The 62,800-nt window shown below is 36.5% G+C and overlaps 2 long non-coding RNA genes across 2 annotated transcripts; one reads left to right on the forward strand and one right to left on the reverse strand.

Annotated features, from left to right (window-relative positions):
* The first annotated feature begins 14,646 nt into the window (after nucleotides 1–14,646).
* LOC130051052 (uncharacterized) lies at nucleotides 14,647–15,653 on the forward strand. Its single transcript, XR_008799460.1, has 2 exons — nucleotides 14,647–15,230; nucleotides 15,322–15,653. It is a non-coding gene; the product is annotated as an uncharacterized LOC130051052 (long non-coding RNA).
* A 23,614-nt stretch (nucleotides 15,654–39,267) lies between these two features.
* Nucleotides 39,268–60,291, reverse strand: LOC125665597 (uncharacterized). The gene is made up of 3 exons (XR_007366279.2): nucleotides 60,173–60,291; nucleotides 45,175–45,280; nucleotides 39,268–42,113 (listed from the first exon to the last, which is right to left on the reverse strand). It is a non-coding gene; the product is annotated as an uncharacterized LOC125665597 (long non-coding RNA).
* Nucleotides 60,292–62,800: the final 2,509 nt, after the last annotated feature.

The raw sequence follows: 62,800 nt of genomic DNA on the forward strand, positions 1-62,800 counted from the left end.
AAAGAAACCAAATCCTTTACCCCACAATGAGGAAGATAAATCTGTCTGTGTAGATCTTCATCTCTACCATTACGGGATTAACGTTTACAAAACGGACAGTATGCACGACAAATGTGTAGACGCAACACGCCGGGTAATGTTGCTGTTAATGTCTTCTCATTCAGAATGTTACGTATTGCCTGATGGATTCATATATCGCTTATTACCAAAAATTACAGAGTTAAATTGACCCCTGCATGTCAACAAAAAAAATCAGACTTTCTAAAAGAGAATTCTGCTTTTCAATTTGATATATGAGGCCTGTTGGTCTCATTATGATGAGCTAATGACATAGAATATTACACTTGTCACAGTTTCACATGCACTACATCGATTTAATGACCGGTTAAATCCCCTCCGTTTAATTCGGGTAGAGAGTGGGTTACCTAATGTAAGAAGGTGCCCTACATAAATAAGTATGGCGCGCCAAATTAACATAAACTCAACTAATTGAAGATATATTGAATTATTTGAAGATGATGCACGCAACAATTCAATTAAAGATATCTTCAAATAATTAATGATGTCTTCAATTTTGATCACTGCATTCATTAATTGAATTTGGTTGTTTAATATACTTATTATATATCATCATATCTTTTATGATTAAATCAATTCGTACTGATTAGAGAAACTATTTCAGGGTGTAGTTAGCCACCGTAACCTTGAAAAACCATAGCCACCTTAAAAGTGAGAGGCACAGGTCTTCCAAATTTATATACATGTATATAAAACAAAATTTTAAAGTATAATAAGCATACACTAAATTTAGTGACAGAAACAACTTATGCTCGCTAAAGAAAACAGGAGTCCACTGAACCGATAACAGTAAAACCAATCACGTGTTATACGAGATCTCGCTATAGATCTCGATCTGATTGTACAATCGATTACGGGCGATGTATAAGCATTAAAGCTACAGCGGGCGTCACAATCCATCAGAGGCTGAAGATGAATCACAGTGAATCACCTTCAAAATAATTCACACGCGCGTCCTGACTCATAGATTAAAGTGGATTACTCATGTCATTCGTAACTTATGAATCCCACCTTTTGGTTTCTGATTTTATAAGGATTTCTGTGTAGCATTGTGTATTGATCGGAGTGAAACGTTTCATTCAGATTCGTAACCTGTAAACAATTTCAGATAATTTGTCATTAAGAATTGAGGCATGTAGCTAAACCCTTGATGATAACTAATACAGAGGGTGTAGGGCCTCCCTGAGTGAAGCTCAGACGTGGGTCCAGTTCTCTGCCCCCCCCCCCCCCCCACCCACCCTCTCCCTGAAGCCTGTGAATTCTGACGATTTTACTATGTCACAAAGCGCCACCTATGAGCCCTTAAAGGGACGTCAAATCAATATTTTTTTTCGAAATAAATGAAACAGAGATGCAAATCACACCATCGTATAATTATATTACTCTGTACAATACATATTGTAATTAATGGTCGTTAGTTTGTCCTCTTTAAGTTTATTTATATCATAAGTAATTAAACATCATTTATATAATAAGTAAGTAGAAAATGGGCACGAAAAGGTAACTGTAAATTTTGATATTCAAAAGTCGAGGTCAGAAGGGATTACATATTGACTCATATTTTCTTAATTTTTGGGATTGAACGATTTAAGAAACGCGAGTACATGTATATCTCAACCAAATGAGGCATAAGTTAATGTCCGAATACCTCTCCATTCCTTTATAGTAAAGGAGCCGAGGACACTGATCTACTTAAAATCCACTGCCAGTTTAAATCTAACTATAATTGTAAATCATATTAGAAAATTCTCTCAATAAATTATAAAAACACTAGTTTAATAATTAGCAGAATTATACTATAATACTAGTATAGAGTTTTGTCATATAAAACATCTCAGTTGATATAATTTCTGCCTTTCATGTGAAAGGTCTTGAGTTCGACTCTCATCTGTGCCTTTAGGTTTTTGATTTGAAAATTATTCTTTACATTTTGTTAAAACTGTGACAGAGGCCAGGCGGGATTAGGGGGAAACGTGTTCATTAAAAATAGCATATTCAACTCAACAGAACATTACCAAGTAGTTAGTTGTCTGCATCTCTCCATTCCTGAAAAAATAATGTAGCGCTATTACAATAGAATGACGTCACAGCTAGATTTTAATTTATAATACTCACAATACGTGGTGTAAAGTCGTTAGAGGGAGGTACATGAAGATATGATAATATTAAAATCTTATGATACGTGTATTTTATATCTCATTTACTGGTCAGTTCGCATATTTCCTATTTGATAGAGAGATACGCAGAGACACAAAAGAAATACGCCCATGTAAAGATCAGAAGCATTATATAACATCTTCCAGTTTTAGCATGTGAGGTTATATAACATCTTCCAGTTTTAGCATGTGAGGTACGAACGACAACTCTAGGTAAAGATAATACTTATGAGCGAGGAACGATAACTCTGGCCAGAGAAGAGCAAGGAACTCTGGGGAGAGATTAAACCAAACCGGAGCGGCATTGGTTGTGGTTGTCGTTAGCGGCATTGGTTCTGGTTGTCGTTACCTCAGCTGAAATTGTAGTCTAGATGATTGATTTATTGATTGATTGATGTTTTCCGCCACACTCAACAATTTTTCAGTTATATCGTGGCGCCCAGTTGTTTTATTGATGGAAGAGAGAACCCATATACAATGTACCTGGGAAGAGACCACCGACCTTCCGAAAGTAAACTGGGAAACTTTCTCACTTACGGGGGCGAGCGGGATTCGAACCCGCGCCGACAGAGGTGAGAGGCCGTGTGATTTTGAGTGCGATGCTCTAACCACTCGGCCACGATAAGATGTAATACCGAAAACAATCATACATGTATTTCATTACTAAATTTAGAGAGTCAATGAGCTTATAGAAACTCTGCAGGCAGCATTTTCTGCTTGGTTGATTTGATACCTCACAGGTAATTTTGTTATCTTTTTCCATATCTTATATAATTATATATCTTTTATATTTTTGGTTTTTCGTTGACAGAAATAAATGTCTACTTGTAAAATAAATGTATATCAAGTAGGTCGTTAGCCCGAAAGTAATTAAGACTGAATGAATACCGTTATAAAATTATGAAATATCATATAGAACTCACTATGTGTAAACAGTACATGCATCATGCTAGTATATCGTTACATGTAATTGTAAGAAGTCTATTAAAAATTTACATCTTTGTCCACATATCAAAGGCATTGAAAAGCAATCATTTACATTTACTCAGCCTATTGTTACAATCTAGAACGATTGTAGGTGAGCTTTTTGTAAAGAGTCAAACCAGATCCGGACTAAAAGGTTTTTTTCCCTTCTTTTGTTACTCTGTATTGCATTGTCATGTACTTTGATCCCCTATCCTCCAAGGCCATGACTTATAAAAGACTGAAATTTCCACTACCTGAGAATGTGTGCATATTAATGTGTCTAATCATGGTCCTGTTGATCTTGAGAAAAAGATTTTTAAAGTCCCCCTCCTTATATTCTCATATAGGATTTTGTTCCCCTATTGTGGTCCCACCCTACCACCCCGATTCATGATTTCAACAAACTTAAACTTACACTAACTTAGGATGCTTGCAAATTCATATGACTGATGATGACCCTGTGGTTCTTACAGAAGATATCTAAATATATTGTTATACGAGTATTTATCCCTATGTAAATTTTGATCCCCTATGGAGGCCTCACCCAAAACCTGGGAACCATGGTTTGAACAATTATGAAAGCAGGGTGTAAATATAAGAAATAATTTTCATTAGCGCTTCATGTAAAGTATACCGGCATGAAGCGTTGCAGTCCATGCCCTCCTGTATTTTCAAAAATGAAATTTATTTCTTAATTAAGAAGAGGTCCATTGATATAGAAACGTCCACTTGAAGAGATTTGAACTACTAACATCGAATGCTTTCATTTGTTTTGGAAAGTGGGTCAAAGTTCAAATTGAAGGTGATAAATTTTGGTGCCAAGGATTTTACACTAACCTCATTGAAATTTTAGTCAATGTATTTTGTTTAATATCTATGTTATCCCTTTTAAGGTTAAGCTTAAAATACATGATTGGTGTTTGTTTTCGGTCATGCCACGGGACCGAAAATAATCCACCTACATTGAAATTCAGTTATTTCAATTAACTTGAGGCCTAATCAAAAACACGTGCTATAATGTTTGACATACATGTTAGCGTTCCAAATATCCCCAAGTTTTCTGCAGTACTTTGGTTAAGAATTTAAATACGATTTATCTCTCCTTGGATATCGTTCTTGATTAACAACGATGATTTTATATAAAGTATTAATCTGCACCAAATAAATCTGACCCGGAAAAAAACTAATTTAAATTCCCTTGAAATGTACTTTTCAGAAAGATCACATTCCACAGTGGCTCGTGATATTATTTTATGTCTCATTTGAAAACTTTCCACTCATTTAAAGACACATGTAGTCAATTCAGGTGGATTTTCCACTCATGAACAGTCAGTTTAGGTGAATTTTCCACTCATTTATAGACACATGTACAATCAGTTTTAGGTGGATTTTCCTTTCATTTAGAGACACATGTACTGTCAGCATTAGGTAGATTTTCCATTTATTTAGAGAAATGCATGTGGACAGTCAGTTTAGGTGGATTTTCCACTCATGAACAGTCAATTTAGGTGGATTTTCCACTCATTTCATCAAAATTGGTACCGTATAAGTTTTACATTATGACCCCTGGGTCGAGGCCTCTGCTGGTGGACTGTTAGTCACCGAGGGTCTCTACAGGCCAGTAGTTAAGTACTTCGTTACTAGCTTGAAAATACGGGTGTATATTTAATTGCTGTTATAAAATTTAGAAATTCATTTCAAAATTAAGGATTATCTCCCTCACACATAGCTCTTATCCTTAGACGAATTTGACTCCCCTTTTTTGGCACACTGTTTTCCCATATAATAGCTCTAAAACTTCATTGTTATTTCGGATTTCAAACATTTCGGTTGAGCATCACTGAAGAGACATTATTTGTCGAAATGCGCATTTGGTGCATCAAAATTGGTACCGTATAAGTTTTACATTATAGACACATGTACAGTCAGTTTAGGTGGAATCTCCACTCATAAACAATCAATTTAAGTGGATTTTCCACTTATTTAGAGACACATTATAGTTAGTTTAGGTGGATTTTCCTTTCATTTAGACACACATGTACAGTCAGTTTAGGTGGATTTTCCACTCATGAACAGTCAATTTAGGTGGATTTTTCACTCATCAAGAGACACATATACAGTTAGTAAAAGTGGATTTTCCACTCATGAACAGTCAATTTAGGTGGATTTTCCACTCATCAAGACACATGTACAGTCAGTTAAGGCGGATTTTCCACTCATGAACGGTTAGTTTAGTTCGATTTTCCACGCATCTAGAGACACATGGACAACCACCTTAAGATGGATTTTTCGTTCATTTAGATACATGTACAGTCGGCTTTAGGTGAAATTTCCACTCATTTAGATACATATACACAGTCAGTTTTGGGTCGAGCGCCACACATTTTACCTACATGTATGCATGGCGCTAACGATATTGCTTAAATGTAGAGCGGAAATTTTAGAATTAGAATTATTAATGTAACATGATCACACCACAAATCGGGCAAATATGCATTATTTCTATTAAAATCAAATTAAGAATTCATTTACAAGCAGTAAAACAACTACATGTATATCAAAAGTATGCACCATTAATTGATAGTTTGTTTGTATAAAAGTTTATAGATAATTAAAACTCAATTGAATTAAGGCGTCCCATACAGAAATAAAGAAAAATACATATATAAAACAGTCTTAATAGTTTTACATGGATAATATACATTTATTGTATGATAGTGAGGGAGATATGAAAATTTATTCACCCAAGAAAAATCATATTCTCCGAGGGCAACGCCCGAGGGGAATATGATTTTTCTTGAGTGAATAAATCTTCATATCTCCCGAGCATTCATGCAATAAATTGTTTATTATACCGAAACAAAGCAAGGCTCAAAAGTTCATTTGAAATTGTAGTCCGCTCATTTATACATTGTATGTAGCTGAGATCGTCCTAACGGTAACACCGCGCCGTCAACATATTACGGTAGAAGGTACAAACAACGAAATACAGTGATAAGATAACCAGTTTTTGTATTTCCATTCTCCATGAATGCTAATTTATTTGCTTGTTTTTTGTATCAACCAAAACCCTGCGATTCAACTGTGTATCAGAGACCCGGATATTTTGTGCCTTACGAACTATGAAAGTAGAATGACTCGGACTTATTGTGACGTCACAATACACTTCGTCTACCTTGACGTTAACCCTGGCATGTGACCGTCAAGACCAATCAGATTACGCGTTGCATAGAATTCTCATACTGAGGTATAATAATATTCAATAACAAATATTCGAGAGCAAATCGACGTAAATATCTATACCTAGTAGGATTCCATACATTTTCATCGAGGCAGGTGACTATCACGTGACGTTATAAATTCTAGAACCAACAAAAATGATCGTAATCGTCGCAAACGTGTAACGATATAGACTATATGCAGGTCGAGCCTTCTTATATTGAAAAACAAAGCTTACTTTACATTTGTATAACTGAAATGTCTTAGGAGCAAGTTCTCCGATAACAGGAAGGAAATTTTAAATGCATCTGATGTGTCGTACTTTAGTATGCAAGAAATTATCAAATACGGGAAGGGTTTTCTTTTCATGTCAGAAGTTGCTCCCAGCACTTTTCTGATATAGACGTCGATAATCAAACATATTTAGAATTTGAATCCCTGACCTAATTATCTCCAGAAGTCAAGGTCAATCGAAGCTGCGTGTAAGAAAATTCCCTTATTACACATAACGCGGACAAGCTATAGACGTTCAAGAGCCACGGAACGCTAAATATTTATGCCAAATGTTTGGCGCACGGCTGGACTTGAATATTCTTCTTTTGGCTTTAAAACAAAAGCTTTCTAACGACTGCGGTTTTCTTTCAATTGAATCATTAACATGGTCAAGGTGACCACGCACAAATAACTTTTTCTCATTTAAAAAGGCGTACAGAATTTTCCAATTCCGTAAATAACTTTATGCAGTTTTCAAGTTTAAATACAATATACAGATATTTCCGTTGCACTTCCGGTAAAAGTATGCCCAGGAAGTACACTTCTTTTGACTTAGATTCATAAAAAACTAATTACACCACCTGCTTTGACCTAGTGAAAATTAGGTCACGACCAAAGGCCCCGGATGCGTTCTTAAGCAAACACTCCTCAGGAAATACGTATTATAACAAGCACTTCAGCAGTGTCTTCCGTGAAAGGTGAGTGGTCGGTTATGCAAATTAAGCTTGCTAATTTCAGTATATGAATGAATCCCATGCAGGTAAATTATGACTTATTTACATGTATGAACATTTGGAATGTTAACCTAGATTGCGACACTTACAAATGCAAGAAAAACGTGGTCTGTTATTTTACGAGTATGGCGAGTTATTTCAAAAACAGCGTGACACCAAAGCGTTCTAAGAATTGTTAAACCAGGTGATATATTGCAATTTCCTTCGAAATTTTAAAGACAGGTGGCTGTCATGTAAGAAAAAACCCACTTAAGCCAATCTCGTGACTTTGTGCAATTTTGACAACACTGTTACATGTAGCTGAAGTGTTTCTGAAATGCATGCAACTCCAGTTTATTTCTGAATTTCATAGATATTTTTGCGAAAGCAAAATAACCCATCCCCCGTGAAATAGCCCACCCCACTCTCATGACCGTAAAATACCCCACCCCACCCCTGTGAAATAACCCACCCCATCCCCGTGAAAAATCCCACCCCATACCGCGAAATAACCCACCCCATACCGCGAAATAACCCACCCCATCTCGCTAAATAACCCACCCTACCCCCGCGAAAGAACCCATCCCACCCTCATCCCTGCAAAATAACCCATCCCACCCCTCGAGAAATAACCCACCCTAACACCGTGAAATAACCCACCCCACCCCCGCGAAATAACTCACCCACCCTTATCCCCGTAAAATAACCCACCCCATCCCCCTCGAAATAAACCACCCCATCCTCATCCCCGTGTCGCCTGTAATACACCAAAACACAACCGGCCCAATAAAACGGACAGGAGAACAGGGGAACGACGAATATGTTTCTTTGACAATATGCATGGAGAGCCCAAGTGAAAGTGGAAACTACATGACGTACGTTTTTTCTATCTTGGAATCCAGATTGTTTGAATCTTGCAACCTGGCTGTCAGTAGCGATCCCCTCATCTCATAACGAGACGGTGATTTCAAATGTCAAGTAGGATCGTATTTTATCGTTTGAAAAGCTGTCGACAGAAAGTATGTCATGCCCTCAAACTACTATTAAAACATAATTAGATATTTCCTTTGTAAATTACTAAAATTCACTATTCTTTATTCGTTAAAGCCATATGTAACGGTTCAAAAATGTACACGGGGTACAAATACACAAAGTTCACATGATATATATTTATTTCATATTGTATACATCTTTTTTTGTTTATACTTTGTTATTGAATATGTATTATTCTGATGAGCCATAAGGCTTAAAGCCAATAAACAATACAATACGTAATATATATTTATATTTCCAATGTTTTAACCTTTGATATCGTCACCAATTGAAATGGTAGCAATTTCCTCATGAATGTAAACGATGTGAGTATAAATCTTGATAAACATAGTACGACTATTTTAACGGCTGGGAATATTCCGACAGAAATGAAAGTAAAACAAAAGCTTTGAAAATATTATGAAAGTGTATGGACAACAATGCTTCGCGTCAGCGTACATATACCTTTTACCATCGTCGATTACGCACGGGTGCTTCTAATCGATTCTCTCCATCGTCATAAGGGAGCGTGTGTGGACTCAAAATCGTGGTTTGCGACGATGGCCATTCACACACTTTGAACATGAAGTACACTGGCGTAAGCATCGCAGTTCAAACCCTCATGTATTTATTTATTAGCTCCCCTGAGCTGAAAGCTTAAGTGAGCTTTTCTGATCGCAAATTGTCTGTCGTCTGTCTGTAAATTTTTCACATTTTCGACTTCTTCTCCAGAACCACTGAGCCAATTTCAGCCAAACTTGGCAAAAAGCATCCTTGGGTGAAGGGCTTTCAGGTGTGTTCAAATGAAGGGCCATGCCCCCTTCAACAGGGACAGAATCACAAAAATAGGGTGAAATCATTTAAAAATCTTCAGAACCACTGGGCCAGAATAGCCGATAGCTTCCTGACACAGTGCAGATTCAAGTTTGTTAAAATCATGACCCCGCCGGTAGGATGGTGCCATAATCGGGGATCAAAGTTTTCCATACAAATATATAGAGAAAATCTTTTAAAATCTTCTTCTCAAGAACCACTGGTCTAGGAAAGTACAAATCTACATGAAAACTTCCTGACACAGATTCAAGTTTCATTAAATCATTCCCCCTGGGGATAGAATGGGGTTACAATAGGGGATCAAAGCTTTACATGCAAATAAATAGGGAAATCTTTAAAAATCTTCTTTTCAAGAACCGTTGGGCCAAGGAAGTTTACATTTTCATAAAAGCTTCCTGACATAGTGCAGATTCAAGTTTGTAAAAACCATGGCCCCTGGGAGTAGGTTGGGGCCACAATTGGGATCAAAGTTTTACCTGCGAATATATAGCCAAGGGAAAATCTGTAAATATGAGCCAAGGTGACTCAGGTGAGCGATATGGCCCATGAGCCTCTTGTTAACTTTAGCATCGTTAGAGGTGCATATAGGAAATAACGAAAGTCAATTGATTGATCATGAGATCACATGTACAGTGTATTATACATTTGGTAGATGCAAGGAGAACAATGAAGAGGAATACTCTCAAAATTTGTTAAAATAGATGCACACAAAGTTTCATAAGAAATTTTGCGTTTGGACTTGACATAACCTCGGAAACTTTAAGACGTTTGGCCTATGACAATCAGCGCATTCTAAACTATAATGGAATTCATCTCCTATTTGTCTCATGTTGCAAAAACGTTCACTGAGTGGGTACCATGACATGTCCCCATGGCTCAACGGAAGATGAAGCTTAGATGTACGAGATCTCACAAAGACTTGTCTTAATTTTTAAGGTAAATTATAAATGTATTTCTCTAAATAAATTAAGTTTCCCTGAACGAAGTTTAGAGACTTATTGTTTTTGTTCGGATCTTATTAATATTCTCAGGGTCTTCGGAAATACGAAGAGAGTGACAGGGCCTTAAACTAAAATCAAGGACAAGGGACTCCAGTGACCTTGACCCCTGACCATGAAAAAATGGTATTTACTTTAGAAGACATGGGATCTTCCGAAATGATGAGGATGATATAACCTACAAAACATAATACAAATCTACTAATCGGAGCTCGGTGCCGGCACTCGTGACATAGAACCGACCTTCATCCATATTTATACTCTTATTGCGTATTTGCCATTTAAATACCTGTAGGATTCCCCAGTACTAAGGGCAAGCCTACTACATTTTATGTGTCAATACATTACACATTTAGTATAAACATAAATAGTTTTAAAATCGGGAAAATAAAATTTTGGTTTTTTTTTTCTCTTCTGAGTATCAGAAACAATGTATACGGTTACATGTTAGGAGTGTATCAAATATCTAATATCATATACTACTACAGTCTTATATTCTTATACTCGTATATAGGGGGCCTCCGTGGCCGAGTGGTTAGAGCATCGCGCTCAAAATCACACGGCCTCTCACCTCTGTCGGCGAGGTTTCGAATCCTGCTCGCGCCGGTAAGTGAGAAAGTTTCCCAGTTTACTTTCGGAAGGTCGGTGGTCTCTTCCCAGGTGTATCTGGGTTCTCTCTTCCACCAACAAAAACTGGGCGCAACCATATAACTGAAAAATTGTTGAGTGTGGAGAAAAACATCAAATCAAATCAAATATACTAGTATATATTATTTTCTACAACCAACAGTTAGCAACTATACATGACTGACCACAAACAAAATATGGAAAGTTTGATACGCATTAATACAGTTCAAGAAAATGATATGTACAAGCACCTGAAGAGATTAATTCACCATAGCAATATGCTTCTATAATACATTACATCTGATCCACTCAAACTATTTAACGGTTATTTACCTTGTTTGGCCTTCAATTAAAGTTTTTCTTTCAGGGCTTTGCAAAGTTCACAACGGTTTTTCATGAGAGACACCATATTATGCCTTTGTCAGCACCTTTCACTCAGAAAAACATACAAGTTCTCGTTAGCAACCTCGACTAATTGCATGCTGTATTCGGCATGTTTACGGCGAATCCTATTCACAAACTAAGCAGTGTCCAGGTTGGAAGCTTATTTCAAACTCGGCACATTGTAATAAACAGAGATGTGACCTTAAACTTTTATAAAAACTAGAGTGTGTTTCAATTAAGAAAAAAAATCTAGATGGAAAACGTATATGAAAAACAAAAATGTGTTCGTGAGGGATTCGAACCCGGTCGTTTAAAAAAAGGACTCATGTTTACATATCAAATTCGACGACCTTACCCACTGAACCACACAGTAGCTTATAGATTTATAAGGAAAATTAACGTACAGGTGAAGATGAAAATAATTACTAAAAAATGCCCCCATGAAGCAAAATTTTAAAGCGAAAGAATTTTAGCGGAAAATTCGATTCGAAAGAACATAATATTATTCATGCTAAATTTACTTTGTTTCACGGTGGCAGTTTTTTTTAAATTCGGGGATACCGCTAAAAATCGCTTATTGCTTGATTTAAACTCGAATTATTTTGGCAAATTTTGTCAATACATTGCTTTTTAAACTTATTTTCAAAAATGTTTGAATCAACACATATGGTTTTATCATTATATTTGATTAACTTAATTTTATCGATCTTTCATGCAACACCTTTAGGAAAATTAACATGAGACTTGCAACACCTTTATATTTATTTATAATTATATTTAATATGATTATATTTGAATTATATGTATTGAAATTTTTAATACTATTGATCTAGTTTCCTGTTCAAAATAGTTTTTGCTTTTTGCAAAACCATTTTATTTTGCGAGTTTGTTTGCAATTTCCATCTGCTTTTTATGTGACACCTGCGTTTGCTTGCAGTGTTTTATTTCTTCCTCTATTTAAATCTTATGTCTTCTTATCTGTATATTTTTGCGAGAATTTTGTTTTCTTTTGTTATTCTGTGATATGTCTGTGTACATGTTTATTTTGTATTCCTTATATAGTTATGAGATTGATCACTGTTCGTTATCTTCGCCTTTCACACGTGTATATGCATGTTATGTGTCTTCTATTGTTTTTGATATATGTGATAGTCGGTTAAAAAGCTCTGTAGAACTTGTGTTGACTTGTTAAATGTATATAGTACCGACCTCAAATAAAACTTACTAACTCCTTTTTCCCCGTTTTGTGTACATGCCCTAGTAGACTTACATTTGTTGCCGTTTTTGGGACGCTACACACCAATCCAAATGAACTTCCTTCTCTGTAAATCCCTGTGCTAAATTCTGTGATATATGTAACATATTCTCTGCGAACAAATTCACGTACTCGACTCGCACGCATGCGCCTTCCGAATTTGTTTTTGAAAATTTTAAAGTAAAACAGGTGTTACAACTTTGTCAAACAAGTCAAGTTGACACTATACAGGTAAACCAAGTTGTATAATTTCCCTTATCATCGTCAATACAGTTAATCAAGTTGTATAATTTCCCTTATCATCCCATACATAGATTTTTGCGCCTGTTCACATCCATGTGTTTTTTACTTTACAAAATATAAAAAAAAAACTAACTTTGATTAATGTGATTTGTTTGTTAGTTAGTTTTTTTTTTCTTTTCTTTTCTTTTTAAAATTCAATGTTATCATGATAGTAATAAAATTTCCTCTTTATCATTGAACCTTTGGAAAAATCAAAATTTTAGTTTTATCCACATTAACATTAATTAAGATTTTATTGATCACAGTATATATAAAATTCGTGCAGAGCGTTTGTAAATTCTTCCATTATAACAGTGTCATCAGCATAAATAAAATCAACAGTTTTAGTATATATTAACATCAGGAACTCGTCTTGAACTGCGCTTTCGATCTTCAACGTGGAAAGAAAATTGTAATGCCTAATACATGTATGTCTTTTCTCTGTCTCATTTCAAGATGCCAATCAAAAAAATGCCATACCATTTTGTTTTACTAAGATCTTCATTCTTAAATACATATTGCTAATATGGTTAAAATATTTTCCATTCATTCCATTCTTAATCAATTTATTCCATAAACTTAGGATATGGTCTTGATATGTAAAACACTAAAATGACATCTTCTTTAGTGCTATTGACACTAAATTGAAAGCAAATGGATATTTAGAAAGCACAGGTAGTCCTTTACCAATATTGTAAACTTGATGATCCCAGGGGTAAAGGTTGTGGTATCAGGGTGTGGGGCCAACATAGTCAATTATTAAATGTGTGAACAATAGAACAATTTCAATTTCTTGATAGCTACCATTCCAATTCTTTTCAAATTTGGTATGAAGCATCTTTAGGACACATTTTCAAACAGCCGTACAATACGGAAGGTAAGACGACGGATTTATAAAGATGAACTAAGGTTAACGGGTGAAGGTAGGGGGATCCAATATCTGTAAGAGCATAAAAGGAATTCCTTCCTTTTCTGCAGGCACTATTTATCCAGTCTGATAAAGAATAATTTTTGTTGACAATAATACCTAGATGATTACAAGAGTCCACACAGGGAACCGGATCGTCACCTAAAGTCCAAATTTGGTCTTGATCAACTTTATTGACCTTTGCTCGGAAACGAAGAGTACAAGATTTGTACGCATTGAACTTAAACCGCCATTTTCTCGAGTATTCATATGCAATATTTAACATACTTTGTAGAGAGTTGGGCGATAAACCTATGCAGGAGATATCATCTGCCAGTGAGGGACAATTGCTTGCAACATTGAGTATTCTAGTACATGCTGAAGATTGCTCTAACGTATCAATTAATTCATTAATAAATACTAAATATAAAATATATATATAATATTTGTCTGATGATGTCAACACAATTATATAAGCAACAGAAATCAATCTCTATATAAAATAGATATATAATCATGTCTTTTAACACTACAGATTAAAAAAAAAGATTAATACAAGTAATGGAAATAAAAATATTAACCTTTCTGCACTTGATATCAGATAAAAAATTGATATAAAAATTGAGAGTTTAAAAGGACATATTAGGAGTAATGTCAATTTCTAACATCTCACATTTTGAAGGTCTTGTCTAAAAATTCAAAATGGATATAAAAAACCAATGGGGGTTGAAGACCAAAATTTTAAATTATTGACGAACATATTGAATTTTTATACAAAATTTCGAGTAAATTGATTTAACAATTTTTAAGAATCGGTGTTCTTTAAGAAATAAGGCATCATTTAAAAATATTTATCGGGATATAAATACGGGTTGGTCACGTGATCAAATTCCATAAAGCCCGAAGGGCTTTATGGAAAATTTGATCATGTACCAACCCGTATTTATATCCTGATAAATATTTTAAAATGATACCTTATTACTTATATTTACATTTTTGGTCGGTAACATTGCTAAATTGTGTTAACAACACGTTTCCATACATTTCAAATTGTTGACGTCCACAACGAAGCGTCATAGATGTTCAAAATGACGACAACACAAAACAAAGTTCTATAAAATGAAGAACTGTTTTAATTATTAAGACGCTAGAAAGCAAGTATATCAACATATACTTATACATTAACTCGGGAGTATATAATGGAAAACTCTTCCATATGTCTAATTTTAGGGGGTGGGGGAATTATGATTTAAACGGGGATGCGCAGTGTTACACTTAGAGTTGTGATGCGCTTTGACTTTTGAAAAGTGAAGACGTTGAAGACCGACTTTGAAAGATATTCTGTGGATATTACGGAGTTAACAGAAGACTGAGATGGAGGAACATGAAGAACAGGGCGGCAGTCGTCAGGTGTAGGCAAATTATTTATAGACAGGACAGAGGACGCAGCTCAGATGAATCTCCGGAAAGAACTGAACATCGCAGAGAATGTGGAACTGCACGAAGGTAAGGGACGGTTTGGATTTGGATATTTATCATTGTTGATAAACATGAGCTCACTGAACGCTTCTTTTGACTCGATAATTTTTTGTAATAGGTTTTTAACGACGCCTCGCTTCGACGTCCCGACATAAACTTGCTGCTGTGGCACGGAAGCAGTGTGGTGTGTAGGTCTTAATGCACTTTGACGACTTATCGGCCATACATCCTGTGAATGACCTTTTTGCTAAAGCCTAATGTCATCGTCTAGCAGTAGGTACAATTCCGCATCACCGATGACCAGGGTGAAGTTGTAACAGACGAAATTTTAGACATACATTAGGCCTAGTACTAGTAGGCTAGTAACTAAAGACATTGTTTACAGTTATGCTTTTATCAATTATTGATGAAAGTCCACTGCTTGGAATACAAATAAAACCGTAAATACATTTTGTGGTGTTGATTTCATCTATTGAAAGATTTCTGTAGTAAGTGAGAGCGATTGCTAGATGTGTATTGCCTTAGTAAAAGTAGTACCTTTTACCTACTTTTAACAAATGTTCATACGCACAGCCGTGACCTCTGTTGACCCCGTAGTAGATTTATCCAGAAATAAATACGTATTGCTCGTAATAGTGTTATGTAGGAGAAAACAGTTGCAAATGTAAATATATTAGGAAAAATATGCAAGGTGGGGATAACGAACAGTGATCAATCTCATAACTCCTACAAGCAATACAAAATAGATAGGTGGGCAAACACGGACCCCTGGACACACCAGAGGTGGGATCAGGTGCCTAGGAGGAGTAAGCATCCCCTGTTGACCGGTCACACCCGCCGTGAGCCCCATATCCTGATCAGGTAAACGGAGTTATCCGCAGTCAAAATCAGTGTGCCAAGAACGGCTTAACAATCGGTATGAAACACGTCAGACAGCATTTGACCCAATGCGAGGTTGTATTGACGAACTAGATCGTTATAACGACCATAGAATTTGCGAAATGCTGACTTCAATCGAGACTGTTGAAATCCCTGTACCATCAACTTGTTTGTCAGTAGCTTACCTCGATTTAAAAACTGACTATACCCAGAACAAGCTCTTGCATATCGAATCAGTTGAGATATATAAACACCATATGCAGGTGATAATGGAATATTGCTACATAAATGTGGGAAGTTGACGATGGAGAAGCTGAAATCATCCCGTTTGTCATACAGTTGAGTTGTCAGTTTGCCGTTAATGTCTAATTTCAATAAAATATCGAAGTATGAAGCAGAAGTGGACGACTCTGTGGTGTCCTTTATTTCGAGCTCACAGGGATATATCAAATCGACATATGAATGAAAGCTATCATTGTTAATAGACAAAACGTCATCGATATATCTAAAAGTCGAATTGAAGGTCACAGCGAGAGATTTTTTCTTCTCACGTAGAAGTTTTTGAATAAATTCTGCTTCATATGAATATAAAAACAGGTCAGCTAACAAAGGAGCACAATTCGTGCCCATGGGAATTCCAACAGACTGTTGGAAGACCTGATATATCAAACTTTTTCATAAATTGTAACATCTCATCTAGTTCCAAGTCTCAACTACTTGTATCATAAATTCTAAAACTGAAATACACGTATTGGAGTATAAAAATAGAAGATACATTATATGAAACAGAAATTGTAATATCACGCAGATTTAGAACTTTTTGATTAATCAATCCTTCCGCCACAAAATATAGTCCCTGAAATACCCTTTCAAAATTTGAATTGACACAGATTTGTTTTCAACTGAATAGGGTTCAGTAATGGATGTGTGATATGTTTGCACCAATGGGATCAGTATTGAACCAGTAATTACTTAGTTGTAACATACTGCTCAGGTGTGCTCAAAAGCTCAGGAGCTAACTTCCTTACATCTCGTATAATTTAAAACCAATCATTACTCGATCTTTTATGATTATTGATTTGTAAGTTCAGTGAATATTTCAAGATCTACTCAAGGCAAAGCAGGAACAAATTTCTATGGCTGAATATATATACAGGTGGAAAAACATGTTGCGATATTTTCGCTGTTTTTGGTGAATATAAAAGTTGATGTGCTGAACATGAATACAAATTTTCACCATATTTTCGATTATCTAACTGGAATACCTTTTGATTTCTTTTGTTTCCCCTAAAGTAAGTGAGTTACATTGATTTTGCAAGATTATACCTTTTCAGAATTGTACCCATCTTCTAGATTAAATTGTTAAATTGTTAAAACTTAGGAAGGTCTGCATCATTGCAGCTACAATATATGTGTTTTGGTACAACATGAATATTTTTCAAACTGAATGACTTCAATTTTGCCTGTCTGTTCTTTATTACAATTCATTTTGTGGACAAATGTCAATCCATGTCCTCGATCTTGGTCTTAACAACGTTTGTGCCTAAGATGATATTAAACTCTCTCCATTATAAAGGTAAAACCTGGAACGAATATTTCCAACATATTTACCAATTACCCTGACTTTTGCAAGGAATCTTAAGCAAAAGAAAATACTGATTAGAATTAACTGTAGTTTGTTATATAGGGCATTAACATGTACCTTTTAATGATTGTAGCGAGTATTCTACAGAAAACAAAATGTTCAGGAAAGCATAGATCGTCTGTATTGCTTGAAACATATCAATTTTCAAATGTGTAATTAAAAGTGAATTTAGCATATGTACAATGAATATGGGCTTTAAAGAAATATATATTCATTTCTTATCTTTCATAAATATGAGCTTAGTATCCTACGATCTAATGCTTATGTGCTGGAGTCCGTTTCTACCACAAATAGGGTAGTTTTGTGATATACAAACGTTCTTCATCACTTTGAAATTTTAATAAAAATGTCCGAACGGCAGTTTTTCTGAAAGTAATTTGCGAGAGTGATGATGTAAAACAGTTCTTTACCTGGGTGTAACTTGGAACTTCCCATTTTATTGAATTATTAAAAGATTAACTGGATAGCCTTGCGGGAATCTTAAGACTACGGTTACTGCAGAGCGCTAATCCGGAGTTCTGATGAAGATTGGTGACTAAGAGTACACAGTACCTGTGTGTGACTTAGTCAGTTGAATTAGATTTCCATTTTCAAGACATGAAACGAATGAAGAAACTGCACACTCATATATGTACATCTGAGTACATGTACCTTCATTTTGGAGGTGTCGTTTGTCATTCTAATATTTAGACTTGTCCTGGTTTCTGTCAAATGATAGTAAACGGAGAAAACCAACGTGCAAGTTGTCACAAGCTGGTGTTTCTGAAATTCTATACCTTTTAAATCGAGGCAGGCCACTGACAAATAAGTTGATGTTAAAGGGAGTTCGACAGTCAAGTTTAAAGTAAGCAGTTTTCGAATTCTTTAATGATCTAATTTACAAATACAATACATGATATGTAATTCTGGGTATTGTTTAAGACTGGGCTCATTGGGAGCCGTCAGGAAAAGTCTTCAAAACCGATCATATTTCATTTAGTTAACCGCCGTAAAATGCCTGGAATATTGGCAAAACCCTGAATAGTCAATCATTATGTTTTGTAGAAGTCTTCTTGTTTTTTCAATTGATTTACGTCCCTTAGAGAATTTTTCTTTAACGTATCAACGCCTGCCGCAACACTATACCATATTCTTTTTAGGTCTCCTCGTAAAATTCCCACGACTATCACGTCTAAATGTTGAGCGTTTAGTGAAGGAAGTCACAACCTATTTTCACATCTGACGTTTGATTCGGTAACGGCTCGAGTCCACGATATACTGATCACAAAGCGAATGTTTTAACCGTTCAACCATTGCAATCGGTACCTGGTACTTTGCGCAAAGTGCTTGGTTGTATGACCCAAGGGTGATTACCGGTATTTGATAAAATTGTTATATACATGTCCTTGTATACATCGTTTTGGATGAAGACTTTTGAGATTATGTCAAGGAGTCCATGTTTGCCTTTGGTTTTTATGTTGTTCTGCATAATGTTGACGTTGCACCGACCTGTTACACCAGCATGGCGCTTTTCTTAATGTAACCGATTCGTCAGCGACCAAACTTTGCACCCTGCATATCTTCACAGTATTTGTATATTCAGAGGCAAGAACCCGATTACATGTAGCACCTGTTATAGAGATTGTATGATACAGGTTATTAACAACAGTTACTGACCTGTTTGTGGTGGCCTAGTTGTTAGGGGCCCCTTGCTTCGCAACCGGAAGTCTCTGGTTTGATTTTCGATCCCAGCGCCGCCTCAAACCTAAAACATGTAATAGTGGTAGTAAGTGGACCTTCACCAAGCGGCTGAAGCGGCCGGAATAAGAATTGAAAGCCATATCTGACGGATACGACTTTAAAAATGGAGAAACCTTGTCGTGGTAGGGATTGGCACAATTATGTACCGTCATTACTTCATGCATACGTCATAATTGTAGCACTTCACCTACAGCCGATGAAGCCTCAAATTCTCGAATAAGACATAAAAGCCTCAAAGCTAGAAATATTCCATTTAGTAGCTATGAAATTCAGAAGACTTTTACGTTGGTTAAAACACCAGGGAGTTAATACAGTTTTATATTGCTTGATAAGATCTATATCAAATGGTCAAAGGAAAAATGATATCTTTCTCTTCCTTTCTTTCGAAAAATCTTTATTAATAAGAAGCCGATGGAATTCTATATCGAGGCATCATGATCTATCTGCAATCGTACACCAAACTGAATGCCATTAATTCTGAATAAGGCAAGTCAAATGAATTCATTTGTTCTTCAAAATTATGAAAAATATATCTTAATGAAACATGTTGTCCTTTATATATTGCTTGCCGGGTTGCTTTGAAATAGGACATCCTAAATTGTTGTACATGAATGTAGTTCTTATTTACAACCAATGCATTTTGACTTGTTTTCTTGAGAAAACTAAATAGCTCAATGAAAAGATGGAAATCATGCTTGTCAACATAGCATCCATATCTTAAGGAGCATCATTACATTTAAAAGTCATTTTTAAAACCTTTATTAATCAATTTCACAAAATCTACCTTACGTTGTGTTTTAAAAACTCGGTGATCCCTTAAAATTCAGATTTATAGGAGTTATGAGATTGATCACTGTTCGTTATCTTCACCGTTCATTTGTTGCAGAAGACAATATACGTTTACGTACATGTATACACGTAAATTGCATTGTATTATTTTTAAAACAAGTTAAGATTTTATATTGCCTTAAGGAACAATACTACACCAGAGAAAATTGATACATGGGTGAAAAGTGGAGTATACATGTATGTACAATATTTTGAAATTGAAAACTTTCAAATCTGCTTTACTTAGTCAAAAATGCATTTTACTAAAACGTAATCTGGAAGAGCTGGGCTCGAACCTGCGATCTACAGACCGACAGTTGACACTAACCTACTCAGTCTTAAAGGAATAGACAAATATTGCTGATATTTACATTTGTCGTTCAAGTTTGGAAAGGAAGTCAGCCATTATGACGATGTACTACATACCTCCTTAAATTGATTGATTGCGGTTTTGCGGTTTTACGCCCATCTTCACAAGTCAAGGGTTATTGATTCGATACCTCGCACTAATCCCTGTCATCAGTCGCAATATAAAAGTTGGGCTCATTAGACCATTACGCAATCCACTATAAATGAAACATTCTATGAAATCACGGGATCTTGTTATGGTGTACATGGATACAAATAACGCGATATCATACTGCTGTATTGAAAAACACGCGCAGTTGTAATATTTACACTACTAATTACGTTTATTGATAGTAGATCAAGTTTGGAAACCTTTTTGCTTAAGACAATATTGCTTAAACGATTGAAATAGCCATAACTGTAGGTATCAATACACGTGTTTTTATTTGAATCTCTTCGCATTGTTATAAATAGAACCGCATTCTCTTTTGTGGAAAAAATCAGAACGACCCAAAGTTTTTGATAGTCAATGATGTCAAGGGTTAGTGCGAGGTAACGAATCAATAAACCCTTGACTTGTGAAGATGTTTTACGCCGATTTGGCAATATTTCTACCTCCTTATACTATATCACCTTACAAAGTAACACATTAATATACATATTATTAAAACATTTAAATGATAGTTTACATATATGTTGTATACATTACGTGTAAATGTTTATGAAAAATCGCCCGGACAAAATTTCACTTTGATACAAGAAAGTCGGCCGTAACTCTCCACCGGAAGTGATTTTCGAAAAAAAAAAAAAACGAATTTGGATCAATTTATGTTACATTGTTCCTGATAGTTTCATAAAAATCTATTTTCGAGAAATCGCGTGCACAAAATCAGTAAGAAACAGAATAATAATAACTAGTGATCCTAATTGTTCGCGAACAATTAGAGGGCTTTCCACCTTCTAGCGGTTTTTCAATAGTGTTCAAATGCCAAACGCCACCACCCCACCCCCGCAAAAAAAAATTTCATTTGGCTAGAAAGAAATTCAAATTTGCCACCTTTTGAGTGTTGAAGTGTTCAATGGAGAGATTGAGGTCTTGGTTTCGGATTAAGTACCCGTCAAATTTTAGGGGGAAAGGGGGTGTGGGTGTTGGATAGCCAGCACATATGCACATATCAGGTAAAAGTGTAATATGACTTGTGCAGGTGTTTGGGTTGACTTTAGACCTGTTAGATAAGATATTTGGAGGTGCAAAGAAACTGGATGTGACATTTTCAGAGATTGCTCATGCATGCTGGGAGTCTAAGCCTCATGTTGATGTTGAGAAGATGGTAGGAGTCTGTGCACTGGATTTTACTGTGTGTGTTGTGGATTGTGGAATATAATATACAGTTTGTAGTTGCTCATCCTATATGTTCTAATTCACGGAGACAATGTCTTTCAGTCATTTCACCCAAGGAGGCATGCATACGGATTTAGGATTTGAAAACAAACAACCAAAATAACGGCCGGTGAATTAGAAAGTTTCTGAGTGTAGGATCTGAACGGAGAATAGGAGTACTGCATCCCATCTGATCCTGAAGGTAAGTGTTTATTTGTTTACAATGACAGTCGGGATGGAATGTCAATGAGTTCAACTGTCGAGTAAAGTTGCATCATCAGTATCATAAAAAAAACGACAACAACTGAACTTAGTCTTTATTTTGATGCACTGGCAGACATTGATATCTTTTCTTGAATGCAAATGCAATTAATGTTTGATTTACAAGACAGTCAAGAAATGGAAGAAATTGGTGTAGGTCAGATGTGTAGGTGTAAGTCAGATTAGATAGAATCCTGTTGTTGGGCATGGGACCGGTCAAAGTAGTGTATAAACAGCTGATCATAGACAGATCACTTGAAGGGTGGGGAATTTCTTCCTTGGGGATGACAGGTGTGATGTGTGGGTTTGCCTTACTCGTGGAGACTGACCCCTAGATGTGCGACCTTGACCTTTGACATTGACCCACTTTCAAGGTCAGACCTTAAAAAAACATGAGAGAGAAAGTGTGACCTTGACCTTTGACCTCATTTTGAAGGTCAGAGAGGTCAGGGGGCTCTGTGTAAGTGGTCCCTCGTCCCTATCTACATCCGTGAAATAGTGGTGGGCTCGGATAACGACGTCGGAGACTTTCGGGGGCGAGAACTGTGCTTCGGGGTTCTCGGTTTCCCTCGGTCAACTTCTCTGTGCGAGAGTGTTTTATCGTGAAATCGCCGGCGAAGGTCTCGCCTCTCCATGACTTTCAGTCTAGTAGGAGTAGCGATAACAGTGTTTTCGACGTTAGGTCGCCGCCATTCGCAGAGTGGTCAAAGTTCAGAGTTGACATTCATGATGCCGACACCAGTCCAGAATTCCATGCTGACCCATATGATATTTTGATGCTATCTGAAGCGGGAAAGAGCGTATAAAAAGTGCCATTTTCTGACCATTCTGGGCGACCTTGACATTTGACCTTGACCTACCTTTTCAAGGTCACCCAACCCGTTCCAGTGGGTTTCGTCTCTGTACGACGAATACTTTAGAAGTCGTCAATTTTTTAGATGCAAATCGCAAAACTTAAAGAGGCACCAACTCCCTTTAGGGGACACCGAATCCCTTCATTTGAAATTCTTCGTTTCTACTAATTGACCTCTATGCTTCAGCATAGGTTTCATCCTCCTATCCTTTACGGGTAAAAAGGAGTAGCGATAACAATGATTTCTGCTAAAAGGTCCGATAACTCCGTAAGGGGTCAAAGTTCCATGACGCAGGGTGAAATGTATCCCTTTCTCAAGAAGTGCTACATTTTGTACTTATATGCTTCAGATGGTATGAAAATTGCTTATTTTCAAAGTTTCTAGATGAATTTGACCTAATTTTCAAGGTCAAAGGTCAGGGATGTCACTTCAGTTGGTCCTGTCTTCCTACGACAACTATTATAGGAGTTGTAAATTTCTACACGAAATCGAAAACTTTCAAGGGCATTAATTCCCGTTAGGGGTTGACGAATCATCAAAAACAGGAAGTCACCTTTTACAATTGATCAGGCAATAAGTTTAGTGAACATTTCGTGTTCGTACCAATTACGGTTTTCATACTGTAGTGATAACAATGGTTTTTACGCAAGTCGCTGTAAATCGAAGAAAGGTCAAAGTTCAGAGTCGTAATGCAATGCGTTGACTTAAGTTGGTTCTTGACTACTTGTGCATATTATACCTTATTTGTACTTTATATGCTTTAGACGGTATTGTAATTGCTTATTTTCAAAGTTTCTAGATGACCTTGACCTTTGACCTAATTTTCAAGGTGAAAGGTCAAGGATGTCACTTCAGTTGGCCCTGTCTTCCTACAACAAATACTTTAGGAGTTGTAAAATTCTATGCGAAATCGAAAACTTTCAAGGGCATTAATTCCCGTTACGGGTCGAGAAACCATCAAAAACAGGAAGTCATCTTTTACAGTTGATCAGGCAATAAGTTTAGTGAACATTGCGTGTTCGTACCATTTACGGTTTCCATACTGATGTGATAATGGTTTTTACGCAAGTCGCTGTAAATTGAAGAAAGGTCAAAGTTCAGAGTCGTAATGCAATGCGTTGGAATAAGTTGGTTTGTGACTACTTGTGCATACAACACTTTATCTGTACTTTCTATGCTTTAGACTGTATGAAAATTGCTTATTTTACAAAGTTTCCAGATCACCTTGACCTTTACCTGATTTTCATCAGGTTTCATATTTTCTTTGGTTCCGTCTTTCTACGACTTATATTTTAGGAGTTTTGAATTTTTCCGTAAAAATCGTAAACTTTCAGGGCCATTAACTCCCTTTAGGGATCACCGAAAACTTAAAAGTAAACACTACAACGTTTCAGCTTGATCGACTAAAGAATTTAGTGAAAGTATCATGCTTTTATCATTTACGGTTTTCGAGGTGAACCGATAACAAGGGTTTTTTGCGTAAAGTCCCATAAGTTCGTTAGGGGTCAAAGATCAAATACGCAGGGTGAGTGAGATCTGAGCATGTTTCGAGATGTCAAATATGACGGTCTACATTGTTTTTCGATAAGTCTTAAAACGTCAAGAGCTTCTCGCGGCGGAAAGAAAAGAAGACAAATGATAATAATAATAATAAACAGAACAATATCAAAAGGTTTTTCCACAGAAAGGTGGAAAGACAATAATGATAAACAGAACAATAACAATAGGACTTTCCACAGAAAGGTGGAAAGCCCTAATAAAAGAGGAAAAGAAACAACAGAATAACAAGAAGGTCTTCCGTTGAAACGGAAGACCTTAAAAAGTGAAAAAGAAACAATAGAATAATAGAAGGTTCTTCCACTGAAGACGGAAGACCCTAATAATAATAAAGGAAAAGAAACATAAGAATCACTATAAGGTCTTCCGTTGAGACGGAAGACCTTAATAATAATAAGAAACAGAGTAAAAACAATATGTTCCCCAAACTTTGGGGAACATAGAAACACACACAAAACAGGAGGCCCATGGGCGATATCGTTCATCTGAGTCACCTTGGCCCATATTTAAATATTTTCCCTATATATTCGCATGTACAACTTTAATGTGGCTCCAACCTACCAACGGGGCCATATTTTTTTTTTTTACAAACTTGAATCTGCACTATGAAAGGTGAAGATAACGAACAGTGATCAATCTCGTAACTCCTATAAGCCATATGCAAATGTAAACTTTTCTGGCCCAGTGGTTCTTGAGAAGATTGTTAAAGATTTTCTCTATATATTTGTATGTAAAACTTTGATCCCGAATTATGGACTCACCCTATCCCACGAGTCTGTGATGTTATCAAACTTGAATGCGCACTATGTCAGGAAGCTTTCATGCAACTGTAAACTTCTCTGGCCCAGTGGTTCTTGAGAAGAAGATTTTTAAAGATTTTCTATATCTATTTGTATGTAAGACTTTGATCCCCTATTGTGACCCACCCTATCCCTAGGGCCTGTGATTTTAACAAACTTTGATCCCCTATTGTGGCCCCATTCCCCCCACGGGTGGTGGGGGGCATGATTTTAAGAAACTTGAATGTGCACTATGTCCCTTCATTTGAATAAATTTTAAATCCCTTCATCTAAGGATGCTTTTTTGCCACATTTTGTTCAAATTGGTCCAGTGTTTCTGGAGAACAGGCAAGCTTTCAGCTCAAGTGAGCTAAAAACACACACAACAAAAACAGCAAACGAAGAGAGAATCACCCACTTAGGGTATGAAGATGGATTATGTATGATAAGTTTATAATGATACCAGGGGATGTGTACTCCTCCTATGCACCTGATCCCACCTCTGGTGTGTCTAGGGGTCCGTGTTTGCCCAACTCTCTATTTTGTATTGCTAATAGGAGTTATGAGATTGATCACTCACTGTTCGTTATCTTCACCTTTCACTTTTGAAAATACATGATGATACAATATATGAACTACAAGGCCTTTTATGAAGCGCTAACTTTAAGAATACATAGTGCTCTGGACTGTGACGCAGTTTATTCCCTCAGTATTTTTAAGATTGAAATTTATTTCTTATATTTACCTTAACTTTAATTTCTGCCATTACAATTTATAAATATATCAAAGACAAAAACTTAGAAAATGTAGATATTAACTGACAGTGACGACCCGTTTCCGGAGATTTATGCGGTTTTATTTGAATCATTGATCGCTGTTCGTTATCTTCACCTTTTATCAACAGCTGCAAATTATCTCTTACATTTCACGGTTCAGTTGCCTTTTAAATCCATGCATTAACTGCATAGCACGGTTCAGTTGCCTTTTAAATTCATGCATTAACTGCATAGTGATGACAGTTTCATATTATTTTATAATTCAAACAATATTTTATTATGTAAAAACATAAATGAATTCGACAACAGGCATTGCCTACATAAGCCTTCTCCAAACAAGTACATAGTCAAGGTCATACAGATAGAGAAATGTTTAATTATCCATGTTTGTCTGATAACGATAAAACTGTTTGGTAACAGCAATATGGTATAGATTAGTGATATGTTTCAAATTCCATAATGATTTACAACTTAATGTATGACTGACAAGAGTCATTTAGGTACGAATATCAAGAATCACTATCAGAGAGATTTCATATTATAGCACATAGAGTCGTTATTATAAGACATGTGCAGGTTTTCTTTTCTAAGATACACATTTATTGTACTATTATTTGGATGCGACCATCGTAATACATGTAGAATGACTAGGATTTAATTCCACTCGGTAAAACTTAGAATATTGTAACCTCGTATTAAAGTATACAAGCCTGCAATAAGAAAGTTGGAGTACAATAAATGCTTATTTTAGAAAGACAACCTGCGCATGTCTTATAAAGACTCTATGTGTTACAAAATAATGTGAAACTGCCTTCACTAAACGGTTTTAGATGCTTGAATGTTGAAGGTAACTGAACCATGGACTGTAAGAGACAATCCTCAGCTGTAGATGAAAAGTGAGGATCAATCTGAAGATAACGAACAGCGATCAATCTGAAGATAACGAACAGCGATCAATCTGAAGATAACGAATAACAATCAATTTCACAAATAATGAAATAAATAAAACCGCATAAATCTCAATGGAATGGTTTGTTTGTCAATGAATATATATTCATTCTGTCTGATGACTTTTTAAATTTTTTTTATTTATTATTGTAGGATGATTACACATGACTGGTGAATAGGAAGGGTGAAAGCCTAATCACACACATCAAAGAACCGTAACCGGGGGTTCGATGAGCATGAACACCAACATAGAACACACACACACACAGAATGAGAAAAATGACCTGTAGACCTCTTGGTCGATATTGTATGTTTGCTTTGGCCGCTTCACGCTACAACTATACATTGTATTTCCCTCAATAAGACTCGCCTATATTATAAATAGAAACTAACGAATTCCAGTATTCTTGAAATTACCTTAATCTGTTTAATCATTTGACCCATGGCCAGTTGACCCTGTTTCAAGTTCGAGATAGAATAGATTGATAGAACTTTTACAGTGTCATTAGTATAATGAAATTGTAAGTGAACAAAACATTTCATTCAAAAGCAAATCAAATTGGACATGGACGGAAAATTGGTTTGTCGTTATTGTCGGTTTATATCAACAATTTCAAAGTTTCATGTTTGATATCTTTATAAATTGTAATGACAGAAATTAAAGTCAAGGTAAATATAAGTAACTCATCCATACCATGCTAACCTCACACCATACCATGCAAAATTTTCTTGTCTTGTAGTATCTGTTAAAATTCATATAGATAGAGGTGAGGCCATTAATGTGCAATTCAATTCGCAGCATATTCAGATGGATATTAATTGAAATTCAATTCTTTCATAAATGCATTGTCGTGAAACCCGTAAATTGCTTTACTAATGTCATTTTTCATTTTGTTCGTACGTGTTCTGGGTTACAATGAAAACTACAACCTTTTGAGTTCCTTATTTACCTCTTGTTGTTCAAACGTGACTGTCCAATAAGTTCCGACTTATTGTAGAGTAATAGGTACTTTATTGGACACATTCAATACAATATGAAATATATTAGACTTTGTAGATCAAAGCATGACGTCAAAGAACTGTCTGATAATGGAAATGAAAAAGAGCCCCACCAGCAGTCCATATCAGTAATAAGTGCAATTGTGGCTTTTAAATTGACGATGACCAACAATATATACAGTTTACAAAATACAGACTCTAAAAGTTAAATATCAGATCTACACTTTAATGATAAATTAAACGTCCATTATATCTTAGAGGCGACTAAATGGGGCGGTCGTTCACATGAGACCGTAACAACCGAGGCCCCGTGTCACAGCAGATGTAGCGTGATAAAGATCCCTCCCTGTCCAATGGCCGTAAACGCCGAACTTTGGCCTAAATTTTGAAGCCCTTCACCGGTCTTTGTGACGTCTCTGTTAAGCAAATACAACCAACGAACCAGTATGATGATGGTATAAATTTATAGTGCAGACTGCCCAATAGGGGTCCTGCTACACTATCGACCATTATGTGAGTGTTTTACAGCTATTTATAGTATCATGTTCCACGTACAGTGTATCATACATAGTACTAAACCTTTAATTCTGACCACAGGCCGCCCGATCTAAAATCTATAATAAAAAATCAATTATCTTTCGCTTATCAACGTCCACCTAGGCATTGGTCATCAACTGCATGTGTAGACCAACTGAACAAAGGTGTAAGCAAAATTTAAACAAACTACCGAGAGAGAAAAAAAATAACGGGGTAAAGTTTGTAGAAGTCGTTGACCTCGTTCTGAAGTACAGTAACTAAACGTCCGTCCATCTGTCTCACTTAGAAAAGCAGCACATGATTAATCGCCATTTATTCCATGATCGATTTTATAAGGTGAAGGATTTGTAAAAGATAATCTGTTTTTAATAAGGGTTTCTGATCTAACCCGAAGTTAACATTAATCATAGGTATGGTGGAGGTCAGTCATAACTTAGAGGTTTTTGTCAGTGTGGTAATTTCTTGCTCTCCGTGACACAAAGTGAGGATAATCAGCTGACTTTGACTAAGCAAATACATTTTCGAATACCACGCACGTAACCCCCATCCACACATGCACGCACACACACTCGCACGCACCCACCCACACATATTGCAAATCTCCCTTTTGGAGAAAAAAAAGTATCATCTAAGGTGCAAAACCACTTTACACATGTTCAGCCTCTGCAGAGGTAAATCCGGTATATCATAATCGAAATTCCGACTCTAAATGTTACAAACTCAATCGCATTAAAAGCAGCTCCTCGGTCCGCTCCTTTATTTCTATGTTGTCGTTATAAGAATAAAGGAGCGGATCTAGGAACTGGTTTAATCAGATTGTTATGAACATAAAAATCTGAGACTTGGTTGGCTGCTGTTCCAAACACCCAAAATATAATCCAAAAATTAAATTAGAAACTGCTTTTATGTTTGAATTAGACTTTTTTTCAATTTGGAATAATACCTGAACCGTGGGGAACAGACCATGCCTCCGTCCAATACTACATTCTGACATGTTTCAAACAATTCTTGTCATATATTTGCAGTGATTTTCTTTTGATATTCAGGAATTGTATCTGGTTATTATCAACAGGGTCTTGTTATCGCATATGTGATAATACGAGCTCCTCCCACTTTGTTATCGCATTGGCGGTACTAAGACCAGAATTGCACAATAGAAAAAAGACGGGGATAATCAGTTTTCGTGAAGTTACTTTTGCTGTTTCACGGGTAAAGCGTGTCCCGTCAGTATCAATCACATATTGGTGGTTTCATAAATTATTTTTCAGGAATCTAATTCTATACATGTATTTGTACCTGTGACCGTTTTTTCAGTCAATAATAAATAGTTCTCTCTCTCTCTCTCTCTCTCTCTCTCTCTCTCTCTCTCATTCTATAGAGTTTGCTAATGCAAGTCTTTAATCCTTTTCCTACTTTAATATTTGTGTTATACATGTTTTCTTAAAATATTTGTACAAATACATGTATAGAATTAAAATCCTGAAAAATAATTTATGAAACCACCAATATGTGATTGATACTGACAGGGATAATCAGTTTTCGTTAAGTCAGTTTTGCTGTTTTACGGGTAAAGCGTATTTATATGCACATGCATCGTCCGACGATGGTATATGGCAATATAAAGAGAGAGTAAAACGTGTAAAGTGAGGACAAATTTCACCCAATGGACAGAAGTTGTGAGGACAGAATTGCAATATGAGGACAAAAAAATCCTTACAATTACGTCCTCATAAATATGATCTACAGACGATTGTTTTGCTGTTTTCTACCACACCCAACACTTTTTCAGTTATCTGGTGGCGCTCAGTTTTTGTGAAAGATGTGGATACAAAACATCAGCTTAGTGTGAGCACGTGGTGTGAGGACCTGTCCTTACTAATAGTCTCTCTCAAAAACCACCTTTTCATAATTCGAAAGAGAGTATTAGATAAACTTTTATAGGTATACATGATAGAAAGAGAGAGAGAATGAGAATGTGTGTGTGTGTGTGTGTGTGTGTGTGTGGGGGGGTGATACCAGGGAGATACATGGGGTAGCTCGGGAAAGGATGTCCTCTTCCGGATGGAGAGAAAAATTTGAATATTTCCTGCCAATATGCCTAAGTCGATGTGACATAATTTCTTATTTAATCGCTTATTTCATTTAAGAGATATAGTCTAATTCTGAAAATTTTGTTTCTCTTGAAATATATTTTTCTTGCTGATTTATATATGATCATTTAGACATTTATTCATTTGAATTTATATCAATAATTTAAAGCAATTCATATATCTGTTTGAATTGCATGTTGTTTGTGATCCCGTGGGGATCCAGGTAGAATAGGTCCTCAGTACCCCTTGCTTCGGATGAGACCGGAAAAAAACGAGGTCCCGTGTCACAGCAGGTGTGACACGATAAAGACCCCTCACTGCTCAATGGCCATAAGTGCCGAACATAGCACTACAATTTACAGCCCGTACCCGGCAATAGTGACGTCTCCATATGAGTGAACTATTCTCGAGAGGGGCGTTAAATACCATACAATCAATCAACCTTGTCTGTAATATGAATCCTTCCCATGTCTACCTATTAAACATTTTATATGTAACACACATTGCTTTAATTTCGCATAAAATGTGAGAAAAAAATATTTGATAATTTATCGGTTACTTTTCTTTTCAACATCTTTGTGGATCACATTTAGAGTTGATTTTATAAAATGGCATTTTAACCTCCACAGAAGGGTTCGATAGACCTACATACACATGTGTAGATTTCCCGTATAAAAGGTCTTCATTCAAGAAATAAATTTTAGTTTTCGAAGTACACGACCCCACCCTTGGTTAGTTTGTTCGTCCGTTCGCAAACTTTGTTATCCAGCACCTCTGGGTCACTTGCAATCAAAACTACCTATATAGCATCCTAGGTTGAAGGGGATTTACAATTCAAATGAAGGGCCGCACCCTTTTTAAACGAAATGGTGAAAATGAGCAAATGCAAATAACGAAAAATGACGGATATACATCTACTTGATCTCAGATTACGAATTCATGTAGATTATCTCGATTTCATCAAAGACTTACATACATGTAGCAACTGATGTCAAGGGTTAGCGCGAGGTAACGAATCAATAACCCTTGACTTCTGAAGATGACTGTACAACTACATATGCCAGAAGTGGTTTTAAATCAAATGTGGAGTCTAACAAAAAGAACTCTTAGTAAATTTGAAATCGCAAACTTTTTCTCAAATCAACAACATCAAAACGTATGACTTTTCAACACTTTACACGACCATTCCTCACGATAAATTAAATACTACACTTTTAGATATCATAGACAGTTGCTTCGTCAACAAAAATGGAAAACGGAAATAAATGTATTCATATCTAGTGATCAGTCATCCAAAAAATTACTTTGTTAAACACCACTCTGATTCCACGCACAAGTACTGTGAAGTTGAAATTTAAAAAAAATACTAGAGTTCCTCATTGACAATGTCTTCGTGGTCTTTGGTGATCAGGTCTTCCAACAGTCTGTTGGAATTCCCATGGGCACGAATTGTGCTCCTTTGTTAACTGATCAGCTTTAATGTTCTTGTGAAGGTGAAGATAACGAACAGTGATCAATTCCAGCAGATGTATTAAAAAACTTCTACGAGAAGAAAAAAATATCTTGCTGTGGCCTTCAATTCTACATTTAGATATATCAACGACGTATTATCTATTAACAATAACTTTCAATCATATGTCGATTCGATATATCCCTGTGAACTCGAAATAAAGGACACCACAGAGTCGTCCACTTCTGCTTCATACAATGTACTTGGGTATTCTATTGGAAATAAATATTAACGGCAAACTAACAACTCAACCTTATGATTAACGGGCTGATTTCAGCTTCCCCATCGTCAACTTCCCATATTTATGTAGCAATATTCCATTATCACCTTAGGGGCCTCTATGGCGTAGTGGTTAGAACATCGCGCTTTAAATCACACGGCCTCTCATCTCTGCTCGGCGCGGGTTCGAATCCCGCTCGCGCCGGCAAGTGAGAAAGTTTCCCAGTTTACTTGCTGAAGGTCGGTGGTCTCTTCCCAGGTACATTGTACAGTGTATCTGGGCTCTCTCTTCCACCAATAAAAACTGGGTGCCACCATATAACTGAAAAATTGTTGAGTGTGGCGGAAAACATCAATCAATCAACCATTATCACCTGCATATGGTGTTAATATCTCACAAAACTGATTCGATACGCAAGAGCTTGTTTTGCGTATGATCAGTTTTTAAATCGAGGCAGGCTACAGACAAAGAAGTTGATGGTGCAGGGGTTTCAACAGTCTCGTTTAAAGTCAGCGTTTTGCAAATCATATGGTCGTTATAACGATCTAGTTTGTCAATACAACCTATCATTGGGTCAAATGCTGTCTGATGTGTTTCATACCAATTGTTACATGTAGACCGTTCTTGGCACTGATTTTGACTACGGATAACTTCGTTTACCTGATCAAGGTATACGGCTCATGGCGGGTGTGACCGGTCGACAGAAAATGCTTACTCCTCCTAGGCAGCTGACCCCACTTCTGGTATATCCAGGTATCCGTGTTTGCCCAACTCTCTATTTTGTATTGCTTATATGAGTTATGAGATTGATCACTGTTCGTTATCTTCACCTTTCATTTGCCGGTGGAAATGACTTGTTACCATGAATTTTCTTTTATTTACTAGTATGCAAAACTGAACGCGATGAAATATACATGTACCTAATTTTAAATTGCGTATTCATCATTCATGTACAACAAAATCTGACACAAGACGAATTTACTGAAATGTATTTTAAAATCAATGCATACATTGCGGATGTGCATTTATTGCTATAGGGGACTGATTTTCATATGGGGAAATCTTTTCGAATATACATGTATTTCATGCAAGGTGGAGACAAAACACTATTTTAAAATAGGGGTTATTTCGTGGTAATCTACTAGACAATCCAAATTGTTCATGTGGACTATTCGACAATGCTTACCCATTGTTTTAGTATGTGAAAATATATAACGGCAAGGCATATTAATGAATAAACTATATCATGTCATTCAATATACAAATTGTAGATATGCATTCAATTCTATGGTGGAATGAGGTACAAAATCTAGATCCTTTCAAGATTATTCAATCATTCCTAAATTTCTAAAACAAAATAAATGATTTTGTACTTTTTTCTTCAAGAATTGAAAAAAAAAGTTATACTGTTCATTTAATGAAAGCATATTATCACTGCTACTTATATCCGTCGTGAACACAAATTATATATATTTGTTGTATACTTACATATTATATGGTAATCATATAAATGATTGTATCGGAAGGAAGTGATCAAAGTTTCTGAACTTGTACTTAATCCTTTTGAGGTTTCGTAAATAAATTATGTTCTTTACAAGAAAAAAAACCTTTCTAATTTAGGATAAATTAGTAGTAAATAGGTAGTTTAACGAGACCCGTCGTATGTTAGGGACAATGAACCAAATCAGGTGTTAAGCCTATTTCTTAGGCAATTACATCTAATGCGAACCCGACAAAGGTACGCGTATGCGCGTGTGGTTTTGTGTACGATGAAAGGTGATTATTGGATTAAGTACTTCCATGTTAAACGCTTCATCATTTCTAATCGCATTTCCTCATTGTTCGCATAATATTGTTATTTTTATATCACCATATAAACAAATTTCCATCATTGAAGGGAAGTATATTGTTGCCACCCTATGACATTACATGTAACATGCGTATTTAAATCTGGATTTTAATTTGCTGTAATTAGAGGTGATGATAAAACTTACCTTAGAATGGGGTTTTCAACACGTGTGTAGTAGCGTATGGTACATCTGTGTAGTATATATATAACACACACGCATAAATCCCTCCGTTAATTATGGACCTAACGAAAAGTGTACCAGGCCATGGAAAGCCTGCTGCGTTCTGCTCTATTAAACACGACAAATTAGATTGTCATTCATACGGATCGCATAACTGACCAGACGCTATCATAATATTGTCCGTAGTACCAGTTTACGTGAACTGAAGACAATAAGATTTTCTAAAACAAATATTTCATTTTTTAAAGAAATATTTTGCATTAATTTTACATTCCACAGTGTTGTATGTTTTAAATACTTCTTAAAACCTTACAATAACTCCATTTTTTATGATGTGTTGAGCAAGTTACTTACATGAAAAGTATATAATTAATTAATTGCTGGCGCATGAACACACTACCATCTACTAATTTTAGAGTCAGCTGACATCAAGTTTCTTATCAGTTCGTAATATTATTATAACTAATCTAAAAATGTATCGTGACACATTTTATTTCAGACGCTGTCGTGAGTTATCTAAAACCTGAAAGAAAAACTATAATAGGGCTATGGATGGGTGTGAAATACGGATCATCCTCGGGCATTTACATTGGATTGACGGTCACCATCATTAATCTACATGACATGGTATCTTTTACGTCTAACCCAGGGAAAGGTTACGTCATGGTAAGGCCTTTCTAATTGTAGGTTTGATTCTATCTCTGGCGTAAACATTTGGATATCTACGTTGTAATTATCGTTTATGGTCATCTGGCTTTTGCAATTTTTATGAAAATAATTTTCTTTTTTTAAAATACCAGAGACATATATGGTATATACATGTCTCTGAAAATACTTGCTAATGTACTTTTGATGCTTTATATCAACCAATATTATTTATCGTTGTAATTGAAATGTGAATTTGACTTTTAAAAACATTTCGTGATCTTGGAGTGCAGTGAACTTTGTTTATTCAACAGAGGTGTTGATAGCTTAAGCCGTTTGACAGTTTAGAACAATCCGTGTAAAACACTTTAAAGATCAGGAGTATCGGAGCTTGACAGAGTTAATCCTCTGCCGATGGTCACGAACGATAACTCCAATCTCCACGTAATTTATGAGCACGATTGTTGATCGAGAAAGCGGAGTGTGGAAAGGTCAAACGACATAATCAGATTGCAATACAATAGATAATTTTGATTTACGATTGTCGTTTTAAAGTATTTTTTTCCTGAACCATTAAACACGTGAAACTCCAGTATATGAAATGGAACTTTATACTATACATGTATGTACATTGTGTATGAACAAAATAAAATGTATGTATAAATAATGTGAATTTGGATATACATGTATCGTTTATTTTGTTTGATATTTAGAAGAAAAATCATTTCAAAGCATGATAAGAACTATAATTGACATCACGTTTTTGTTGTAATCGAAATGTAACTATCTATCGTGCAGTACGCAGCAAACATTTGTAATATATTTACATTTCCAATGTTTTTTGCCTAAGTTTGATCAATTGCAATGATAACCATTTCCTTATGAATGTGCTGCGGTTGTTAACAATGCGCGCATTAGTCTTCATAAATATAGTACGTCTAGATTCACATAATTCCGAGAGAAATGAGAGTAGAATGCAAATATGAGAAATAAACTTCATTTTTGAAAATGCATGAGGGTACGCACTACAACGCTGGTATATACTTTTCATGGAGCACTAACGTTTTTCGTGAAGAATGCTGTCGTGACGCATCGCAGTTTATGCCCTCACGTATTTTCAAAACTGAAATTTATTTCTTAATATCTATATTTTTACCTTTGATGGCTTTACCAATTGAAATGATCACCATTTCTTCATATGAATGTGAACAATGTACGTATGAATCTTGATAAATATAGTACGACTTTTTACTGCCTGGGAATATTTCGACAGAAATGCCGGTAAAAGTAAAATATATATAAACTAAATTTCATCTTTGAAAATACACGAGTATAACAGCAGCGTTTCACGCCAGCATAACTTTCAGGTGGCGCCATTGCTTTTCATAAAGTATGCTGGCGTAAAGCGCCACAATTCATGCTCTCATGAAAGTTATTTCTTAAAACATCACCTGATAAAAAAGATAATTATGGGGCATTGTAACTGCACGAGAGAGAATTCACGAGAGATTAGTTTGAATACGAGTCATTTCAAGGCGTTGACAGTAGCTTAAAACATGCAACTATCATGTTAAACATAATTGTAAGAAAACTATTGCAGAATCCAGTAATACATGTATAAATGTTAAGTAAACAGAGAGGTACACTGTACATGTATGCACATTTTATTGAACGTTTTAAATTCTAGAGTTATTTAAGAAAATACGATAATTCAATTTGAAAAATATACTACTCAAAATTTGATAAGGATCATAGATATTTTTCTGTTTAAAAAATTAATAACTGCATAACTGGCAATATTGTGTCAGTGAAATCAAAAACGTCTTCAACAAACTTGCACGTGCATTTCATGCCATGGGAAATGCGTTTCTCATCACAGTTTATGCCTTTGCTACCATTGCACGATTTTCACTCCGGCATCGGTGTCTGATTCTTTCTAAAATTTCAAACTCACTTGAGTGTTTACACTAAGTTTATCAACACAATGCCTCCTCAACGTGTAAGGCGTCGCCTGACGACAGAACAACTGGGCAGATGTATTGGAATACTTGACGCTGGCTATTCACAACGTGACGTTGCAAATGCACTAAACGTCAGCCAGAGCGTTGTAAACAGGGCCTGGAACCGACAGCAAACTTTTGGTGCAGCAGCACACCGACATGGGGGTGGTCGTCAGAGGTCGACAACCCAACGCCAAGACCATTTTGTGGCTCTCCAGGTACGACGCCATCCCCTCTGGACAGCAACCAGCCTACGTAACGACCTCCTAAACGCCTCGGGGGTGAATGTGTCCACTCAGACGATACGGAATCGGCTTCACAAATTAATGCAGGTCTCAACTCGAGAAGGGCATGTGTTCGAGTCCCTCTGACTGCTCGACACCGGCGGTAGCGATTGGACTGGGCTGAAGATCATGTCACTTGGACACAGAACGATTGGGTTCAAGTTCTGTTCACCGATGAGTTCAGGTATTGTTTGGACTTTACAGACAGGAGGCACCGAGTGTGGCGACGACAAGGTGAACGTTTCCATGATGCCAACATCAGTGAACATGACCGTTATGGTGGTGGTTCCATCATGGTCTAGGGTGGAATCAGCAGGGATGGAAGAACAGATCTTCATGTCCTGGAGAGAGGAACAATGACGGGGGTGCGGTACCGGGATGAGATCATCGATGTTTACGTCAGACCCTACGCCGGTGCTGTTGGCCCCGAGTTCATCCTGATGGATGATGACGCCCGTCCTCAACACACCAGGGTGGTGGAGCAGTACCTTCAGCAGGAGACAATTGTCCGTAGGGACTGGCCAGCGAGCTCGCCGGACTTGAACCCGATTGAGCATGTATGGAACATGCTGCAGGTTGCCCTTTCACGCCGTAGAGAACAACCCACGACTTTGGCAGAGCTCGGAAACGCCCTCATGGAAGAGTGGAACAACCTTCCCATTGGAAACATCCGGGTGCTTATTGACAGCATGGTTCGACGTTGTCAAGCTGTCATTGATGCAAGGGGAGGCCATACCCGGTATTAACACTTCAAGTGTAATGATGGACTATCTCCAAAAACTGTGTAATTCTTTCTCTGGTTTGCTGTTAACTGCCTTTTGGTGTTGTTATCAGATTTCAAGCATTCCGTATTGATAAAAGTTCATGCCGTTCATGAATTTCATTTATAACCTGAGTAAACACGTTTCTGAGTCAAATTTGTGTCTTTTGTTATGTTAGTGGTAAATTACACACATATAACCTAGTGATCCTTATCAAATTTTGAGTAGTATAATTCAAAATCATATATTTGTAAAAATCAAAATCAGTCCATTGTTGACTAATGTGGAGGATAACCTGAGAACAGACTGTAGGCGAAGTGGGCAACATTCTGCACTAAGGTCTGTCAACAGCCGTGTCTATGGCACGCGCGAACCACATTAATTAGATAAACCTGCTTTAACGGAGATAAACTAACTTTATCGACCGTTAATCCGAGTTTAATGGCGTTAATTAGAATTAACGGTCGATAAAGTTAGTGTATCACGTTAACTCGAATTAACGGTCGATAAAGTGGGTTAAACAGTAGTTTACATTTTTATCCTACATTATCGACCGTTAATATGAGTTGTAATGTTACTGTTAAACATATAAAGAAATTTAAATTCGCATTAACGATAGATAAACCGGGTTAATCACTCGCATTTACCGATGTAACGCTGATTTTGATTGGTTGACGTGGTGTGCGAAAGAGTTTTTATTATTTGCAGTTTATCATCAGAATATCGCTAATTTACTTTGTATTAGAATATATTTTCATGTTGGGCTAGATCCTCTATGGATTAAATTTTTATAGTTGTAACGTTAATTAATTTAATAATAATACGTTGGTTAAATCTTCCAAACTCGGTCCAAGTTCTATCCATAAAGGATCTCCCGAGGCATGGTGTATGGGGGCTTAGTCTCCTCTTTTGTTTGTGTGTTTGGGGTATATGCCCCCTCCCCCCCCCCTCATCTTACGACAGGTAACGTTATCTGTATCCGTGTAAGGCTTCTTGACACGACCCCGTCTTCATGTATACTAGTAGTTAACTTACATTTAGTTTAGTCTCCACGACGAACAAGAAAAGATGTTAGACAGTAAGTGGCTTCACAGTTTATTGTCTATATAAATCAATGTACAGAATAGATTTGAGTTAGATGTTACAATTTTACAGTTACTAAATTTATATCTAAAGTATATATATACACCCATGTAGTAGAGGCCTATTTTTTTTTTTAAAAAAATCATAATAAATGCATGGAATTTTTTTCTGGTACCGGACTCCTTGTCGAATTATGCTAGCTTCTTCATCTATCAATAAGAATATAATATATATATATAATACAGTTACATATTTGGATATTAAATGAACCTTTAACTGCAGAAACAAATAGACTGGACAAACTTTCAAATCATTGTTTTTTTTTTTTTGGTCATATTTGTGTCAGAATATATCATAATAGCTACCTTGTTAAATTATTGTATCTTTTTAGTAAATAAATTTCATGATCTTTTCATGGCATATTTGAGTAGAATTAATTGACTTCAAAATGAATAGGAAACACAACAAATAGATGAGTTACACTAATTTTGAATTGCCAAATTCATGTATACATAGTTGTCTAATTGCTGATATAAATTACAATTGTATTATTACATAGCCTTGTGAATTAAGCAGCAGTCACAATTTCTAGCCCATTAAAGTTCACCTTTACAAGTTGTTTTAATGTGACAAATATTAATCAACTTAGCAAAATTTGTAAATTGTTAGATAATATAATTGAGAGAGTTGGCTCTCTTGGTTAATTATAATCCCTTCTTCAAGCATTATTAAATGCTGTCTATTATATTGTTTGTACACCTTGTACATATGTATTTTCTCTGCACTGAGTTACAGTTTATGAGAATAAAGTTCATTGTCATTGTCATGCCAGGTCTAAAGCCAATTAAGTAATTTTCTACTTGTTCCATACCCCCACCCCCCTTTTTTTTTAAAGAAAACATCACATTTTTCTGAAAAAATTTAAGGTACATTTCAAAAACATTATCTATCAAATTTTGTAGTGCAAGTTATATATGTGTATGCTATCAATGTTACTAAAATCAATTACGAGTTCAGATCTATCTCCTTTTGAAGAAAGTGTGTATATTACCTGAAATCATTTTGAATTAAAAAAATCTGTTGCCACCTTTATTGCCCTCAAAATTTAACACAAATGTGTCTTTTTTGCCCAAAGTATTTAATGGTTGGGACAGAATTTCTGCACATTTTTTATGAATTATATATCTTGATTGTGATGTTAAAAATATGTCACAGTAATTTTAGTTGTGAACTAATTTATTTTTAAACTGATCATCAGTATGATAACCGATAAGAGCAGTTATTAATTAAATCCCAATAGTGTATGTCTTAATGACTATAAATGCATTCATTATATTTTTACGTAATGAAAAAAAAAGTTCTTTGAAGTTAAAAAAGTTAATTATTATTGTTATGAGAACATCTGCAAGCAGAAGTTGATTAGGAGCAGATGGATTAAAAGTGTTAAGTCTTAAGACTTATCGAAAATCAATGTAGACCATCCTTTTCGACATCTCAAAACATGCTCAGATTTGACCCTGCGTAACTGAACTTTGACCTTTAACGAACTTAGAGGACTTTACGCGAAAAACCCTTGTTATCGGTTCTTTTCGAAAACCGTGAATGATAGGAGCATCTGACGTTTTCCAGAACATAGAGGTGACTTGGTCCAATTGACATGGGAATTCAACCAAAGGATTCGAGGACCCTTTCAGGAAGTTAGTACCCCTCATGTTTTACGGTTTCTGCGTAAGAAATTGTCGACTCCTAAAGTATTCGTCGTAGAGACACCGAACCGATTGGAACGGGTTGGGTGACCTTGACCTTGAAAAATAGGTCAAGGTCAAAGTCATCCCGAAAGACCAGAAAATGACACTTTTTATACCCTCTTCCCCCTTCAGATAGCAGTGAAATACCATATGGGTCATCATGGAATTCTAGACTGGTCTCGGTATTATGAATTACAACTCTGAACTTTGACCACTCTGCGAATATCGACGACTTAACGTTGAAAACTCCGTTATCGCTACTCCTACTAGACCGAAAGTGGTGGAGAGGCGAGACCTTCGCCGACGAATTCACGATAAAACACTATCGCACAGTTCTCGCCCCCGAAAGTCTCCGAAGTCGTCATTGGAGCCCAAAACCTTTTCACGGATGTAGATAGAGACGCGAGATCACTTAAACGAAGCCCCATGACCTCTCTTACCTTCAAAATGAGGTCAGGGTCAAAATCACTTTCTCTCCCATGGGGTTTTTGAGGTTTGACCTTGAAAGTGGGTCATCTGTCATCCCCAAGGAAGAAATCCCCCACCCTTCAAGTGATCTGTCTGTGATCAGCTGTTTATACACTATTTTGACCGGTCTCATGCCCAACAACAGGATTCTATCTAATCTGACCTACACCTACACATCTGACCTACACCAATTTCTTCCATTTCTTGACTGTCTTGTAAATCAAACATTAATTGCATTTGCATTCAAGAAAAGATATCAATGTCTGCCAGTGCATCAAAATAAAGACTAAGTTCAGTTGTTGTTGTTTTTTTAATGATAATGATGATGTAACTTTACTCGACAGTTGAACTCATTGACATTCCATCCCGACTGTCATTGTAAACAAATAAACACTTATCTGCAGGATCAGATGGGATGCAGTACTCCTATTCTCCGTTCAGATCCTACACTCAGAAACTTTCTAATTCACCAGCCACCAATTTGGTTGTTTGTTGTCAAAGCCTAAATCCGTATATGCATGCCTCCTTGGGTGAAAAGACTGAAAGACATTGTCTCCGTGAATTAGAACACATACGATGAGCAATTACAAACTGTATATTAAATTCCACAATCCACAACACACACAGTAAAATCCAGTGCACAGACTCCTACCATCTTCTCAACATCAACATGAGGCTCAGACTCCCAGCATGCATGAGCAATCTCTGAAAATGTCACATCCGGTTTCTTAGCACCTCCAAATATCATATCTAACAGGTCTAAAGTCACCCCAAACACCTGTACAAGTCCTATTACAGTTTTACCTGATATGTGCCGGCTATGCAACACCCACACCTCTTTTTTTCAAATATTTGAACACTACAACACTCAAGGCGGCAAATTTGAATTTCTTTTCTAGCCAAATCAATTTTTTGGCCTCATTTGACCTACTGAAGAATGGATCAAGATCAAAGTTCAAGAAACAAATCCAGAAAAGGTGGAAAGACCTCTAATTGTTCGCGAACAATTAGATGACTAGTTATTATTATTTTCTTTCCGCCAAAATATGTTTCTACGCCTCAAGAGTTGTCTAGAAACAATGTAAACCATCATATTCGACATCTTGGAACATGCTTAGATTTCACCCTGCGTACTTGATCTTTGACCCCTAACGAATTTATGGGTCTTTACGCAAAAAAACCCTTGTTATCGATTCACCTCGAAAACTATAAATGATAAGAGCATGAAACTTTCACTATATTCTTAAGTCGATCAAGCTGAAACGTTGTAGTGTTTACTTTTAAGTTTTCGGTGATCCCTAAAGGGAGTTAATGGCCCTGAAAATTAACAATTTTTACGGAAAAATTAAAAACTCCTAAAATATAAGTCGTAGAAAATGGAACCAACTGGAATGGAACACTTGACCTTTGACCCTTGAAAATCAGATCAAGGTCATCTGGAAACTTTGAAAATAAGGATTTTTCATACTGTCTAAAGCATATAAAGTACAGATAAGGTATCATATTCACAAGTAGCCTCAAACCAACTTATTCCAACGCATTGCATTACGACTCTGAATTTTGACCTTTCTTCGATTTACAGCGACTTCCATAAAAACCATTGTTATCACTACAATATGAAAACCGTAAATGGTGCGAACACGAAATGTTCACTAAACTTATTACCTGATCAATTATAAAAGATGACTTCCTGTTCTTGATGGTTCATCGATTCGTAACGGGAATTAATGCCCTTGAAAGTTTTCGATTTCGCGTAGAAATTTACAACTCCTAAAGTATTTGTCGTAGAAAGACAGGACCAACTGAAGTGAGATCCCTGACCTTTAACCTTGAAAATTAGGTCAAGGTCAAATATCAAGGCTATCTAGAAACTTCGAAAACAAGCACTTTTCATACTGTGTAAAGCATATAAAGTACAGATAAGGTATATTATGCACAAGTAGTCACAAACCAACTTAAGTCAACGCATTGCATTACGACTCTGAACTTTGATTTTTCTTCGATTTACAGCGACTTGCGTAAAAACCATTGTTATCACTACAGCATAGAAACCGTAAATGGTACGAACACGAAATGTTCACTAAACTTATTGCCTGATCAATTGTAAAAGATGACTTCCTGTTTTTGACGGTTCGTCGTTCCGTAACGATGCCCTTGAAAGTTTTCGATTTCGCTTAGAAATTTACAACTCCGAAAGTATTTGTCGTAGAAAGACAGGACCAACTGAAGTGACATCCCTGACCTTTGACCTTGAAAATCAGGTCAAGGTCAAAGATCAAAGTAATCTAGAAACTTTGAAAATAAGCAATTTTCATACCGTTTAAAGCATATAAAGTACAGATAAGGTATAATATGCAGAAGTAGTCACAAACCAACTTATTCCAATGCATTAATTAAGGATTATCTCCCTCACGCATAGCTCTTATCCTTAGACGAATTTGACTCCACTTTTTTGGCACGCTGTTTTTGGCTATAATAGCTCTAAAACTTCATTGTTATTTCGGATTTCAAACATTTCGGTTGAGCATCACTGAAGAGACATTATTTGTCGAAATGCGCATCTGGTGCATCAAAATTGGTTCCGTATAAGTTTTACATTGCATTACAACTCTGAACTTTGACCTTTCTTCGATTTACAGCAACTAGCGTAAAAACCATTGTTATCATTATAGCATCGATTAGATTTATTGTATTCAGAGACATTATTTGAATGTCTGAAAACCTGAAAAGGTGGAAAGACCTCTACTTGTCATTATCTATAAATATTCTATATGTCTTAGTACGAAAAGATATACAACTAGTAATCCTAAGACATATAGAATATTTATAGATAATGACAAGTCGTATTCGACAATATCAAGGTTTAGCAGTTTCAAAAAGTAGAAAAAAATTTGTTAAGCATCATTGAATGAAAGGTGAAGATAACGAACAGCGATCAATCTCATAAATCCTATAAGCAATACAAAATAGAGAGTTGGGCAAACACAGACCCCCTGGATATACCAGAGGTTGGACCAGGTGCCTAGGAGGAGTATGTATCCCCTGTCGACCGGTCACACCCAAGCGAGCCTTATATCTTGATCAGGTAAATGGAGTTATCCGTAGTCACAATCAGAGTGCCCAGAACGGTCTAACAATCGGTATGAAACACGTCAGACAGCATTTGACCCAATGATAGGCTGTATTGGCAAACTAGATCGTTATAACGACCATATAATTTGCGAAATGCTGACTTTAAACGAGACTGTTGAAATCCCTGCACCATCAACTTGTTTGAATTAAACTTATTTGTTTTAACATTCTGCAACTGCTGATATAAGCAAAATGATCACTCATTGATTACGTAGGTTGGTTGTATATTGTTTAACGTTCCGCTCTAGAATTTTTCATGGAGATGTCACCATTGACGGTGAAGGGTTGCTCGACGCTTACTGCCTTTGAGCAGGGGGGGATCTTTATCGTGCCACACCTGCTGTGATACGGGGCCTTGGTGTTTGCGGTCTCACCCGAAGGACTGCCCCATTTAGTCCCCTCTTACAGCTTCTAATATTTTACGCTTCCTCTCCCCCCTAGTTTTTTGTATGTTATTATATAACTAACCTCAGAAATATTTTCCTCATACGTTTGATTTCTTTTCTTCTTTTGTCTTTCTTCTCTTTGTTGTAGGAAAAATAAGAAATCCCTTCTACCTTACAAAAAGACGCACCTATAAAAACAATGAGTTGAATTTAAGCCTTTGAAACTTTTCAGATCATTTCAGAGAGAGAGAGAGAGAGAGAGAGAGAGAGAGAGAGCCAACCAGAAAACCCCGATAGGTTTCTACAATACTGGGGAAAGTATTAACATACCATTTCTGAATGGAGGCTTAAATACCGTAAATATTAAAGAGTTTTGCTGATTTCAAGATATTGGGGGTACTTTTGTTTCATATCTTGACAAAAGCTTAAATAGACGAGAAGCAGCCGACGGCTTCAATGGGAACAATTTGTCCTATTATATTCACATATTATATTTGTAAGCTGGATTATTCCATAAAATGACTGGAATAATCGTCATTGACCGATAAATAGAGGTAACAGTGTAACACGATTTAAGAAATAGGTTTCTCGTTTAACCTAGTGATCTAATTCCGGTGTCCCTTCGTAATGATTCTTTTTTTCTTCTTCCGGGAGGCATTGTAAGGGTGGATTATTCTTTAGTGAGATACTCGGTCATATAATCTCGTGTCAAGTTAACGAAACGGTGATTTGGGAGGATGACCATTGTAATTTCATTGCTGGGAGGCTAAACACGGCTCAGGGTAATAGTCCTACCACGTTTCAATATTGAAAGTTTAGCTCCTACTGGATAAAAGAGAATGTGCGATCTCAAGTAAGAAAACTGTCAGGAACAGGTTACAAGATTCAGGAACAGTATCCCAAGAAGTTACCCCCAGGCGAAAGGGGCAGAGGGTGTCCTTAATCAATTACAAGTTGTATATAAATGGCGAGGAATTTCTCCCGGCTCATGTAAACGATGCAGGTGACTGCTAGAACAGATTGGAAAATTAATTACACTCAAACTTATTTCCTTAAAATGTGTATATATATGCTGGAATATAAATGGTTGATTTTCCTTCAAAGTTGATGCTTTGAGTTTTTAGAAATGCATTTGTAATAATAAAATGTTGGTTAGGAAAATATATGATAGAGAGTTTGATTATGTCTCCGAACACAAAGTGTCGGAGACATATTGTTTTTGCTCCGTTTCTTATTAAGGTCTTCCGTCTCAACGGAAGTCTTATGTTTCTTTTCCTCTATTATTAAGGTCTTCCGTTTCAACGGAAGACCTTGTTATTCTGTTGTTTCTTTTCCTCTTTTATTATTAGGGCTTTCCACCTTTCTGTGGAAAGTCCTATTGTTATTGTTCTGTTTATTAGGTCTTTCCACCTTTCTGTGGAAAGACCTTTTGATATCGTTCTGTTTATTATTATTTGTCTTCTTTTCTTTCCGCCACGAGAAGCTCTTGACGTTTTAAGACTTATCGAAAAACAATGTAAACCATCATATTCTACATCTTGAAACATGCTCGGATCTCACCCTGCGTATTTCATCTTTGACCCCTAACGAACTTACAGGACTTTACGCAAAAAACCCTTGTTCACCTCGAAAACCGTAAACGATAAGAGCATGAAACTTTCACTAAATTCTTTAGTCAATCAAGCTGAAACGTTGTAGTGTTTACTTTTAAGTTTTCGGTGATCCCTAAAGGGAGTTAATGGCCCTGAAAGTTTACGATTTTTACGGAAAAATTAAAAACTCCTAAAATATAAGTTGTAGAAAGACGGAACCAACTGGAGTGGAATACTTGACCTTTGACCTTGAAAATCATTTCAAGGTCAAAGGTCAAGGTCATCTGAAAATAAGCACTTTTCATACAGTCAAAAGCATAGAAATTACAGATAAGGTATTATATGTTCAAGTAGTCACTAACCGACTTATTCCAACGCATTGCATTACGACTCTGAACTTTGACCTTTCTTCGATTTACAACGACTTGCGTAAAAACCATTGTTATCACTACAGTATGAAAACCGTAAATGGTACGAACACGAAATGTTCACTAAACTTATTGCCTGATCAATTATAAAAGATGACTTCCTGTTTTTGATGGTTCGTCGATCCGTAACGGGAATTAATGCCCTTGAAAGTTTTCGATTTCGCGTAGAAATTTACAACTCCTAAAGTGTTTGTCGTAGGAAGACAGGACCAATTGAAGTGATATCCCTGACCTTTGACCTTGAAAATTAGGTCAAAGTCAAGGTAATCTAGAAAATTTGAAAATAAACAATTTTCATACCGTCTAAAGCATATAAAGTACAGATTTTTTTGTATTCAGAGACGTTGTTTGAATGTCTGAAAAGGTGGAAAGACCTCTAATTGTTCGCGAACAATTAGGATTACTAGTTATTATTCTTTTTCTTACCGATTTTGTGAACGCGATTTCTCGAAAACGGCTAGACAAATTTTTATGAAACTATGAGGAACAATGCAACGTAATTGGATCTAAATTCAATTTTTTTCTTTTTTCGAAAATCAATTCCGGTAGAGAGTTACGGCCGAATTTCCATTTTTAAAATGACATTTTGTCCGGGCGATATCTCATAAACGGTTAACGATTGAGTCTTGAAACTTTCAGGGATGATAGACGGTGACTTGTAGCTGTGCAATAAGGTATTATTTTTGCCATCTGTCACTTCCGGCCGTCACCGGAAGTGAACAAAAGAAACGTCAAATTTCAAAATTATGCTTTTGAAACAAAACTTGTATACAATAGTTAGGTCTCTTTCGGCATTTCAGAAGATGTTAGACTTACCGGAAGTTTAACCAGCAACTTCCGGTTTTTAGAGAAAAACTTCAGAAAAATGGTTCCTAGAGAAAAACTTTTAAAAAACGATCTTTCTTTGTCCTCGTATATCTCGTTTATTTATGAACCATTTAATACGATATTTACATATATTATTGACATTATGCATCTCAAGAGAACCCTGCACCACTATTTCAAAATTCACTTCCGGTCACAAGTTGTGGCCGAATTTCTTTTTTTTCAAATGATATTTTGTCCGGCTTTTTTGTCATAAACGATTTAAGATTGAGTCTATAAACTTTCAGGGATGATAGATGGTGACTTGAAGCTCTGTAATAAGGGTTTATCATTGTCATCCGTCACTTCCGGCCGTTACTGGAAGTGAACAAAAGAAACGCCAAATTTCAAAATTATGCTTTTGAAACAAAACTTTCATAGATTAATTAGGTCTCTTGCGGCAACTTCCTGTTTTTAGAGAAAAACTTCGAAAAATTGGTGTTTCTTTGTTCTTGTATATCTCGCTTATTTATCAACATTTTAATACGATATTTACAGATAATATTGACATTATTAATATCAATAGAACGCTTTAATACTATTTCAAAATTCACTTCCGATCGCAAGTTACGGCCGAATTACCGTTTTTCAAATGAGATTTTGTCCGGGCGTTTTCTCATCATTAAAGATTGAGTCTTCAAACTTTCAGGGATGATAGATGGTAAACTGTAGCTGTGTAATAAAGGTTTATCATTGTCATCCGTCACGTCCGGCCGTCACCGGAAGTGAACAAAAGAAACTTCAAATTTCAAAATTATGCTTTTGAAACAAAACTTGCATAGATTAATCAGGTCTCTTGCGGCGTTTCAGAAAATGTTAACCTTACCGGAAGTTTAACCAGCAACTTCCGGTTTTTAGAGAAAAACTGCGGAAAAATGGTTTTTCTTTGCTATCATATCTCTCGCTTATAAAGCAAGTGTTTTTGTGATTTTCACATATATAATTGACATTATCCATCTTCAGAGTATAGTGAATTATTGTTGTTTTTTTTTTCAAAATTCACTTCCGTTCGTTAAATATGTATGATTTCCGGGGGGTTTTCTCCAAGTGTTTTCTCATAAATACTCAAAGATTGAGTCTTGAAGCTTTCAGGAAAGTTAGATAGTGACTTGTAGATGTGACATACGTGTTTCAACTTACTTGCTATCACTTCCGTCATCCGCCGGAAGTACCATAAAAATATGTAATATTTCATTTTTTAAATTCTAATCTTCATAAAATAATTTAATAGAGTGTAATAAGTCATATCATTTCCACCGGAAGTTGGTTGTTCGAAACCGGAAGTTGTCCAAAAACTCAGTATTTTTTATGGAAATTTTTAGTACAATTGGAATTTTTAGTCGTTTTATGGACTCCCGAGATACTCGAAAGTGAATGAAACAAAACCGACATTGTTTACAATTGATAAATCACGTCTTACATGTACGTGTTTATTTCTTTCATGTATAGTTGTTCTTCACTAATTCTCTAATTGAATTCTTCCAGTCAAGGTCCTATCTCGTCAGAAATTGGACGGAAGACCTATTCGTTGCTCGCAACGAGATCATTTCTAGTTATTATTATTTTCTTCTTATTTTTCCTCTTCTTTAGTGAGAAATTTGTCCGCGCGATTTTATGAACATGCTTCGACTGATCCACTTCAAACTTTATGAGCTGATAGGGGGTCACTAGGAGGGGTGTAATCAACTTTTCAAAATGGCCGCCGTTTCAAAATGGCGGCCAAAAAACGTCAAAAAATCAAGGTTGTTGGATTTCAACCAAATTATATTTTTAGGGTAATTTGGTGACCCCGAGTCCATTTCCACCATCGAATTTTTTTTTGAGCCGCCATTTTCAAAATGGTCGCCATATACCGAAATTTTTGAAAGTGTTAAAATCTCTACAACATTTTGGTTTTGGGGTAAATGGAGGGTTCACAATTCATTTCTATCTTCAGTATTTCCTTCCAATCAATTTTCAATGTTTCAAAATGGCCGCCATTGAAGAAAATGGCGGCCAAAAATGAAGTCCCTCGGATTTCAACCAAATTTAGTTTTTAGGGTTTTTTGAGAATCCTGAGTGCATATCTGGCATCAAAAAGTATCTCTGACATGGAGAGGTGTCCGGAGACATTTGTGTTGGCATCTCAACACAGTTATAGCTCGTTATTATTCTTATTGTTATTCTTTTTTTCTTATTATTCCTTTTCTTTAGTGAGAAATTTGTCCGCACGATTATATGAACAGCTTTGACTGATCAACTTCAAACTATAGGGAAGTCGTTGTGGCCGAGTGGACTTACGCACTGGTTTGACAATCTTGCTAAGTGGTGGGTTCCGTATGTCGCTGGTTCGACCCTGGGCTGGGGCGAAAATTTTCAGTACCTAATTGTGATTATTTAGTGCTTTATATATATATATATATATATATATATATATATATATTATATATATATATATATATATATATATATACAACCTACCGCTATGACTGAAATGATAATAAATAATCAGATAATTTATGTATCGATCTCAAGACACGTACAGGCAGCAACATGTAACCCCCCCCCCCTCGTTTTCTTGACATGTGACATCGTACTTATTGCGTTATTATCACATACGTTTGTTATTAGTACATGCAAGGATCAATTTATTAGGTGGTCACTTGTTATAGTGGCGATGAATGGTAGTGTAAATGCAAGGTTGAACCGATGAATTGAACTCATACGTGTACTGAAGGATACCCTCCTTCATGGAACGCCATTACTGCCTTATAGTGTAATTCAGCCTTACGTTATGTCGATACCGCTTTACATTATGTGGTTAAATCATTATGTTATGTAGTTACATCATTACATTATGTCGATACATCATTAGTCCCGTTGGGATGCGGGTAGATTAGGTCCTCAGTACCCCCTTGCTTGATGTAAGAGGCGACTAAATGGGACGGTCCTTCGGATGAGACCATAAAAACCGAGGACCCGTGTCACAACAGGTGTGGCACGATATATAACCCTCCCTGCTCAATAGCCATAAGCGCCGAGCATAGGCCTAAATTTTGCTGCTCTTCACCGGCAATGGTGACGTCTCCATATGAGTGAAATATTCTCGAGCGGGACGTTAAACAATATTCAATCAATCATTATATGATGTAGTTACATCATTACGCTATGTCGATAATTTTTTGCGTTATGTGGTTACATCATTAAGTTATGTCGTAACAATATTAAGTGATATGGTTACAACTTTACGTTATGTGGTTACATCATTACGTTATGTCGATACCAATTTACGTTATGTGCAAACATCATTATGTTTTGATAAATTTTCAAGTGATCGAGATTGATATAGATGCAACATGGTGCACTCAAATCCAGACGGCGTTTTTTCCTTCATTTTCTCTTTGGTGCCATTTCAAATATGTGTCTTCTTTTCGTTATTTCGATGAAATAAACGCGGATAAATCATACTGATAGAATGAAATACACAAAGTGCATTGTATATATACAACGCATTCAATGCTTACATGTATAAAACACAGTGTATATACACAAGTAATGCATACAACATGCTTGCCTAGAAAATGCATCAAATGTGGACCGCTATCTATGTCCACAAACGAATTGCGAGATGGTAAATCTACAAAACAAAAGAACAAGCTCCATTTTTATCTTGGCAATTACAATTTGTTGCGATTCCATTATACAAACTGCGGCACGCTGAACCGGGTGAGTCCACAGTCACCTGAAGTATGGACACTACTAACCTCCCTGTTTGTGATTTTTTTGCTGCGATATTTTCTCCGAAATATGTGGATTCCTTGTCTATCCCATCCCAATTTCGATTTATGTAATCGTTTCACGCTTTTTGTAAGCTTTAGAGATTGACCTTCTACCGGTATAAAAAGAATTAATAGCTACATGTAATTATATACAAACAAGAATAATAATAGATAATATACCTCTTTGGGGTGAAAATACGGGTATGACATGCACAATCCAAAATAGACATTTGATTACACAAAAAATTATACAAGGGGAAATAGTGCAGCTTTAAAGAATTGTTGTCTCTTCGGGATTCACAATTATTAACCGTGAATTTGTATGTACACACACACACAGAGAGAGAGAGAGAGAGAGAGAGAGAGAGAGAGAGAGAGGTGTAAAGTGAAGACAAATTTCAACCAAAGAACAGAAGTTGTGAGGACAGAATTGCACTATGAGAGAGAGAGAGAGAGTCCTGTTCTGTTTCGATGTACATTGTCATTTCACAGAAGGAAAGAAAATTGATCACTAAGTGTTAGCTTACAAGCATTCATCAATTTCAAAATTTTGCATTTACAATGTAAACTTACAAGAGCGACACCAGTGTTCATATTTGAATTCATAATTATTTAGATATTGCAAAATATTAGTTTGGCGTAAAAATATTCAATTGAAAAGTACTACATGTAAAAGTCTAATAGACTAAATTGCAGGAAGCTCCGAGTATAACAATTCATTCTTGGTATTGAGATAATATAGGCACGTAGTTCACTTCACACTTAAGTTAAAAATTCGTGAAAATCAAGAAAGTACTTCTTCCCAAGTACCAATATCTTATTTTGTATTGTTTATGGGAGTTATGAGATTGATCACTGTTCGTTATCTCCACCTTTCATCTTATAAATCGTAAGGGGGGATTAGTTCACTACACGTATTCTTCAATTCAGCACTTCAAACATCAACTGTCTTTCACAACTACTTTTAAAATTAAAACCAATGGTGAGGGGTCAGGAAAATCAAACTTTGTATGTAAAACATATGTAATTTGTACAGGTATGTTTAAACAACGGACATTGCAAAAAGGTGACTGACCAGGTCCCCTAAACACTCTGTTTCAACGTGCTGGTACAACGTTTATATAAAAAGATTTCTTCAGTAGAATACAGGTATCAAGAGCACCATAATGTAATGTTAGATGTTTCTTTCTGTGTAAATTTAATTTATATAATCATCCACAACAGAAAAGAAGTTTCGTATTGAACTCCTATAAAATCGGACAGAAAAGATAACGGGTAACCAGTACATGTAATTTGTCGTCTTTTCGTTATTTAGATGTGAAAAGTCGCTGATGATCGTGTTGTCCTCTTTTCGTCTCGAAATAACGAAAATTTGTAAAATGGCACAAACCAGCCACCATACCTAATCCAATTTCATTTTTAAATAACTCTGGAAGCACACCGTCTAGATCTGAGCGCGCCGTTTAGCATGTGTATCAATCTCGATTCCTTGATTGATTGATATTTTCCGCCACACTCAACAATTTTTCAGTTATCTGGTGGCGCCCAGTTTTTATTGGTGGAAGAGAGAGCGGGAATCGAAAAGCACCGACCAGAGGTGAGAGGTCATGTGCTTTTGAGCGCGATGCTCTAACCACTCGGCCACGGAGACCTCCCTCTCGATCCCTTGAAAGTTTATCTTAACATAATGATGTTTGCCCACAAGATAATGATGTAACCACAGAACGTAAAGAGGTATGGACATAACGTAAAGCTGATTTACACTATAAGGCAGTAACGGCGTTCCATACCCCCCCCCCTCTCCTTTATGATTGTGGGATTTGGGTAAATTGTTTTTCTTGCTAACTAAGATTTTCCTACAAATATAACGGACATTTTCTTTCTTCGTTTGCTCCACACCTATTAACTTTCAAAATCGACGCTAAACTGTGCCTGAACTCACTAGATCTATAACCAACTGTTTGTTTACTGAAAACCTGCCCAAGTTAACACAGAGAACGTGATCTTGTTGAGCATACTAAATATTAAAACTGTAACGGAATCGGAGACGAAATAATGGTTCCGATATTCCGTATTGACACTTGTAATTTACCAGATATGAAGGCTACAGACGTCCGCCATGACTTTCATACAACATCGTGTGGAACATTGAGATGGAAACCAGATTGCCTCGATGAGGCAAGATATGCACTCTAAACATGTCTAGACACATTGCAGTCGGCATCAGAAACAGCAAAGGTCGAGTGCCAGGACACCATTGATTCGCTGGTGGGTTTGTTGACATCTAAGCTCTCTGACGTAATGACTTTCTCGAATAGAACGACTACTGATTTTATTACATGAACCAAATGAACATATCGTTAACAGCAGTACAAGACAATCATCAAATAATCCGAAGACAAGAAGACCTGATGCTATGAAGAGAACACATGTATTTCATTCATTTCTTCTACTTCATTTTTTTCATCTTTATCCAGAAAAGGATTGAAACCTGACACATAGTCTCAGCACTATGCAATTTAACAACACGAACTAAGCAAGGCACATCACCAAACAATGAGTGTCACGTTCCCTGGTGACCCCAAAATGAAGTCGAAGAGTTCTACCTCTCTTGATAACAAAACTACACACGTGAATGGATGGTCCTGTTATTAGCTCACCTCAGCTTTTCTGATCGCATGCTGTCCCTCGCCTGTCCGTACACTTCACATTTTCGACTTCTCCAGAATCACTGGACCATTTTCAACCAAACTTGGCAAAACGCATCCCTGGGTGACGGGATTTCCAGTTTGTTCTAAGGAAGGGTCATGCCTTCGTCGAAGGGGAGATAGTCACAAAAATAGGGTGGGGTTAATTTAAAAATCTTCTAAAAAACGATGCGGCCAAAAGAGCTGAAACTCATATGAAAGCTTTCTGACATAGTGCAAATATACCCCTAGCAAAACTTATTCTAAAGTTGAACAAATTTCTCATCCTTCCAAAATATGGCGCTAAACTCATCCTTCCAAAATATGGCGCTAAACTGCGGTGCCGCGAGAGACAACCGTACTGTGATTCGGCCCTGGTTGATCGTTTGCTATAAAAAGCCAGGCATTTTAACATTCACGGCAGTCGGGTACAAACGAGGATAGAGAGAGGTAAAGAAAGTGAGAGTAACTACAGAATGGAGCCTGAAGAGCCCAAGAAGATGGTAATCAATCAATTATCACTATTGTAATGTATTACCCGGCTAGGATTTGATGCCACTCTTTGGTAATTATTAGTCTTTGATCCGGCTATACTGTTGCATCTATCCGGGTATCTCATTGGACCCGGTCAACTTTATAGACTATTCGGGTTTCCCATATTTGATGTTTTATATATATTATCATAATTTATTATTTCATTAAATCTATATATATTATTAATAAGTAAGCCCATCTCATGTTTGGCTTTAAATGATTCAAGGTAGGTCTCAGAAACAGGAGACCCACGCATAAAATTATTGTAACTGAGATATACAGTAACACGCCGGGTGAAATCACAAAATGTTTCGTGAGATATAGCTTCAGAACTGTAGCTCTCTAAAAAAAATATTTTAACGGAACAGAGAGCTACAGTCCCACCCCTAATACAAACCTTCGATTTACGGCGCACAAAAAGCTGCACACGGTCGAGACCTGATATCGTTGTATTCTTGTGTTGCTGTCTCATAAATTTAATATAAAAAAATTCTTAACATATTTTCCTACTATATTTGTGTCCAAACATACCTTCAAATATTCATTACAGTCCCATACGACCCGAAAACTCCAAGCTTCAAATGATTCGTGTGTTGACGTAGCCATGTTAGGTAACCGGGTCAATTCGAACCCCGGTTCATTTCCATACTTGCACAATAACGTCTAGATGTGAAATAATATCCCCACAAATATTTTAGCTAAATATTTTAAATAATATATCATTCCAGTTCCTTTAAATAATAATTATTCAAAAAGCTAAACTCACGGCAATGCGGCTTTCATTTGTCTGGTCCGGTCTCCATCCCTTTCACACGAGTGTTAAGGAGTTTTATAGCATTATCATTAATCAAAAGCATATTCTACCTTTAGAAAAACTTTATTTTTTAAGTTCTATAAATTATTCGTGTTGATAATAAATGAAGAGCGAACATATAACTTATAACAAATTTTATGAATATATACCAACAACAACAGGGTTCGAATCGACCCGGCTACCTAACATAGCTACGTCAACAAACGAAATTATTTGAAGCTGGGAGTTTTCGAGTCGTATGGGGCTATAATGAATATTTGAAGGTATGTTTGGACACAACTATAGTAGGAAAATATGTTGTTAAGAATTTTTTTATATTAAATTTATGAGACAGCAACACAAGAATACAACGATATCAGGCCTCAACTGTGCGCAGCTTTGTGTGCGCCGTAAATCAAAGGTTTTTATAAGGGGTGGAACTGTAGCTCTCTGTTCCGTCATAATATTTTTTTCAGAGAGCTACAGTTCTGCAGCTACGTGAGATACCTCTCTGCCATTAACTTGAAACTTTTGTCAAAGTCCTTTAACTGAATGAAAACCATTGTAGTTTCATGTTACACAAACTTGGTTCACTAGATATTTTGGACGCGGACGGATGCTGACGACGTAAAGTGGCTTCAAAACTTGCGTTTATTGCTGGCGACGCTGATAACCATTTGCTTTAGAACCTGTCAGTATAAAAGCTTTATATCTGCATATGATACTGTAGGCGGAAATCTGTATTTAGATATAGATATTTCCTTACAAGGAATTTGTAATTAGCATGGTAGCTTTCTGATGTAACATCCGACAAAAGCCGATGACGGACAGGAATTAGTATATTAATCATTTTGGAAGCGAAGAAATCCGCACAATAACGTCATAAATTGTTGTTTGAGACAAACCTTTACGTCTGAATAATAATGAATAGGACGCAGTCTCTATCATTAATCAGTCGTTTAGTGTTTTCTTTATCAGCATATTCGTTTCATATTCCATTCTGAGATGGTCATGTGTATGTTTATTCAGCCGTGTCGAGTTTTCCTTATCAGTAGTTCATTTATCGTCCCATTCTAATGTAGTCCAATTTATATATTCATAAAGTACCAATGTATTATCAAATCGAAATTGAGGTGCCTCAATGAAGTGTTTTATTTCGTAATAGGTTGTTTTAAAAAGACTCTGAATTAATGATGCTCACAAGCCTTAATGTTGTTGCGATAGCCCCCTTCAAAGAAGGGTGGCATATAGTTGTGCATCTCTCGGTCGGTCGGTAAACCACATGTTGTCCACACAATATATTGAGAGCCATCTATTTGATTATGATATATTTTATATGTGGGTTGGTAATGAGAAGAGGGTCAAAAGGTCAATTGATTGATTGATTATATCTTGCTTAACGTCTCACTCGAGAATTTTTCACTCATATGGAGACGTCACCAAGACCTCAAAAGGTCAAGGGCTAATTGACTCTGGACGTAGGAATACTTAGTCTAGTATACTGTCCACTCAATATCTTCAGAACCTTTTGCTTGACAGTCATCAAACTTGGTAAATTTTTACACTGATACATCATAAGGAGTAAATGACCACTATTGATTTTGAGGTCATATGATGGTCAAAGGTAAAACTGGACAGAAGAATAATATACTGACCGTTAAATATCTTGCGAACCCTTTGCTAGACAGATATCAAACTTGGAACACTGGTACATTATATAGAGAAGATAGCCCCTATTGCCAAGGATCAAACTAGACTTATCTGATAGGATTGATTGATGTTTTCCGCCACACTCAACAATTGATCAGTTATCTGGTGGCGCCCAATTTTTAATTGGTGGAAGAGAGAACCCAGATACAATGTACCTGGGAAGAGACCACCGACCTTCTGAAAGTAAATCCGCACGACAGAGGTGAGAGGCGACTAAATGGGGCGGTCCTTCGGATGAGACCGAAAAAAAACAAACCGAGGGCCCGTGTCACAGCAGGTGTGGCACGATAAAGATCCCTCCCTGCTCAAAGGCCGTAAGCGCCGATCATAGGCCTGCATTTTGCAGCGCATCACCGGCATTGGTGACGTCTCCATACGAGTGAAATATTCTCGAGAGGGACGTTAAACAATAATCAATCAATCTAACCACTCGGCCACGGAGGCCCCATCGAGAGATGTGTTAGCAAGCAGCGACACCTATGGGTAAAGAATGGAAAGAACACACGTGGTTTATATGCCCTCTCCCCCTCCTGGCAAAACGTCATTAACGCACTCCCCCTTGGTTGTGGTAAGAGGTAACAATATGGGGCGATCCTTCGGATGAGACCGTAAAATCCGAGGCCCGTTTCACAGCAGGCATGGCACGATAAAGATCCCTCCCTGCTCAAAGGCCGTAAGCGCCGAGCATATGCCTGCATTTTACAGTCCTTCACCGGCAATGGTGACGTCTCCATACGAGTGAAAGATTCTCCAGAGAGACGTTAAATATACAATCAATTAATGTTAAATCATATATTAAGGAATATAAAATTAGAGAAGGACAAACACAGATCTCTGAACATACCAGGATTTGGGATAAAATAATCATGGGGAGTAAGCATCACCTGTTGACCGGCCACAAACCGTGAGCCTTATATGTTTATCCGGTTAACGGGGCAATCCATAGTCAAAATCAGTATGTAAAGAACGGCCTAACAATTGGTATTCGACCCAATGAAAGGCTGTAATTGCAAATTAAGGTCATTATATCGATCATCAAATTTTAGAAATACTGACTTCAAACGCGACTCTTAATACCCCTGTGATGTCAATTTATAATTCAGTAACCTGCCTCTGTTTAAGAATTGATCATATGCAGAACATGCTCTCATATATCAAATTAGTTGAGATACTGTAGATTGGGAAATAATGACGGTGGTTTTAATTTTCACGATTTATCTTTTTTCCGCAAAATTAAATCCATAGTGAATAATGATTGATTGATGTTTTCCGCCACACTCAATTTTTCAGATACCTCGTGGCGCCCAGTTTTTATTGGTGGAAGAGAGAACCCAGATACAATGTACCGGGAAGAGACCACCGACCTCCCGAAAGTAAAGTGGGAAACTTTCTCACTTACCGGCGCGAGCGGGTTTCGAACCCGCGCCGACAGATGCAAGAGGCCGTGATTTTGAGCGCGATGATCTAACCACTCGGCCACGAAGGCCCCTAGTGAGTAATGAAGTAAAAATATTTGAATGCTGCTATAATTAAAAACAAAGAGATAAATCTGTTTTATTTTTGTGAACTGGATACTATGATCAGCTGGAAGAAAAGTATTGAATTGTACTGATACCCCAAGTTCAAAGTCAACTTCATTGTAAATGCATAATTTTATTAAATTCTAGTAAGCATCCAAACATACATGTGTACGCATACATGTGTATGTGTGCGTGTGGTGGTGGTGTCATTTACTGTAATTATACAAAAACAACAAGAGGTACTGTGAGCAATGCTCACTAGGAATACTCTCCCAAAGGGTGTTGTTAATAGGCATAAATTACCTCTTTCCTGAGTGTAAAAATATATAGTATGCCTTTGTAAAAGAAAATGGAAGATATAGTCCGAACACAAATCCATGGTACAATGTATAAACCTATAATTTTGACCTTGAGATCAAAGGTCAAGGTCATGAATGTACATGACACATAGTCTCATGGTGATATACCCATGTTTTATGGTAGGATATAATCAATTTTGACCTTGAGGTCAAAGTTCAAGGTCATATAGAGGTCATGAAGGTACCCGACACATCGTCTCATGGTGATCCAAATATGGTATGTCTATGTCAAAGAACAAAGAAGTTATGGCCCGGACACGAATCTGAAGACAGACGGACGGACGGACAGACAGACAGAGTGATTCCTATATACCCCCCCCCCCCCCCAGAACTTCGTTCGGGGGGTATAAAAATAAGTATTTCATAAAACAGATACTCTATCAACCTCAGTAAGTAACATTGTTTACAGTAAATACTTTACACTTGTACTCTAGAAAACCAGTACATAATGTACGAAAAACAATTTCATCAGACTAGGAAGTGAAAAATTTCTGTTCCTAGAAACTACAAAATCTTACACATAAATAGCTAGAGGAAAACATTCCTATCAATACATGAAAATTGCAGAATGCACACACAAAATTCACACCAAAAGTTTCACAGCATAATTCTATGTCCTTCAATACCATGAAAGTTAATATGAACCATATTATCATATATTTTGCAAACGTTACAATAAAGCTATGAATTTTCATCACAAACGTGCACTCTAAACATGTTACCAAAAAATGCACTTTCGCAAGTAAACACGTTGTAAACATTTGAGTTAACAAGAATATGTATATGTAAATTCTCTTGTGGAATAATTTGCATATAAATGTCAGGTCTAACTTACCATCTTAGAAGTTTCTCTCATAGAAAAATGTAGGGCTTTCTGCACAGGTGACTAGTAAACTAAAGTGGCTGGCAAATTGTACTGAAGCTCGTGCACCCGCGAAAAATGTAAAATCCAAGCTAAACCGGATATTGAAACATTCAAATAAATCTGGAAAATATGGAAGTGAAAAATCCGGAAAAAATGTTTTGTACAATGTTAAATTGGACATAACAGAATAGTTACATCATTTAACATAATGTATACACACAATATGACATTTTAGTGTACATGTATACTCGTAACTGCTTTTACACTGCAGATCGCATTGAATTTGCATGTTGTTATTATATACCGTTTTTTCCCCAAAAGCCCTTGTTATTAGCTCATTGTCTTGACTCAGTATACCAGTGGCTTTCACATGCCATTTAGCAGTTGATTATTAAGTCATCTGCTAAACATTGTCCCTGATTCGTTTGTTGAAAGTGGATTTGATGTACATGGATGCCATATGTAGGTGATAACGGGTTATTGCTATGAAAATATGGAGAAACTGAAGTCATTTCCTTTTTTCATAAAGTTGTGTTATAAGTTTGCCGTTGATCTTACGAAATGAAATCAACATTAACTGAAATTCAAATAGTCATCAATCAGTTGAAAAAATAAAATCCTTGAAATGATTCGATAACAGCAGAACGTTTAAAAGCTGAAGAACTGGTATCACGAGTGCTCTCTACGATTATGAGTGATACAATTGTAAGTGGAGAAATTGTTTGCGACAGCAAAACGAGGAGGGACATCACGATTCTGTCAGCTACTAGAAAAAGCTAAAGCCGCGTAATCCTCAACAGATTAACATCAGTGGTAGACCCCAACCTACGTAAACAGCAAAGAGGATAAAAAGCATGCATATATCACATTTTTACAACATTACGTTATACAGTTATGTTCGTCAAAGGGTTCAATATAAGAATACAAGAATTGTTGACTGTGACGTCATGAAAGTATTAATCTTTGAATAGGCAACACCTCTGGTCTGTATTATCTTTAGTTTGTAAATGTGATGTCTGTATTATCGGTTGTACATATGTACGCTGATAACCTGTGCAGCTTGAGTTTAAGAACTTAATTTTTTTTAAATACTTCAACGCTTAGAATAATGTGTATGCATATCAAAAGTGAAAATAAAGAATGGGGAAATACGCGGGTCTCTGGACATACCAGAGATTGGATCAGATGCCTAGCAGTAGTAAACATCCCCTTTCGACCGGTCACACCCGCTGTAAGCCAGAGATCTTGATCAGGTAAACGGAGTAATCCGTAGTCAAAATCAGTGTGCCAAGAACGGCCTAACAATCGGTATGAAACACGTTAAACACCATTTAATGCAATGATAAGGTTGTATTGGCAAACTACATCATTATAACAACCAAAGAATTTGCGAAATGCTGACTTTAAACGAGACTGTTGAAACCACTGTAACATCAACTTGTTTGTCAGTAGCCTGACTCGATTTAAAAACTGATCATACGCAGAACAAGCACTTGCTTATAGAATCAGTGGAGAGATATAATTGATTGATTATATATTGTTTAACGTTCCACTCGAGAATTTTTAACTCATGGAGATGTCACCATTGCCGGTGAAGGATTCCAAAATTTAGGCCTAAACTCGGCGCTTACGGCCTTTGCGCAGGGAGGGGTCTTTTTTGTGCTACACCTGCTGTGAAACGTGGCCTTGGGTTTTGTAGTCTTATCTGAAGGATCACCCCATTTAGTTGCCTCTTACAACAAACGAGGGGTACGGAGGACCTATCCTTAACCCGGATCCCCACGAGACGAGAGCTATAAACACCATATGCAAGTGATAATGGAATATTGCTACATAAGTATGGGAAGTTGACGATATCTCTTAAGTGATTCATACATTCTGCGTATGATCAGTGTTTCTACGTCCCTCATGACGGGACGTATCATGTTATGGCGCTGTCCGTGATTCTGTCTGTCCGATGTAATGTTTTCCGGACTTTTTCTGTAATGGATGCATTTACAACTTTGAAAGTTGGTCACAAATTCTCCCCCAAGAAGCGTAAGAGTGGGTTTGCATATCAGCTGGATTCGTACAGCTTGACCTACTTAAAGGCTGTAGGTAGGTCAAACCATTTTCCAGTGTTTTTTTGCGTTATAGATACTAGACTTTTTAACATCATAGACAGTTGCATCTTCAACAAAAACGGAAAAAGGAAATATTCATATCTAGTGATCAGTCATCCAAAACTTTCTTTGTTAAACACCACTCTGATTCCATACACAAGTACTCTGAAATTGAAATAAAAAATATGCTAGAGCTCCTCATCGACAATATCTTCGTGGTATTTGGTGATCAGGTCTTCCAAAAGTCAAACTTTAGTCATAGGCTTCCTCTAGGAGGAAAATAAGATGAGTTTGCATTTCAGCTGGATTTGTCCATCCTTGATCTACTTTTGGGCAAACAGTTTTCCAGGCTTTTTTTTTCATTACGAGGAAAATGATTGCCATGAAATTTAGTCACAGGCTTCCTCTAAGAGGAAAAGATGTTCAATTTGGATTTCAGCTGGATTGGTCCGTCCTTGACCTACTTCATGGCTAAAAGTAGGTAAAATTGTTTTCC

This window comes from Ostrea edulis, chromosome 10 (genome assembly GCF_947568905.1).
Source record: "Ostrea edulis chromosome 10, xbOstEdul1.1, whole genome shotgun sequence".
In the NCBI taxonomy this organism is placed as follows: Eukaryota; Metazoa; Mollusca; class Bivalvia; order Ostreida; family Ostreidae; genus Ostrea; species Ostrea edulis.